The 60,948-nt window shown below is 34.6% G+C and overlaps 1 pseudogene; it reads right to left on the reverse strand.

Moving 5' to 3' along the window:
• Positions 1-28,116: 28,116 nt before the first annotated feature.
• LOC128241292 (kalirin-like) lies at positions 28,117-54,836 on the reverse strand (annotated as a pseudogene).
• Positions 54,837-60,948: the final 6,112 nt, after the last annotated feature.

The following is a 60,948-nucleotide window of genomic DNA, read 5'->3' on the forward strand; positions in this document are numbered from 1 at the left end:
ATTATTTTTCAATTAAATAAAATAGTAATCAAATTCTTAAAATATTAGCTTTGTATGAGTGTGTTGTTTAATAATGTTGACCATACAAATACTCGTTTTTCAAAACGTTGATAATAGTTTTGTCGTCACTTCTCAGTACTTTGCTCAGTTTTTTTATATTCTTTTAGTGTTTGTCAAATAGATTTTACAACGCATTTCTGTCCTTTAAAAAATATTCGAAATAATTATGGTTTTATTGTTAAGGTAAAATTAAACTTTACATGGAATAAAGATTGACTTATACTTCAACTACTAGTATTCACCTGACCCGTGCGAATTGTTATTTTACTTCGGCAACCATATTAAGCGAAGGAGCCTGTAAGTAAGATGCAATGGTACCGCATTATTGATGCGGATGCCATACGGTACTTGGTGGGAAGACGGGCGGACACCGTCAGATATACGTACGATTTTAGACGCTGTACGGCGCTCGCACAATGGACTTGTACGGACATTGTTAAAGACTTGACGGACTTACTGCGGAATTTTGAAAAAATATCTGGTATATAATTGGTATTTTTTTAACGGATCCTTTAAATGAATGTTTTGAGAAAGAAGAACTTACATACTCCCAAAAACAATCTATAGTTTCACTAAAAAGGGAGACTCGGAAAGTATGGAAAATTGGAGATAAATATCATTATTAAATATTGGCTCTACAATTCCTGCAAAATCATTAGCAGCCCGAATTCAAAAAGTCTATTAATCTAAATATTAGCCAAGACCAACAAGGCTACATTAAAAATAGATTTATTGGGTATCCAATTTAAAACATATATCAAAGCACTAGGTGTTTACTTCGGAACGAAACTAAGCCAGATGCAAGAACTGAATTGGAATGATAAGACAGAAAAAATCAAAGTATAAATGAATCAATGCAGCAAAAGAACACTGACATTTTATGGTAAATTAACGGTAATAAAATCAATTCTTATATCTAAAATATCATATATAATCCAATCTCTTTTGGCACCAAAGAAGGTACTTGAAAAATTAAACACATTATTTTTTAAATTTCTCTGGTCCAATAAAAGTGAGAAAAACAAAAGAACAACACTAATCGGTAATAAATTAGATGGAGGACTAGAAATGGTCGATATCTTTACATTCTACAAAACTCTTCAAATTAAATGGGTTAAAGCACTTAAGAATCCAGAAATAGCAATCTGAAAAAATATACCGCAATTATATCTAAATCAATACGGCAAGAACGTAATCATATTTAATATGAAATTAAAGAAAAGGGGAATATCTTTGTATTTAATAACTGGATATAATCTAATTTTATATTTGTTGACGATATATTCAAAGATGGAAAGATCAATGAAGCATTTATATTACGTAAATTAAAATCAAAATCTAATTGAATATCTGAAATCCACTGCTTAAAAAAAGCTATTCCACAAATTTGGAAACAAACATTAAACAGGCACCAGTCAGTAAGAGCAAACGTTAGAACAGAATGTACTATAGTACTACCGAACAAATTTAACAGGTCATGGGAAATAGAACTTGATAATTATCATATTGAATGGAATTCGGTTTATTTTGTGTTAAATAAAAAACATTTGATAATCGAATCAAACAATTTAAGTTCAAATTGATTCATAGAATAACAGCTACTAATAAAAACCTATACACCAGGAAAATAAGATCTAATCCAATGTGTTCCGTGTGTTATGAAATGGAAGATTTCGACCACTTCTTTGTTCAATGTAGATATGTAGAAAATTTCTGGAATGTTATAACTGGTATAATAAAGAGTTGTACTTTTGACCATTCATTTAAATCACTTAAATTTATTGTTATAGGATACAAAGTATACGGTAAAGAATATAATGATATCAATATACTGCTAGCCTACATTGGATTTGCAATATATAATTGATATATGATAAGTAATGGACGAAGTAAAAAATAAACATAATTAACATTCTTAAGGCGAGTTTAGAGACGCTTGTTTTATACTTGCACAAAAATAATGAAAATCATAATATGATTTCTATTTTTTTCGAAAAGCTTAAACGTTTGTAGTAAAATAGTGTTGTTGTTGTTGTTGTTGTTGTTTTATTATCTTCTGTTTTTTTGTTTGTTCTTTTGTTGTTTTTTTCTTTAATAGTTATTCGATTGTTTCTACTATTTCGCTTCTGTAAGTAGACATCGTGAGAAGTCCTATAATTTCAGTAAAAAATCATACTCATTAAGGACTTCTATGTTAATATAGATTTCCTTCAAAAGTGAGTATTTGTTTGTTGGTATTGGTTTCTTTTTGTTTTTTGTTTATTTGTTTTGCCTTATTATGCTACCTTTAAAATTTCCTTAATCATTCGATTTGAATAGCTGTATATTGTATAATAATATTCACGACAGTATGTTTTATTTCAAGAAACAAACACAAAAAGTTTTGATACTTATTGAATGTTTAAATGTTAATTGGCTTAAATGTACTGCGATTCGATATCCTTAACCTTTGTGTTGCAATGTATATATATATATATATATAATATATATATATATATATATATATATATATATATATATATATATATATATATATATATATATATATATATATAGCTTAACATCTTTTATATATATTATTATACACAATATCGCTATACATGCCATTGGTTATATTTCTGAAGCTATACTTGAATTGTTATTGATATTGTTGCGCCACAGCTGTTATGAGACGCATCAGGTTGCAAAAAGACAGCGACTCGAAAATTTTAAGTCATTTTACTATAGACTTTCGATGTTAAAAAAGTATTGACACGCGACGGACAAGCACGGACCTGGTTAGATAAATAAACAGTTTTAAAGGCCAGAAACTCAGAAAGTATGTCGAAATGTCTTACGGCATCTGCCCGAATCTTGTCGGGGCCGTTCTTAGTCGGTACATTGTTGTCTTTAGCATGTATGCTAGCTTACGGTCAGTTAGGAATCTTCTCACATCGGAATCTTTTAACTTCGCACTGATGCATCCTACGGCTTAAAAAGACCACCAAGGCGCCCGCTGGACGGTTATTGAATCCTTACGGCCACCATGAGTTTTAGCGAAATTTCCGCGTATTTTTACACATACTGGCGCTTTATCCCGAAAAAGCAAATGGGTATTTAGTTCAAATGTAACGTCATGGCAATAAACATGCGTTTTCAGAATGCTTGTTTACTAAATTAGTGGATTTTTAAAAAAAAACGCAATGCAAAATGAAATGTTCTCTAAACGAATGCTTTGTAGTATCGGAATATTTCGGAGGTAAACAAATTAAATAAATTAATTACTTTGATACAAGTTAATTTCGCTGATTAACCACGGTATCAAATGTCTACACTGCATCTATAAAGGTCGATTTAGACCTTATCGGTCCGTGTAAACTAGCGTTTGAATAACTATTAAAACACACTTGTTTAGAATTCATATATCTTAAGTTGCTTAAAATAAACACATCTTGTTCTATATGCATGTCAATTCCATATTTGATATGATTGTTTTTGTTTTTGTCCAATCCGATTTCGGAACAAAGGCATTCTTTCAGTTGTAGATATAATTCACACATGATTTCTTCGGAACAAAAATCGCTGCTGTCTTTAAGATATCAATAAGTTGAAGGCGTTTCAACATCCTAATATTTTTTTTTTATTTTAGTTAATAGTAGCTGTAATGAATCTTCAACATACCAGATTTCTGAACGCCGCAGAACACCAAAGCATAGAAAACAATTTCCCGAAACATCGTGGCAAAGTAGATCGCAGTTGTGTGTGGAGCGTTTTTCAAACAGCCGGTAAGGCGCTACAGCCCCGACCTGACAATGTATACTGCATAATGCAAGGGTTTCTACGGCAGCAAGACAACATCACCTTATTTACTAGACAAATTTAATATAAGTTTTATTTTTCAATTGCAAACAAACTGACACCTGAGGACACATTGACTTTAATATTTGAGTATTTTTTGTTCAATGGATTATCAATTGGCTACAACTGTTTTTGCATGCGCCATCAATTTATACCAAGTAGGCACTTGCAGATCTGTAATAGGCAAACACTAACGAAAGTACGAAGTTAAACACAAAACAGTCTGCTTTTGAAAGTGAAATCTTGAAATATTTACATTAACATCCTTTTAAAATTCTTTGCAAAGAAAGTGCTTGAACATTTTATTATATCCCTATTGCAGGACCCATTATTGATTTGCAGACAGTCTCCCGGGGATTTTAATGACGAATGCAATACAAATACAACTTGTCATTTATTCAATGCACCTTTTACCAAATATGAAACGAGTTTTATGTTAGTAGGATGCATCTTCAATTTTAAGGACGATTATATTATAACGACGCGCTTTACATGCTGTGACCTGCACCGGTGTTTTTTTCGAAAACACCTGAGCAAACACAGGATAAAACAAAGTGGTAAACACAGCCAAGTAAATAACCCTAACTCATGCTTAAATAATTATCTTATTAATAAAGTAAAATTCTATGATAAATGTAATGCTTAAAAACCATATGAGTTTTCTATACCAATAAACATCAAGAACGTTATATCAAAAAAGGTGTATGTTTCTTACTTCAGTATTCTCTTTTATATTAAACAAGACTTGAGTGAAAGCATTTTGTGTGTCAAGTCTGAACTTTCACATTCCATTGCACTGATAAAATAAAATAAAATATCTGAACCGGTAATATGCTGTAATTATCAAGTAATATTTCACTTATGTATTGCTATAAATAAATTATAATATATAATGGAAACCATAGACCATTTATCGGACCCTTTTCAAAGGCTGATACCCAAAACAATACAGGCACTGATAGCAGTTTTCACCATAATACATATTCTTTTCCAACACAAACTATTGGACCTTTATTAAATATACTCAGTTTATTTATACGTATAATGCTGACCTAATGTTGGACTGGGTACAATGTTGGTAGGAAATAGCCTCCTGGTTAGATCTGTTGGCAAAGCGCCGCGTGTTTGCCTGCGGACATGGGATATCATAGCAAATATTTACTGTTTTGTCTTGACGACATTTAGATGGTAATGAAAACATAAAAAATTGATTCCGCGTTCACTCTGCGACGATCCAGTGTTTCCTTTATTTTAAAATGGGTGCTATCAATTTCCCGTGTAATATTTATCATGTACAGTTTATTTCAGTACTGAAGTGTTTTTCAGTAACAATATATATGCCTTACATTTTATCAATCTGATTGAATCATTTTTCCAATGAATGCTTTGCTTCCCGCAAGCGAATAAGATCTTGCATTTACTTCTGATTAATATTTAAAAATATTGTTTAGGTATAAATCCAGTCAAAACATGAATACAAGTGTACGCACGCTCCAGATCATTTCGATTTTGTTTCCATTTCAATTATAAAATTCCTTTCTTATACTACAATTTTTTAACAAATTCTTAGGTATATAATGTTGTTATTTCGGTAGTTTATGTTTAATCTATATCAATCAAAAATCATTTGTGCGATAATACTGACGTCATCAGTTTGATGTTGTCGTCGCTTTTCCGTTGGTATTTTTATATTCTCATAGTGTTTATCCGGTCAAATTATTCACAACAACGCATTTCTGTCTGTTTAAGACGTTATTCGAATGTATTCGTGTTTTATCATAAAGGTAAACATATTATTTACATGGAACAAAGAATGACTAATGATTCAATTATCTATCCAACTAATTTGTACGAGTTGTTATTCTTGCCGATTGGAATTAGGTATGTCAGTGATCTTCGACAACCGCGTGAATCGGTACCCGCCTTATGCCCTATCATTTTCTTCGCAAATTCAATCGCAAGTGGCCCGTTTGTAAGATACAAGGGTCTCAGGATTCAATGCGGACGTTATATGGTACTAGGACGGGAGACGGGCGGGAGCCGTCAGATACACATACGATTTTTGAACATCGCACGGGGCTCGTGAGGGACAGATGAGGTATTGAATCACACATGTATATTGGATTGTAGAATACTTAAACGATTTGAAGAGCCTGAAACTCAGAACAGTCCGTTCCAAAATCATAAAATCCAAATCATACGGCATCCGCCCGAATTCTGTTGGGGCCGTACTGGACCGGTGCAATGTTGTCTTTAATGTGTATGATAGCTTACGGTATTTTAGAATTTTTCTCACATCGGAATCTTTTAACTGGGCACTCCCGATGCGCTTAACGACTAATTAAGAACCCAATGAATCACGCCAGATAGCCACAGTACCTTCGCTGCCGCCGTGGTATTTTGCAAACTTTCCATGTAACTTATAACATACTAGCAACCAACTAATGGTCTAAGAATATGTAACTGTTCTCTTAAGTTCAAATGTAACGTCATGACAAAAAAAGAACATATAGATTAACAGTGCATACTGGACCATTCTCTAAACGAATTCTTAATAGTATTCGGAGTTCAGCAATTTTAATTAATTTATTTATAAAATACAAGGTAATTTCGCTGATGGGTATCTATAAAGACCATTTTGGACCATATCGCTCCGTGTACAAAAAGCATTCGAAAAAGATGCTTGATTAAAATTCAAAGAAGTTGCTTAACATAAACATAGCTTGTGCTATATGCTTGTAATAGCAGGACAATTTCCTATTTAATGATTGTTTTTGTTTGTGTTCAACCCTAATTCTGAACAAAGTCACTCTTTTATTCAAGTAGATATAATTCATCCATGATTTCTTCGTCACAAAAACGCTGCTGACTTTAAGAAATCAATAAGTCGAAGGCGTTTCAAACTTCAAATGTGTATTTATATATTTCTGTTAATAATAGTTATTTAGAGTAAGATAACAGAATTAAGTCTTTTAACATACCAGATTTCTGAACGCCTCAGAACAACAATACACTGAAAACAATTTTCCGAAACATCGTTGCAAAGTGAATCGCAGATTGTGTGTGGAGCGTTTTTCAATCAGCCGGTAAGACACTAAAGCCCCGACCTGCCGATTTATTCTGAAGAATGCTAGGGTTTCTATGGCAGCAAGACAACATTACCTTATTTAGAAAGATTTAATATGAGTAGTAGTTTTCTATTGCAAACAAACTGACACCTGAGGACACATTGACTTTACTATTTGAGTAATTTTATTCGATGGATTATCAATTGGCTACAACTTCTTTTTGCATGCACCGTCAATTAATACCAAGTAGGCCCTTGAAGATCTGTAGTAAGCAAATACCAACGAACGTGCGAAGTTAAACACTGAACAGTCTGCTTTTGAAAGTGAAATCTTTAAATATTTCCATTTTCATCCTTTCAAAATTTACAAAGAAAGTCCTTGAACATTTTATATTATCCCTATTGCAGGACCTCTTTGATTTGCAGACAGTCTCCCGGAGATTTTAATGACGATGGTAATACAAATACAACCTGTCATTTATTTAATGCACCTTTGAGCAAAATAGGAATCGAGGTATATGTTGATACGATGCATCTTGAAATGTAAGGACGATTTATTTTATAACGACGCGATTAACAGGCTGTGACCTGCGCCGGTGGTTTTTCGAAAACACCTGAGCAAACAAAGGGTAAACCAAAGGGGTAAACACAGCCAAGTAAATATGTAACTCATGCTTAAATAATTATTTTATTAATAAAGTAAAATTCTATGATAAATGTAATGCTTGAAAACCAAATGGGTTTTCTATACCAATATACATCAATAACGTAATATTAAAAAAGGTTTATGTTTCTTACTTCAGTATTCTCTTTTATATAAAATTAGTATTAAAAGCAATTTGTGTCTCAGGTTCCATTGCACTGATTTAATCAGTTTAATTATTTGAACCGGTTAAATAATGCAATTATCAAGTAATAGTTCACTGATGTATTGCTATAATAATGACATGGAAACCATAGGCCAGTTATCGGACCCTTTTCAAGGGCACAAAAACTAAGGCTGACACACAAAACAATACAGGCAGAGCATAACTGCACCAGACAAGGCTTTTTCAACAAACTACGTATATTTCGATCACAATATTTGAAAATATTGTGTAGACCAATGCCATTTACAAGTGGGATAGGCCGAAAAACACAGTTTAATGGTAAAAAGCTATATACATAGGAGCACAAGTTTTTTTCACCATTTAGTTTTGAGTTAGAAATTGAGGCAGCAGGTGAGTCAAATAAAAATGTTGCTCTCTCTCTCGCAGGATCGGGCAAAATGATAACTAATTAGAGAAAAAATAGGTAACACGATAGTTGGATATACGTGACAAATGAAACTCGTAGAATGTGTCCATAACAGTAAATTAAAGTTATTAATAACCTTGTTTCATTTTTTTTATTACGCGAAATGTTATGTTGCATCTCATTATGTTTTGACGTTAACTGAGCGACATCATTTTAATCATATTGAAGGGTAACTTGAATGTCATTTTAAACACGTTAAAAAGCTATAATTGTGTACTTATAAAATTATCCATTATTATTGCAACCAATTATTGAATAATTTGTAAAATTCCAGAAAGTCATACGTTTATGTTTCATTTTGTCTTGATGATAAAAAACATTTGAATTAAGTTGTTGATTTTCATTAAATCATTGAAAGAAAACGGAATATTTTCATAAAACGCATCTTACCAGGTGTAACTTCACCTGTTCACCTTGGTTTATGGTCACTAAGCCGGACAAGTGGGTTTTCTTTGGGTTTTCCTGTTTCCCCCACAACACAAGACCACACTCCCGCGTAGAATTGTGCCAACGAAAGTGATTGATATCATGTTGTAACAACTTGTTTCACAATCGTTGTAAAATACATATGTTTAAACTAGTATAACACCGTGGTACACATAGTTTTTAACTCATCTACTGTTCATAAGACCTCCTAATGCTCGCTTACTAGCAAATTTTAATAAACTCGTTGAATACAATTGTGTTCTAAATGAAGACTCATTACAGATTATATATATCTTCATTTAAAAATAATATTGTTTTGTATTGTATATGCATACCTAGATGTTATTGTCAACGATCCTTTATGTTTAATTTATTTATAGACTGAAATTAAACGCATAACACAAACAATATACATCTTTGTATGGATTACTTTGAACTACTTATGTGAATGAAATGAATTAGATACAACTATTTCTATCATAAGTCACTGATAGTAGTTTTACGTATCACTATGAAACATGCTCTTTGCAAACAAAAACTATTGGAGCTTTATTAAATATACTGAGTTGTTTTTTTTTTTGCAATATCAACGCGTTCAAAATAACTACCGGGTGCATTATTATGAGGGACAAGATGAAGTGTTGTACATATCAACGGAGTAACTGTGGATGTGATTACTCTATAATAGGTTCACTTATTTAAATTGCTCAGGACATTTTATAGGGTAACATAAGCAATACGTCTACTTTATATTTATTTCAGACAATTGTAATATTAAGTCGTTTTTAATCGTTTGATTCAATGCAATTTTTTGGGTGTAAAACAAGCCGCTCGGTATGTTCAGTCGGTAAGAGCACCAGGCTAGCCGCACAAGGGAACACTTTTAATCCAGATAATTAAATAATACAGATAATTGTATTTCTAAATACAAATATCATCTGATATTAAAAAATGACTTTATTTCAACAGCCGCAATTATTTTTTTCAAATAAACAGATACAATTACTTATTTCTGTTAAGCAATCGAAAAATTATCACTTTATCAATTATTTCACTTGCCGTACAATGAACACGAACTAATTAACTCATTTTATGTAAGTTTTGCTTGAGCTTTAAAGTTATTTGATTGTTCATAAAATACAACTTCTGTCACTCTTATATGTTTCCACCAAAACAGTGTTGATGTATGTTAAACCGTTTGGTTTAAACGAACGCAATGCGAAACCACACAGCATATACGTGTGATTTGTTTTTGTGATTTTAGTTTGTTCAAAATAAGTAAGAAACATTAAAATTGATTCCGCTTTCACTCTGCGACGATACTGTGTTTCGTTAATTTTCCAATGGGTGCGGTCATTTTCCAGATCACTTAGATTGCCTTAAATTATCTTGTAATTTTATATCATGTACAGTTTATTTCAATATTGAAATGTATTTCAGTAACAATATATGTATATGCCTTGCATTTTATCAATCTGGTTTAATCATGTTTTCAAGGAGTGCTCTGCTTCCCGGAAGCAAATAAGATCTTGTATTTACGTCAGATTAATATTTAAAAGTATTGTTTTGGTTAATTTTTAATTAAAAACATGAGTACAAGTGTACGCACCCTCCAGAACATTTCGATCTTGTTTCCATTTCAGTTCCAAAATTCCTTTCTTATTCTACAATTTTTTAACAAATTATTATGTATTTAATGTTGTTATTTCGGTAGTTTATGTTTAATATCAATCAAATATCCTTTGTGCGATAAAACCGAAGTTCCTGAACGTTAATAATGATAGTCTGTGTTGTCGTCGCTTTTCAGTTGTTGTTGTTTTATTTATATTCTCATAGTGTAAATCAGGTCAAATTATTCACAACAACACATATATGAATTTAATATTCGAATTTATGCATGTTTTATTATTAAGGTAAAATTATTCTTTACATGGAATAAAGATTGACTAATGCTACAATCAACTATCCGTATGGATTGTTATTCTACCCAAAGTGGGTTAGGTATGTCAGGGGTCTTCGGCAACCGTGTGAAGCGGGACCCGCGTTGTGCCCTATCATTTTTTTGGTAAATCCAATCGCGAGGAGCCTGTAAGTAAGATAAAATGGTGCGCAGGATTTCATGCGGACGCTGCATGGTACTAGGACGGGAGACGGGCGGGAGCCATCAGATACACGTACGATTTTTAAACATCGTGCGGGGTTCGTGAGGGACTCGCACAAATTGTAGAATACTAGAACGATTTGAAGAGCCTGGAACTCAGTTCGTTCCAAAACCATACGGCATCCGCCCGAATTATGTTGGGGCCGTACTTGACCGGTGCAATTTTGTCTTTAACGTGTATGTTTGCTTACGGTCTGTTAGAAATCTTCTCACATCGGAATCTTTTAATTCGCACTCCCGATGCGCTCTACAGCTAATTAAGAACCCAAAGAATCACGCCGGATATCCACGGTAGCCTCGCTGCCGCCATGATGTTTTGAAAACTTTCAGCGTAACTTTGCACATACTGGCGCGTTATTCCGTATTTTAGGATATGTAACTGTTCTCTTTAGTTCAAATGTAACGTCATGACAGTAAATATGCGTTTTCAGAATGTTTGTTTTCTAAATTAATGCATTATTAAAAATAAACAATGCATAATGTACCATTCTCTTAACACATTCCTAATAGTATCGGAGTATTTCAGAGTTTACCAAATTTAATTATTTTATTAAATAAATTTAAGTTAATTTCGCTGATGGTCTACGGTATCAAAGGTTTGCATTGAATCTAAAAAAGATAAATTTTGACCGTATCGCTTCGTGTAAAATGACATTTGAAAAAGATGCTTATTAAAACACACGCGATTGAAATACATTTAAGTTGTTTATAAAAACAAAGCTTATGCTATATGCTGGCAATAGCATGTCAATTTCATATATTATATGATTGTTTTTGTTTGTGTTCAACCCGATTTTTGAACAAAGTCACTCTTTCATTAAAGTAGATGTAATTCATCAATGATTTATTCGTAACAAAGACTTTCAGATATCAATAAGTCGACGGCGTTTAAACATCCTAATGTGCATTTATTTATTTATGCTAATGTTAGTTATTTTGAGTAAGATAATAGTAATGAATCTTTTAACATACCAGATTTCTGAACGCCGCAGATCACCAAAGCACAGAAAACAATTTTCCGAAACATCGTGGCAAAGCGAATCGCAGATTGTGTGTGGAGCGTTTTTCAATCAGCCGGTAAGGAACCACAGCCCCGACCTGTCAATTTATACAGCAGAATGCTAGGGTTTCTATGGCAGCATGACAACATTACCTTATAAAGACATAATGTTATGTGAATTGCAAATTCTAATTGCAAACAAACTGACACTTGATGACACATTGCAATTTGAGTATTTTTATCCATATGGTATCAATCATAAATAAATACAAAGTAGACCCTGGCGGCTCTGAAATTAACAAAAACAGACGAATGTTAAACACTGCACTCTATGCGTTTTGAAAATGAAATGTTTGAATATTTACATTCTCATGCTTTCAATGTTATTTTCTTTGCAAAGAAAGTGAAAGGATTATTTTCGTTTTTAATCCCTGTTCCTCGATCCACTTGCCTTGCAAACAGTCTCCCGGGGTTTGAGTGGCAAATGCAATGACAAATTAAATACAAACACAACTTGTCATTATTTTGATGCACCTTTTGTCAAAACAGAAAAAGAAGTATATGTTCGTACGGTGCATCGTGAATTGAATAGACGTTTTAATTCATAACGACACGTGGAACAGGCTGCGCCCATTAAGAACACACCTGAGCAAACACAGGGTAAAACAGCAAGGTGAATATGAGCGGTTCGTACTCGTTTGAATAAATTTCTACTCAACCTTAAAAAGTTGTACTATTAATAAAATAATACTCTTTTCTATAAAATTAAAAGTATTGAAAGTAGAGATTTTGTGTCACTATTGCACTTTCACATTACAATGCACTGATGCAATCAGTTTAAATTGTTTGAACCGGTAAAATAACGTAATTATGAAGTTCTAGTATTGATATACGGCTATACTAAAAAGACAAGTACCCAAATATTTAACGAAGACCAAATTTCAAAGACACAAGACTAAGGCAAACAGACAATTAACGAGTGACCCAAAACATAATGAACAACCCAAGCAGATAATACATGCATAAGAAAACCTATACACTAACAAATGATGAAATAAGCTGACTTTTTCTCAAAAATTAATTTTAATGTCGACCACAATCAACAAATATTTCGATGAAACAATACAATTTAATAGTGTGCTAGTCCGAAAAATAACCATTTAAAAGTTACTTCCAGTAAGTGGTTAAGTAGATATGGAGCGTACCATGAATCAACTAGCTAACTCATGGGTTCATACTCTCCATTAGATGAACATTTACTCCAGATTCATTTCAAACCAACCAAGAGATTAAGAGGTATAAAGTGGTCATAAAATTGCAATGGACGGAAGGTGAAGAACATTCTGATAGCCTGCTCGATACAGAGTGGTGTATATATGGCATTTCAGTGGTATGTAACCATGCTGACATTAATTTATGACGTCATCAGTAACTATGATGGCACAACCGACTTGGCATGAAACCAGACACTCTGACTCTCATAACGTAATTATTATATGCTGGCAATACGGGCATGAATGTTTGTGTGGGCAGAGGGTGGGAGGAGGTTAGGAAATTTGATGCCCGATGTTTTAATAAATTTTAATAAAGATAATACTGATAAATAACTTTCCATGATCAACATTAATTATAAACATAATAAAATCTGCTAAACACAACAAAATACTTGAGGTAGATCTGGTCATAGATACAAATACAAACCTAGAAAAAATAAAGTGCAATTAAAGTTGCAACTATTAATGAGGAAATAACAAAGCTTTCATTGAAGGTGATTCAAAACCCAACAATCAGCTTGAAATTCTTGTCAAAATGAAATCATTATAATCAGAAAACATTTTTCAACATGTGTTGTCAAGAGTTTCAAACATTGCACTTTATTACGTACAAGTAGGTTACATTTGTGCCATAGACAGAATAATAGTGACATACGCATAGTGAGTAATTACTTCATCTCAACAGAAGCTCTCTCCTGTTGACGCACAAAAGTGAGTCCAAAATTAATATCTCTATAATTGTCATTTAAATCCAACAGCTGACCAATCATTTCTTTTACACCAGTATCTTTCCTTGCTTTAACATGTTTTGCATCATGTTTCACCCCACTACTTTGTTTAAACAAGTTGTCTGTCATCTTTACAAGCAGGCTGTGCCGAGTGAAATGTCACATTTGCACTTTGAGTTTTTAGCTTGTTCTTTACTGTCTTCACCATTATTTCAACTAAATTATCATTTGAAATATTGATCGTTACACATCCCATTATATTGCATGAAACACTCATTTATTCATATGCTCGTCAGGACACACTACATATGCCAACATACGCAATAGCCACAATCTGTCCTTTGTGTGTTCTAGAGCACCAGCAAATACACCTTCAAACTTCACATTTTTCATTGCACGCTTCCCATCTCCATACTTGAATGTTTCTGATGTGCTTTTCAAGAGCTGGGCCATAAACAGAAAGAGACTGTCGTGATGTTTGGCAGCTGTCAGCCGTTGTATTCTTACTGTTTGTTTCTGTCTTCTTCAATGACCAATTTGAATGAACAAGCATAACATTTGACCAAGTGACGTGTGAGACCCGACTATTTCTTGTAGAATTCCTTAAACATGCGTTTACCAGAGTCGATAGCACTACAACAGTCTGTTGTCATCTCCTTCTTTCTGTGTCCACTCCGCTTTCTTGACATCTTTGATCATAAGTTGGTGTGGTTTGTTCGTGGTTGGCTCATCATATTGGCAGTAATTGCATCTTCAATGAATGCATGGTGCGACCTAGCAAATGTTTTTTTGTCAGAAGTAAGCACAGACAATAATACTCGAGTATAGCATGTACTTTTTGATACACTTCAATTAAAAATTATGCATAACTATAAGTTCGCTACACAATACTGCAATCCTCTTTAAAAGGCATTATTCTGACAGAATTCTCTGAAAATAAGAAATTATTTGTGATTGCAAGTTCAATTTATAAATTGTATATATATTTATCCAGCAAACAAGCCATAAACCTCTATCTTGGACTGCATTTTATTCCAGTTGCAGTATACATATTGGTATACAATTAGCTGTAGTTTTGTACAGCCTCCTTTTGACCTGAGACCTGACCCACACAGTTCCCCCTGTCGGCTGACTGTTGATATCTTGTAAATGACCTGCAACAGAAAAGTGTTTGGTTTTGTTGTTCATTTAAAACTAGGAAGTAAAGTTCACCTTCTTATTACCAATAGCATATGACATCTTCAGCTGATAAGTGTATAAAATGATAACACAAAAGGTATCATTCCGGGCCTGAAAGGAAATTTTTCATGATCAAACCTCTGATAAATGAGAATGCATTTGTAATGACTAATTTTGAGCTGACTGAAAACGCCGCATAACTCATCTCAGAGTTTTTCAGTTCGAAGCTTAATAGTTCTCAAAACCGATAAATGTTGTGTACATAAATTTTGGTTGATCTTGATTAAATATTCGTTGATTTAGTATTATTTACAGGGTAAGTACATATTTACTGCATTCAGTATATTTGTTTCATAGCAGTGTGCCCCGATGAGCGCTGCATCAATGGAAATGATAAACACATATGTTTAATAAGTAATGTAATAACCATGGATTTTATATATAAGCCATTCATACTAAACTGTTACTTAATTCAAATCAAAATAGATGTTGTCAGTGCTGGGACCAAGACATCATTATTTAAATTATTTCTCCACCATCAGCAGCAGAATTTGACATTAACGGCTGACCGTCTGACATTCACTAGCTGATCGATAGGCCGGTCAAGCTTATGTAGAGGCTAGTTAGAATCTAGACCGACTAGTCAAAGGACAGTGTTATGTCTTCAAAGGAATCAAAAGCACTAATTAATCGTCAAAATATTATTTATCTAAAATCCATATGTACTAAATTCAGTACCAACCTTGACACGCGTCAACTGATAAGCTAAGTTTAAATTTTATTAATTTTACAACGATTGTGAAGAAAATTATATTAACTTTTTAGTAAATATAACTTTCTTCACAAAAGGACATTTCACAGTGGTTTTGTAAAACGACAAAGAATTTCGGTATTTCACGTCACGTGGCAAATAAGCACATGATAGTCTTCGCCAATCAAATGGTAGAATATTTTCTACTTATAAACAAACATGTCAGTTTAAATCAGGAAATTACCGTATTTGAACGAGCAGGACGCGTTTCTTTTTGAGAACCCTCCGCACTAAAATAGAACCATTTTTCCGAATTCAGCATTTTTTAAATCTTCTAAATTCGAGTGTAAACCTGAAGTACCGATCAGTATCTGGTGCATCGTATGTGTACACATACCCTGCTGTGTTAATCAATAAAGTGTTCCATTGAACACAGAGCTTTAATAAAACAAAATACAACCTTCGGCGATGTTATAGCAGGTGCTCTGAAATGGCGGCTGCAGGAATGCTTTTCATCGGAATAATTTGCATTTTTTTTACTTAAGGGTTAAGGTCCACATTGTTCATGTCACATAATTTTCAAATAGACCCATGAAAAGACAACAAGCGATTATATTAGATCATGCACGTTATATAAGACCTTTACAGTAAGCAGATATTATGGTTTACGACGTAAATGTATACACGTCCACATAAGATTCCGATAAATAAGTGTGCAAAGCGCAATTGAGTGGTAATAACGGGTACGACCTAGTTTCAGGACGAACTACAACTGTTTTTTGTCCGTCTCGCTCAAATTTCGCAAACTTAAATCAAGCTTATTTTGTAGCGGCCGGGATGAATCATGGCAAAAACAAACATGGAATTTTAAATGTAGGAATAAGATGTTTTCTCTCTCAAAATGGTCGAAACAAGTTCGCCATCCTTGACATTATTTCAATGTCACATTTTGCACTTCGTTTTCTAACAAACTAGCACGTTACACTCATTCTTTGCAAAGGTGTATATACTTAAATGGAAGTAGATGAATGACAACTTTAATTAGTCTTGAAATCGATTTTACAACCCCTAACCAAGCTATTTGTGGGCATTATTAGCTGGTTGGTACACATGATCAAACCCCTATTACACAACTATGCTTGCAGCCGTAGGTCTATTATCGCATAATACACATGATTTTTCTACCAGCAGTTGATTGGCAAGACGACCTTGTGGTCGGATACTAGCGTCCGTCGACAGGTCGGTGAAATCTGAAAAATAAATGCATAGTCACTTACGAAGGCATGATGTTGTGCGAGAGCGTGGTCTTGTGCCGACCCTCGCTATTTGGTAGGTAGTCACATGATTTTGTCTTTTACCAAGTTTGTTCAAATTATGTTCCTGCGGTCCAAACAGTCCATACCCCTGTGGTAGCAAGTTTCCCATATACTTAATAGTAAGATTATCCCCAAGACCATTGACATTTGGTATGAAGCCTCATTTAGTGGTTCTTACCAAATATTGTTCAAATAATGCCCAGCTGACCAGGCCACTGGGCTGGTATTCATAACATATATTAAGTTTTTTTCTTAACTATTGTCCATTTCTTAAAATTTTCACATTCAAATTTAATGAAAAATGCAAGGGTTTTTAAAATGAAGGTATGCAAATGAAAATAGGGAATCTAAGATAAAATTAAGTTAATATATAATATGGCCAGTGAGATACTTAACAATGAAAATGACTAATGTTAAGAAAGGACTTAAGATGTTTTATGTTTACCGGCCCAGGAATCCCAGGTTTTCCGTATACTTATACAGTTAAATCTTAGAAATTTTCCCCTTTTAAAACACAAGTCCAATACTTTTAATATTGATATGTAGCCTCATTCAGTGCGGAGTAACTACCTACATCCAAAGCAACCAATGACATTCTTAGCAAGCAGTGACTTCCTTAGCAATAAATGACTTCCTTATCAACGACCTACTTAAAAAGCACTCGGTGATTTCTTTGGCAACCAATGACCTCCTTAGCAACCGCTTTCTTCTTCAGCAATAGCGGCCTTATTGACAATCAATGATTTCCTAAGCAACCAATGACTTCCTCCGCAACACCTTTACGTTTTAGCAACCAATGGCCTCCTAAGCAACCAATGACTTCTTTAGCAACCACTAACTTCCTAAGCAACTATTGACTTACTTAACAACAATGACTTTCTGAGCAACCACTTACTTCCTTAGCAGCTACCTACATACATAGCAACCAACCACTTTTAGTTGCAAATGATAATATTCTCAACTACCTACATTAAAGCAGCCAATGGTTTCCTAAGTAACCAATGAATTCCTGAGCAAGTATTGACTTCGGCCTAAAAAATAAAAAAGTCTGTTTCCTGTAACCCGACCGACCGTAATTTTTTACCGCCGACCGCAATTTTTTTATGCCCCAAAATTCGAAAAGTCAGATTTTTAGCGATCTCTGGCCTATGATGACAACGATCATTTAAATATTTTGGTAGTGTCCGAATCGTTGCATAGTTACAAACGTTTCCGGTTTGGCAAGTTGAAACAATGGCAAAAACCTTAATGGCTGTGACATTAAACTGCAGGGCTTTCAATTGACCCGAGCTCCCGGGTTTTGACGCACAGGAATCGTAAATGACCCGAAATCAACGCATCATCCATTTGTTATATGCATCAGTTTTGACACGGGATATTTCAGTGTGAGAGTCGGTATCATCTGAAAGGAGCCTCAATGCATGATCTGAATGTTTGTTTAACCCGCAAGAGCAATTTACACCCGAAGTGACAAGTGATTATCGATCTGGAGTCTGATCGGTAACCTTGTCAGTTAGCAGCACTCAAACTCAATGACGTAATATTAACTCCGCCCATTATGCAAATTAACGGATACCTTCCGCTTTTTCGCTAAGTGCAATGGTTTTGAAAAACAACAATGCTAGGATATATTTTGTTCATTTATTTTAAGGTTTTTTTATTATATCTCCAGTTAATTAAAAAATATTCTTATAAGTTTTTAATGAGTTAACAGAAAAATAAACATTTTTCATACCACATGGTCTAAAAGGCACGGAAAACAGGTGCACGCTAACTTCCTGTCAATTTTAATGAAAGTGAAAGGAGAACTACGTAGATCGTTGTTAGTGTTATAGTTTAGTTCTATCACGGACCTGGTTTATAGGTCCGTGGTTCTATAACAAAACTGTTATGGTTTTGCCATTTATGAAAAATACGATGTTGCAATACTGGCAATAGGAACTTTAAATGTTTTTGTTTACTTCCGGAAAAAAAGATAAACCTGAAAGTGAAAGTTAAAGTAAGAAAGATGTCGTTGCAACTAAACAATCGCTGGTGCATATTGGAATTTGACAAGGATGCACTGGATTACATAACGAAGATGCATTAACTAAATAATATGTTCGTCAGAGTCAGAACATATTTTACCAAGTTTTGACTCTGGGAATGTTTTAACCCCCGTAGTCCAGTCAAGTCCAGAAAAGGAAAAAAACAATAAGGTATTCTATTGAAAGTTACATTGATTATCGTGCTAGAGAATTTTACAGAATGAACAGTGGATCTAATACAGCAGATCTTTTTAAAACACTGAAAATTGTTAAAAAAAATAAGTTGTGGAAACTATTTAAGGTACTGTACGTGTACTAGTTTTGCTGTTTTACTGTTTAAAAAAGAAAATGGTATTACTTTTTATTAGTCAGTCTAAGCTTTTTTGATACTGATTCTAGTCTATTTAAACATATTCCAGTCCAATCTGTTATTTCACACTGCTCGCTGTCGAGTCAGCAGGTAAGGTTTAAGTGTCCAAGCAGTGAACGGCGTAGACTATGGGTCTACACTGGTCCCAAAGATCTGTACAATTCTGACAGCCTCTAAGAGTTAAATGGTTTAGTCATTGATTCTAGTCATTTATCAATCGAAGTATTGATTTATATAAAATTATGTTTTGTGGAGATTCTTGCCTGTTCTTGTTGTAACAGCATTTTATTTTATAATAGTTGTCATGTACATTTAATTGTAATACAACTTGATATTATTACACAGTCTATCTTAAAATAGTCTGTGCAATAATATCATGTTTTATTATTAGAAAATGTATGCATTTTGAAAGTTTTGTTTAAAACATTTGCAAAAAATAAATTGTCTAAATGTTCTTTGATTCACTCTTTCACTGGGTTATATTTGCAAAGTCTAAAGATGAACTGCTTCCCTGGTGAACATACTGACAATGCTCAAAATTGCACATAATGTTGCCACCGCTGGGAGTCGAACCCATGGCTTGCCCTTCAACAGGATGCATTCTACAACTGAAATACATGTACCATGGCTAAAAATAACTGATAAACAATGCTGTTTCTTTGTCAAGCTTCACCTATATATAGATGTGAAAAATGCACTTAGTCTTGATTTATTTCAATGATGATGTATTTTATGTTTTGATGGCTGTCAAGCTAGCAGTTTTAGCTTATAAGTGGCAGAAAGATTGAATCTATATATCACACTGAATTATTATTAAAATAATTCACCTGAAATAAACTTGAATATTGGATCATTCTGACATTAAAAAAAAAACCGACCCATCTTTTTTTCAGCATGTTACAGGAAACAGACATATTTTTTTTTTAGGCCTTATATAGCAACACTACTTCCTAAGCATCCAGATACTTCCTTCAAAGTACTTTCCTTTTATCAACTACCTTCATCCATAGCAATTAATGACTTCCTTTAAAAAGCAATGACTCCCTTAATAGCCAAAGACTTCCTTAGCAATCACTTACTTCGTAGCAACTACTTACATCGATGGAAATCAATGACTTCCTTAGCAACCTATGATTCTCTTAGCAGCCTATCAATTACTCAGCACCCTAAGACATTCTTAGCAAAAACTGACTTCCTTAAGGGGCCTTCCAAAGTGCGGAAAAGTGGCAGGGGAAGGCCAAATATTACACCGTTTCAAAACTTCATATTTCATTTAGTTTTAATGAACGATCATTCTCGGGAGTAAAACATATATTCTTTGTGACATGGTTTGGGGTAGTAAGGAGTTCACCAAATTTGACGATATAATATTTTATCAGATTTTGGATCAAAAAAACTTTCTTCGTTTTTTCTGAAAAGTCTATCAACAATATAACTTTATTTTTATGTCAAAATGCCCCAAGACTACCTAATCAACAATGGCTTGTGGGTTCTTGATGGTATCTTTCCAAATAAGAAAGACATTCAATAAAAAAATGAATTAATATATGGATTAAATTCATTTCCTGGTTACAAAATTGAAAAAAAATATTTCTTTAAATAGCGACAATCACCACAAAGTCTCAAGACATGTTTAATTGGGTAGTACTGACAATTCTGACACAAAAACATATTTCTTTTTAATAACAATATAGTGTGAAAACATCATACTCCTAAAGTGATATTTTCAGCTGCAGTGAGGTAAAATGTGACGTTTCCATGTTCAAGCCTTGTCCGAATCCTGCTGTCTACGGAAAACATTCATGTTCTTCTCCATTAAACTTTGTATTCTTTTGATACATGAAATATAAAATTAACATTCTGACCTTAACTATTTCGATCTGTAACTGTTTATATTTGATCATATCAACGGGCCTTTAAAGGCGCACAATATAAGTTGATGCCTTTTTTGTCTTTATTCAAACGCATTTTCAAGTTCAACTCATTTAACTTATATAATAAAAAAACAAACTTTTAGAAAAGCAAATGACCAATAAATGTGGTTTTTGAATTAATAGACATAAATTCCCCAGTTCAAAAATCCCCAAAATATCGATTACATTTTTTATCTGTACCTAAATGTACATAAAAATGGCATCAACCTATGTTGTGCGCCTTTGTATGTTAAGTTTAATAGCCTAACGTTTTGTGCATGCATATCACACTAAATATAATAATCAAATTGCAACTCAATATTAAATTTGTACTCAGATCCATTTTTAAGTGTTTACCAATTAACATGATGTATTGAGGATGTATTAAATGGTTTGAGTCGTTAAACGGATGTATTGAAGACATATTGAATGACAATGAATTCACCCTTGTGTTAATGGTTCATTCGCATTGAACATAAAAAGCTAGTTTAGTCTAAACATCAGTTTGATCATATGTTTTACAAATACATTAGTTGCACTCGTAAAACGTTTACCAATAATACCCAGGTTATATGGAGTTACCCTTTTATCCTTAAAACGTGTTTGTCTCATTCATCAGATCTTAATAAAAAATGAGGTTGAGTCGGAAAAGCGAATTCCAAAATCCATATAAGCTGGCTTAAGCTAGGATTATTTCGGAGCCTAAGCTTCTACTATTTGTTTGCAAGGGAAAAGTTACGAAGTTGACCATGACTTGATAAGTAAATCTATAAGCTGGCATCCGTCATAAGAAACACCTTATATTCCTAATCTTTAGAAATGAGCAACTCTACGAACACAAGTTATTGTAAATATTTGGCCTTAGCCTCCCTTGCAAATGCTTCCAAACCATATTCAAGCTGAACCAAATTGACTTACATAGAGCCAAGCCGGCGACAGATTTCTTTCTGTCATGTAGAAATAGCAACTTTTACAACCGCCTTGGGCTACTTGAACATGTATGAAACATATTGATTTTCAGAACGTATTGCTTACGAATATATGATACAAGATTCATGATTGATTTACAGAATATTTAGAAAGCCATGTCCATGTGGACAAATAAATATACAACACAGTGAGTTGATTCAATGCATACATATAACAAAACTGAACAACCAAAATCAAAGCGCTTAAAGCGTTGACTGGATTTCGGCCTGCAACGTTTTGTGGGTAAAGTCATGTAATTATTATAAACATCTAAAATTAGTATATGCTCGCTCATAGTTTCCTTCGCGAAAACTTGTTGATTCTCAATGAGATCATAAAGTATAAGTCACTTGAAATGTGGACTACGCCAAATAGTTACTTATAAGGTATGGAGTAATTCTTAATATCATATAAAACCTTTGGTTTCATAAACAATGCACTGCCATGGATAAATCATTACGGAATTTTTGGTAAAATCTACTCTACACTTCAAACTTGACTTTGGCGTATTTAATTTACTACCAGGCATGCCAGGTAAGCCAAATGCATCCCAACAAAATGCATTGGACATATTAATTAGGTTTATGTTTAATGCTTCTTTCTACAACGATAAATACCTGGATCGAATCACATAATGTACATGTATCTTAATAATGCCCACAACGCATGTCACTCGTGGACAAATTGAATAGATTTATATCAATTTTTAAATATGCATTTGCATTATGCTACATGATCAAGATATTGGACTGAAATTACTGAGGCAAACTGAGAAATATTCACATACTTTCCGTTTCATTCGGCATTACATGACTATGACACAAATTGTAGCAGGTCGATAGCCTGTCAACGCTTGACGCGATTTGATTTGAATGGTAAAAGTGTATAATATTCATTTAGTAATGGTTAAAAGGTTGTAAGTATGTACTAATACAAGTGAATGGTTTTACGCGACACAAATTTTACAAACACAAGTAAAAACTAACAATATCAATAAAAAATGTCAAGTAATAGCCGATTTAGGCAGTTTAAAACATAGAAAATTATACTTATGAATGAACTACAATCACCAAAAAAATGATTGTAGGATAAAATGAAGTATTATAATTTCTCAAAATTTGTTAATGGTCATTATAATCTTATATCAAAGTACAATAGCTGATTGCTAATAGTATTGCTCATTCCGATTTTTATGGTGATGTTTTAAAGAAAATTCGTAAAATTAAAATTGTTCCAGCAGGTAATTGGGCAGACAGACTTAATGATTTCATTTGATTTTATTGAAACCGTGGATATAAAGGCAATATTTTGAAGAGTATTTGCCTTCTAATTTTTGAAGATGAATTCCTGAAACAAAATATAGGGTTGAATATAGCATCCTTACATAACCAAGCTTCCAGTCCTTTGGTTTTTTTGCTAATTAATGTTATCTTTAAAACCTTTTTTGGCTGAATCGGAGTGTTTTGGCATGTGACTTCATTTTCTTTAAATATTTTACATTTTCAAATCATTTGGAAGGAAAGATTAGCTAATACATGTCGCTTTTATTTTTAATAATGTTTTCTTTATTTGTTCCCAGTTTTAATACAATGATGCTTTTTATTATGAAACTCTATGATCACACAGTTTTAAACCTTTTATTTTATATAAGGCAGACTGTGTGTGATGTTCATAGTTTCAAACAATGACTGCATATCTTTGAAACGTTTTTGCATTAAGTGCTCTAAATTGTATTCCTCCGTCTGCAGATAGAGTTGGGATCTCTAATCATAGAAATACTTGGGGTTTACCTATAAGTTTATCATTATTTGTTTTATTGTTAAGTTTCCTCAAGTGAATGCATACTTTGATAGGATTTACCTTTTACGTTTTTTTCTTTATTATGGATTGTTGGGATAAGAGTGAGGTTTATGTGCTTAAACTGGTTTAACCCCCAGTAAATTTACAATTTACTGACCGTTCCAAAGCGGTACCTAACAATCCTTGATAAACATACCTAGTTTTTTATACATATAATGTATGCACTGTGTTGCTTGTGTAGTTTTGTGCTGTTCTTCCATGTTTTTTGTTTGTGATTTTATGTTCTACGTCTTTGGCGTTTACCCAGTGCCATTAAACCGGGTTTATGTTTAAACTTTTTGCCACTGAGCTTGTTTCTGTAGTGTTGTTCGATTGTATATTGCCCCCTCGAGGAGAGCAGTGCATCTTATCAACCCTTGGAAAACACTGTCGGTCGAAAGCTTTGCCTCGGGTTGACAAGACAACACGCCTCGGTCGACAGCGTTGTCTCGGGATGATAAGATGCACTATTCCACTCAAGGGAGGCAATATTTATATGCTAATGACCAACAAGCCATTCAATAGTATGGGCTAAACGTCAGTTCCATCTGAATACACCTTAAATAATTATGATACCAGCATCTGAATCTGTATTGTTTATTGTTATAAATACAAGTCTATATACACAGTCAAGTACAAGCAAACAGTATTTGAACTAGCAATAAATAGTGAAAAAATACGTGCAAAGAGTCAATGTCGGAATCAAATACATTTTCATGAAGGTTACATTCATCAAGCGTTTATAGAAAATAAAAAGAAATGTTAATTTAAATACACAGCAGAAATGTGATAATGATATCGATGACAAAAATTCAAATGTGCAAGTAAAAATAATGAAACCTGTATTTCACAGGAAAAACATTGTACTATATTGTTTTTAACCACAAACTACATTTCCATGTAATTTCAAATGATACATTGTAGGAAGTGAATCATTGTCACAAATTATATTATGAATTGAAATGCATTGTCACAAATTATAATATGGATCGAAATCCATTGTGACCAATTGAATCATGAATCTAGATACAATTAAACCGAACGTATATTGACGAATTTGGCATATTTTCTAAATAATATTGCGAAAAGATGTCTTCTGCAAGTTAAGCAATTGGCCTGTATGACTATGGAGGGAAGATATAGGGACCACTTTCACCGCTGTGTTTTGGTTACCGTTAGTGGCTAGTGACATATTGCAAATGTATAAATGAATTCGTCATTCAATACATTAATATAAATTTCTTCAATGTATTAATGTGTATTTCTTCAACACATTATTGTGTATTTCTTCAACACATAATTGTGTATTTCTAAACACATAACTGTATTTTTCCTCAATACATAACTGTATATTTCATCAACCCATAATGCATATTTCTTCAACACATTATCAACGAATAAGGTATATTCCTTTAACATATAATAGTATATTTCTTCAACACATAATGTATATAATTTAGTATATAACTGTTTATTTCTTCAACACATAATGTATATTTCTTTAACATATACCTGTATATTGCTCTTCCATATAATGTTGTGTTTTTTTCAACATATAACTCTAAAACACCCAATCTAAGATTAAGCTATCTGTTTTATATTTATGTGAGAAATACAGTATGCACTCATGTGTCGCTTCAGCTTAAATTATCCGATGTACAAAATATATTTTCGTTTGATCATGCCATTGAGTGTAAGCCTGATATAACTTCAATAATAGTATAGCGCAACCTTGAATAAAATAGTATTGACGGTTATGAATGATATTATGTCCGCCATCTTGTAAATGAATATTTTATATTTAGATTTTTTTTTTGTATTAATCTCTGGGAGATAAGTACAATGACCCTATATAAATCTTGTTTCATTTCAAAGGGTATTGACCCCTGATTACCAATTTATAAAATAAATAATCGAAAATACATTACAGATAAAGAAATGTCATTTTGTAATTTTTCAACTGTAGTCGGAAGTGAAGCGGCCGATTTTTCAATCTTTTTATGTTGCAATATTTGTATCAGTGTCATGTTTACATATTTTTCCTTTAAACATTAAAGGAACTAGCCACCAGATGGTCCCAAAATCTGCCACCTCAGTATGTCCACAAAACAAGCCTATACTTGTCAACAGGAGCTTGTATTAAGACGATAATACATCACTTTACATGATAAAAAGAATATTTTGTCGCTGTCTCAGCTGAATTCAACGGTTTCCCAGTTAATAGTGTGTATATCAAGCATGTGAACGTCATGCGATTAGTACAGAAACATATTTTCAAATTACTGGTATTTACCAGTAAATTTCGTATTGGATAAATACGCAAAACCTGCGAAAGATACATGTGTCATTAGCGATAAGATACATCAGTAAGTAAGATTCTATGCGTTGTGCAAAACGATATCAATCGTGTGTAAGCATTTGTTAATTTCCTTTTTTTCATGCAATTGTATCATCTGGTGTCTAGTCCCTTTAAACCTTTTTTCAGATGATACCAAAACAATATGGGTTCGCCAGACATTTAAACGGCACATTGTTGTACATCGGATACATTTAACCCCAGCCTCATGCAGCACAGTTTATAAATAAATCAAATGAATGATTGTAAGCCCATGGTTATATTAGGGAGTAATAGACTTGGGCCTGTTTGATACTTAATTGTAAAATGTTCAGTACAAGGAAATAATCTGTGCCATAAACCATTTTGAAATTTAATACCAAAAGCATGACACGAAGGCTTAGTGTATGGACGTCTCTTTAAAGAGAGTCGTACTTCAGTCAACATTTGCTTTGAGTGCATGAGCCTTGTTATAATTCATTCAAACTTAAAAGCTAGGCGGTATTCAAAAGGCTTCCCATTAATTATAACAACTTATTATATTTTCGGGCCTGCACCCACAATCTGAGTCATTAAAATTTCACACAAGCACTGAAGCAGCTACAGCTCGAACAATTGGAATTATAAACGGATTTCAGCTTCATTTAAGGTGACTAGTTTGGTTTTGTAGAATATACACAAATCTAGCCCCAGTTTCTTGAAAATTCTCAAGCTTTTTTATAAAACCCGAGTATAATGTGAACAAAAATAAAATACAATCCAGTTATTCCATATAATTGCTTTATTAATTATTTTAATTGTGCGAGTATTTCCTTTTATAACTTGATTATTAATGAAGAATAATCTGTAACAGTTGAGTACAGCTTTAAATGTTCGAGTTATTACTCATTGGCAAGATCATTTCTAGCCCGTAAACATATTTTGTGCATTTCTGTTTGTCTATATACAGTAAATATAATCCATCAGTTTGATTCTAACAAAGTAAAACATTTCATCACTTACCCATGTTTTGCTGTTAAAGCTGCACTCTCACAGATTGAACGTTTTGACATTTTTTTTATTTTGCGTTTTGGAACGAGCCAAATTTGCGAAAATCCATGGAAACCAGAGATTCAAGACTGTTGACAAAAATTAGATCGCAGATTTATAAATTTCAGTTCCAAAATTGATGTTTCATTCATTTTTCTTAAACCGTTACTAAGAGTTTAAGCCATAAAACGTTAATTTTTGAAAGGAAATATGAAAATTCACGGTGTGATTTTCTTTCAACAATCTTATATCAAAAGCTTGCAGATATTTATGCAAAAAAAATCCTCTTTCAAAGACAAATAATAAAAAAAGTTGTCAAAACGTTAAATCTGTGAGAGTGCAGCTTTAAGTTTTAAAAAATGTCGAGTTTAGTAAAAATAGATTACTTGAGTGTGTTCGAGTCACTGGGACCTGGTCTTAATCATGTTAAGGTAACATAATAGGTAAGAATAGGCTGCTGAAAGACACCTTATATACAAACAAAGTCATAAAGAGTTAAGACACATGTCTCTCGTCAGATGCGCCAATGTCGCTTCTTATCAAGATGTGGCCAAAACCTGAAAACAGATAAAAATCTTTTATACTATTTTACTATTAACAGAAACACATATATTTCTATAAACAGAAATAATTACCAATCAATATGTTCGGGTACCTTGCCCGGTAATAGGAGAATTAGAAAAATTTTGCGTAGCCGCGCGGATAGTGCGTACCCTGATCGATGTTGCATAACCGGGCAGATATTGCTCATTCTGACCAACATGACGTTTGCGGGCAGATACTGCTAATCCGGACCAATGTTACGTATTATTGGTCCGAAATAGCGATATCAACCGGGGTACGTTCCGATATTTCATTTAAAAAATAATCGTTCACAATTACTTTTTATGTCAATATCGGAGAAAAAAGTAATAAAATACGCTCATGGTGCACTATTTCTGACTTTAATGTTTTTAAAATTTCGAAACCCCCTGCCAATATTTTAAACTTCTAAGTATAAAAAAAATCGGTTATGATATGGGTGCGCTTATCAAAAGGTTGCACCCCTAATTTACGCCCCCTTTAATGTCAATTTCTTGACCCGCCCTTGAATATCGCTCTGCAAAACCAATACTACCCTCTAATTTCCAGTACACAATTTCAATGTGTTTAGCAAAATACATTTGTACATAATAGCATATTTTTCAATCCAATCAAATCGGCTGGAAATCGATTATCATTCCTTAATTTATATGTATGGATACAGTATTTATATTCTCACCAGGTGTCGCCTTCTGTCCAGGAAATAAGCAACACGGGCGGTGGAGATGGGGCGGGGTCTAGGTTGCTTCGGTGCAGCGTCGCCCTCTTCAGCCAGGCGGAGTCCAGACACGGATCTGCGGTGGGCCTCTTCCTAAAAACAAAACAAATGCTGTGCATGTGTATTGTGATAGCAGTTGTGTGCTATCCTTGTTTTGTAATATGGCATAGTCCCGTTAAACAAGACACATAGTTGATTGCTTTTTATTAGGGTATCGTGGTCTATAGATGAAAATTAACTGATAAAATGTCCAAAGACATCATGTACACACCCCATGTCATCTACGAGCAGCGTCTTAATAAACTCCTTTGCCTCAGCAGTGACGCCGGCGAAGAACTCATCGGGAAAGCAGAATTCGGTTCTCAGAATGTTAGAGCAAGTTTCTTCTTCGCTTTCGTCTAAAAACTGGGAACCGCCGCTCAGCACGACCGACAGTACCACTGCCACTGCCCTGAGGGTACAGATAATGGGTATTAACATCAGTGTGTATCAATATACACGATTTATAGGATGATGGAGAAAGTCTCCTCTTCGCATTCGTCTAAGAACGGGGAGACACCACTAAGCATGCCATACAGGACCACAAATATTGTATAACACTGCAAAGGACACATACTCTTAATGTCAACGGGATGTTGTAACGTTGTATAGTTTGATAAAACATCCAAACAAAGCACAAAGTAGTAAACTGTCAATGATGTGCAAACTCTAAATCTTAACAAACACCTTCATTGTCATTACACCATTGGAAATGAAACAAACATTATACATATAAGGACTAAAGGCGCTCATATACATAAGGTTCCTTCGAACAGGCAAGTGCTCAAAACTTAAAATCTGGAGTACAATTCGAAGGCTTACAATTAATTACACCGAATAATTGTCGATAATAGTGCTTTGAATATGGTTCTTCTAATACTGTATTATAAATCCCCTCCCAGCCCTTTTCACTCATGCAGACCAAACTAATGAAATACCATTCCATATCGATGAACGTTCATTTAAAAGGATTCAGGAACTCCTCTGAATATTGAGCGTTTTGTTATGCTTTAACAACTTGACGTACAATTTAAAGCAATACCAAGCAGTAAACCAATTTTGATATTGCTAACAGCAAGGAATACGTTTTGTTCTTCGATTCCATACCATATATCAAAGAGAAGACCGATGGGCGTGCCGGCGACTATTTCCGGTGCGAGGAACTCTGGGTCGCCGGAAGCCGCGTGCACGTAGTAGTTGTTGTAGATGTGCCGAGCGGCACCGAAGTCCGTCAGCTTCACCATTGCAACTGAGTTGCTGATGTCTAGTGGCAGCTGGATAAAATAAGGTGCAAGTGAAGGAAAATATGCAGAGACATCTATATAAATCACATGTCAAATGCTGTATGTCAAACATGGATTACGTATTTTAAACAACATAATTTCCGAGTGTGCTCAAAACTCTTATGTTTATTTTGAAACACAGACTGGTTTTGGATCGAATATGAGTAATGTAGGTAATATTTGTGTACTGCATAGCTTATTAACGCATGTCATTAACCAAGGAAGACAATAATTATTGTTTGTGTGTTTTGTCGATTTTACAAAAGTCTTCGATTATGTTGTCACAGACAATCTGTGGTGTAAACGTTTCAAGCTAGGATTACGAGGTAAAAATATTTCACAACATTAAATCTATGTACTCTTCAGATAAGTCAAGAGTTAGTATTGTAACCAGTTGAGTGGAACGTATGAATGTGCATTAGGCCTGAGACAGGGAGAAAGTTTATCGCCATTCTTGTTCTCAATGCATTCAAATGATCTAGAGTCTATTTGCTGTGAAAAGGGTTTAAATTTATTGACATGGATTCATTTAAAGTTTTTCTAATACTCTATGCTGATGATATTATCCTCTATGCAAATAATGTTAATTTACTGAAATTACTGTAAACAAAGTTAGAATTGTTTAATACATTGTTTTTCCAATTTTTAATTATGTTAGTATATGTGGATTTGTGAAAGGGAATATAATGGGGCGAGTACATATGCAATAATTTAAAAGAAGTATAAAGAATTATTTTATCTACGGGGGTTCTTGGACGCATTAATAACAAAATAATTAGATACCATAATATTGTTAAGCATTGGATTATTAAGAGATTTGTTTAGTTCATTCGATTGCTATGAAATGGCTTTTTCATGATATATGAAATTTTAACTTATTTCTCGCTAATATTAAGCAAAGTCTAAATAAACATTTTATGCAAAACTAGAGTTGAAGACATAAATAATCTAGCAGAGCATTACTTTACATGAATTTATCATATTTTGGACCATTTTAAATGTCATGTAATATTAAAAAAATCCGATTTAGTTCATCGCGGTTTCGTGTATTTTCACATAGACTATACATTACTACAGAAGCGTGTTAGTCAAGTCTGCACTGTCATGATACACATGCTTGCAGCTACTGTATTTATAATACCGCCATATCTTAATATCTAAGTGAGCGATCCTGCAGTTATGCAGGTACTGAATGACCTTTAGTAGCTGGGCAGTCAAGTCTGCAGTGAGATGATACGCATGCTTGCAGCTACTATATTTACAATAACGGCAAACCTTTATATCAAAAAGTGCAATTCAGCAGTTTACAGAGGTACTTTATGGCATCCAGTAGCTGGGCAGTCAAGTCTGTAGTGTCATGATACGCATGATTGTGGCTACTGTATGAACTATATCGCCATACCTTTATATTTAAGTGCGCAATCATGCAGTTATGCAGGGAAAGTATGGCCTCCAGTGGCTGATTAGTCAAATCTTCAGTGTTATGATACGCATGCTTTCAGTTACTGTATTTACAATACCGCCATACATTTATATCTAAGTGAGCAATCCTGCAGTTATGCAGGTACTGTATAGCCTCCAGTAGCTCGTTGATGAAGTCTGCAGCGTGCAGCTCGTTGTAGTGGGAGGTAGTGCAGATGTACTCAAACAACCGCCCTTTTGGAAGCCTGAAACAACACACAGGGGTAAAGGTCATACCTTGCTAATTCTTCAACCAACCCGCGATTCTCGAACTTGCATCCGTTAGAAAAATCGCCAAGACACTGTATATGATAAGTTTGAGTTTGCATGATCAGAAGATAGTGGTCGGGCGTTTCGTACAAGTCATGCACGCGGACGATGTCCGGATGCTGCAGGTACTGTACGGTGTTGTATTCGGTCTCCACGAGCGCCTTGCACGTGCCATGCTTCTTTATGTACTTGGCGGAAAAATGTTGGCCGGAGCTGTTCTGAGACGTTTTCTTAACAATCGAAAACCGACCCCTGGAGTTGAGAAAACATAATTTTGTGTCAGTTATTGAGCATACGATCAATCATTTATGAATGATATATGGTTCAATATTTACTTTCTCAGTGGCGATTTGTTCTAGCACTATTGATCAGTGTACGTAGCAGGGAGTGCCGCTCAGCCCTGATTCAGGTAGCTTGTTTGGTAAGGACTCTCTTCCGCGACTAGACCCGTGTATAGCAGCAGCTTGAAACTGTACGCGAAATTCAATACCGAAAAAATAAGTAACAATAAAAATTGCCGAGTAAAATATTTACATGTAGTAATGTTACGGAATGTTTCACTATCATGCCTTCCCAGAGTTAAATATTTACATGTAATAATGTTACGGAGAGTTACAAAACTATCAGGCCTTCCCAGAGTAAAATATGTACATGTAAAAATGTTACGGAGAGTTACAAAACTATCATACCTTCCCAGAGTTAAATATTTACATGTAGTCATGTTACGGAATGTTTCACTGACATGCCTTCCCAGAGTTAAATATTTACATGTTATAATGTTACGGAATGTTTCACTATCATGCCTTCCCAGAGTTAAATAGTCACATGTAATTATGTTATGGAATGTTTCACTATCATGCCTTCCCAGAGTTAAGTATTTACATGTAATCATGTTACGGAATGTTTCACTGTCATGCCTTCCCAGAGTTAAATATTTACATGTACTAATGTTACGGAGAGTTACAAAACTTTAATGCCTTCCCAGAGTTAAATATTTACATGTAATAATGTTACGGAATGTTTCACTATCATGCCTTCCCAGAGTTAAAGATGTACATCTAATAATGTTACGGAGAGTTACAAAACTATCATGCTTCCCAGAGTTAAATATTTACATGTAATAATTTTACGGAGAGTTACAAAACTATCATACCTTTCCAGCTCATCGAGTTCGGTGAAGTCATTCTCATACGTGGTTTTCAACGTCGTAAGGTTGCCGTCAGCGTTCTCGGTCAGTTCTACAGATAAGTCTAGAAGACCATTAGCGTCAAAAACAAACCGCTTCATGGTTTTATGATAAATTATTATGGTCCTTTTATGAAAAAGTTATTGTGATTTTTTATTTAATTTAATCGTTTAATTAAAGGTGAAAATATAAAAAAGAGGGCCATGATGGCCCTCAATCGCTCACCCGAGTTAAAGAGTTTAACCTCCTTGTATAGCTTGATATTGGTTCTCAAAAAATATTGAAAAACATACTGGTCAAACATGTTGCCTGGATAATCACTGACATGACTTGTCACAGTTGCCTGCACACTGACAGGACTTGTCACAGTTTCCTGCACACTGACAGGACTTGGTAATTGACTGCACACTGACAGGATTTTGTTCAGATCTTGCACACTGACAGGACTAGATTATTGACTGCACACTGACATAATTTGATTCTTTTACCTGCACACCGACAGGACTTTGTTCAGTTGCCTGAACACTGACAGGACTTGATAATTGACAGCACACTGACAGCACTTGGTACAGATATCTGCACACTGACAGGTCTTTTTTTAGTTGCCTACACGCTGACTGGACTCTGTTTAATTGCCTGCAACCTGACAGGACTTCGTTCAATTGCTTGCACACTAAAATTAATTTTTAGTATAGATACACAAACAACAAACCATCCAATAAAATCAATAAACTGCCTTAAGCTCTAAAAAATCAAATATCAGAACACATTCAGCACCTTCAACTAATATTATCGCTACTTCGATCTAGGACAACATCACCTTTCTTCAAATTTTAAGAACCAAATGTTGCTTTATAAAGGGCTTATTCACTATCCACACAGAAAAGGGAGACCATATAGCAAGACTTGCTGCCCATTCTTCAAGAGTTAACTTCACATAACTATCAGATTGTAACAAAATGTATTTATAATGAACTTGTAACCAACTGGGTGAAGCCATTTTTTCTCCGGGGACATAATTTGAATAAACATGGTAGATAACCATTAGACAATGTTACACACCAAATATTTAATTACTAGGCCTCATAGTGTTTGCCAAAAAAGTTTTATAATTTTTCCTTTAGGTTGCCATGGCAACAAGAGTTCTGCATGGAATTAATTTCTTTGAACAATGTTGAAAAAGCACCGACCAAGGATCACTCCTATGAAGTTTCATTGAAATTGTCCAAGGGGTTTAGGAGAAGATGATGATTATAACCAATTGTTGAAACTGTTCCTTTAGGTTGCCATGTCAACCAGAGTTCTGCATGGAATTAATTTCTTTGAACAATTTTGAAAAAGCACCAATCATAGATCATTCCTATGAAGTTTTATTAAAATTGTCCAAGGGGGTTTAGGAGAAGATGATGGTTATAACCAATTGTCACACTTTTCCTTTAGGTTGCCATGGCAACCAGAGTTCTGCATGGAATTCATTTCTTTGAACAATTTTGTAAAAGCAGCAACCAATGATCATTCCTATGAAGTTTCATTAAAATTTTCCAAGGGGTTTAGGAGAAGATGATGATTATAACCAATTGTTGACACTTTCCTTTAGGTTGCCATGGCAACCAGAGTTCTGCTTGGAATTTATTTCTTTGAATAATTTTGAAAAAAAAGCACCAACCAAGGATCATTCCTGTGAAAACTGTCCAAGCAGTCTAGGAGAAGAAGATATTTATAACCAATTGTTGACGCCGAACGACTGACGACAGACGCCGGACATAGACCGATCACAATAGCTCACCTTGAGCACTTTGTGCTCAGGTGAGCTAAAACAACTTATTATTGTATGAATGATGCGATTCTTTTTTGTAAGTATAAACGCTCTTATACAGGCTCTAAAGGATTTAATTACTTCCTTGTCGACATTGTGACCGCAGTGATATTTTGAATGTTATATAAGGGGAAATAACTGCGTCAATAATTAGGCTCAATTATGACATGATTGCCACCCTTATACACATTCAGCAGTGACGTCACTAATCAATTTGTACACAAAAACATCAGACGACAGGAACTGTCAGTTATTTGAAGTAATTTTAGCATAATTATCGGTGGAATTTTGTTCTAGATATAATTATTTTCTTATGTTATATTTTGTTTACCTTGTTAAACCTATTTAATTAAATGAATTAAAAAACATTTTTAAACTGTTTATGTATTTCATTTTGTTCGGTATAATAAAATAAATATCATATGGCAGCATGCTTACGCCTCAGGAGACATTCTGCTCTCGGGTTGACAATTTCAATGTCACACATGCTGCCATATGATATTTGTAAATTATTAATTAAATATAACAAAACTCCATTGGACTATAACTATCTGATTAGGTTGGTATGGCGACGAAGTCGGAGGGGATGCTGGGGTCGCTCATACCGATTGTGTTATTGGCCCGAACCCTGAACTGGTATATGGCCCCGGGGGAGAGGTCTCCTATCACCTGGGATGTGGTGGGCGCGTAGAGAATCCCAGCCTGCCAGTAATCCAGACCGACCTCATTAAACTCTATTGTGTAACCCTGGAAAGAGCGAACATTGTAGTATATAATACATATTCATGGGTTTGACTTCACTTCTATCAGAGTGGACGAATGAGTAAGCGATTATACCTGGCGACTTCCAGTAACTAGAGGCCCACGAGAGCCTATGCTCTACTACCATGACATTTATGATATTGATTTTATCAAAACAATGTACATACTAGTAATAGGCAATGTACTGAACCCACATTCAAAGGGAAGCAATCAGTGAATTATATGTTTTGCAAAGGGCAAATGAACTTTATATTAATACACGACTCTCTGTAAAAGTTGTCTCCCTTAAAGTAAACTTTCGTTAGAGCTACAGCATTTCAAAGGCATAATCCAGCCATGCGTTGACGGATCTGGGTGACTTAAGAAAAGAACCGAGCTCTCAAGGATATCTTACTACTGTATAAGTTTGACTGAGACAAATCAAAACTGAAGACTGAATCGCGTTTACAAGCATTCGTGTACGGACGGACGCACTGACAACGGACACCGCGCCATCTAATAAGCCATTGCCCAGTCGAGTCAAACATGACCTACCACAGCAGGAATTCTTACGACAAAGCGAGTCATTTTTCCAGGATGCGCCTTATACGAGCTCAACGGTGATTCATGGAGGCATAGTTAACCCCGTTAAGGCTCAACTATCCAAACTCTTAATCTAGACTCTGCATTATTCTTTTGTTTTTATTCTTCACTATACATACTCTCACTTTTTCCTTTAGTCTTATTTTACTTTATTGCGCTATCCACTGGCAGCTTGTTGAATGTGGCCAGTATCTGGTAGAAGTAGAAGAAGTCCTCAACTTTAAACTACATGTACATTAAGCTGTACCTGTATCTGTCTACAGGATATGGTGGAAGGCGGGGGCCACTCCAGGTGGACGGAAGTTACCACCTGCGTCTTCATGTCCGGATTGCAGGGAGGGTCGGGACGGTCCAGCACAGTGAGTGTCGCCCTGGTGACGACTCCGCCGATGTCGCTATTGGCAACGCACGTGTACTCCCCGCTGCCCGCCGCTGTCACCTGGGAGATCTGTAAACAGGAGCGGGGGACTTGAAACGTAGAACGTGTATAACGTATGTGGAAGAATATAGTTTTCTGATGTTTTGTTTTTTTCGAAAAACAGCATGATGATGAAGCGATCATGACAGAAAAGGAACAACAAAATCTCCTTAATTTTTATTAAAGCTGCCCTCTCACAGCTTTACCGTTAATATAACTTTTTTTATTTTTTCGTCTTGAAATGAGCACATTTTTGCGTAAATATCTGCAAACCAGTGATAAAAGACTGCTGACTAAAGATCAGATCGCAGATTTTCAGATTTCCGTTCAAAAATTATTATTTTGTGGCTAAAACCGTTACTAACGGTTTAAGAAAAAATACATAAAACATCATTTTTTCAACTTAAATATAAAAATCTGCAATCTAATGTTTTGTCAGCAGTCTTATATCACTGGTTTATATGCATTTTCGCATAAATTGGCTCGTTCCAAGACAAAAAAATAAAAAAGTTAGTGCAGCTTTAAGCATGCTGTTTTTTGAAAAAAAATCCTTAATACACATTGAAATTAGTACTAATAAAAATGTCATTTTGTTTAAAGCGTAACAAATACCGTTTATTGGCAACCGTGCTTCCGGAAATAAGTGCTCATTCGGCACAAGCTATATCAATAAGAGACCCAAGAGGGCATATGCTCTACTGGCATGGCTCTTGTGGTCATTTTCAATCCACAGCATGTACGTAAAAGTAATAGGCAACACATATAGAGTTCACTTTTTGTGTTCGGGTTAGCTGAAAACGCTGCACGCTCAACATCTGAGGACAGAAAGTGTTGTAAGCAGATTAGTTGCATGAACTATTTTAATATGACTTGTTTGTGCCAAGTAAAGGTAATTTGAGGGTAAAAATATTTGCTTTCAAAACTGCACTCATGGTCAAAAATTCATTTCTGTAGCTTTAAAAATAAAAAAAAGGTTGGTCAAAAGGTCAAAGTCAAGGACATCCGAGCACAACATTGATGCTCGTTTCCAAACTGTACACATGGTCAAAATTTCATTGCTGTAGCTTTAAAAAGTAAAAAGTAAGTTAAAAGGGTCGGGGCAAGCTTTTGCCCAAGGGGTATAATTTCAAATGTTTTGCTAGACGGTCACCATAATATTATGATGTTCCACAACAAAAATCAAAGGTATGGGCCTTGTGGTTTGAAACAAGAAGATTTTGAAAGTATTTCTTAAATAAGTCTCTAGGAAATTTGAAACCCCCGGGGCAGTGCCAGTTTTGACCCAAGGGGCATAATTTGAACAACCATGGTAGTGGACCACTAAATTGGGCCTTGTTCAAAATAGCAAGGACCTGCATAGCAAGGATCTGCATAGCTGTTTCAGACAAAAAAGTTTTTAACATTTCCCAATTTAAGTATACCAAACCTGTGCACCTGAGGCGTGGCCAGTAATGACCCCGGGAGCATAATTGGGACAAACATTCACAAGCAATTGTGACTTTACATGTAAACTTGGCGAAAGATAGACTTCGCTCATGTAGACTAGGGTAAAAATAGACTTAGCTAAAAATAGCATTTTTTATACTTTGAAGACCCATTATCTAGGCATGCATGGGCGGATCTGGCTGGTTTTGAAAAGCAACCGAGCTTAAATGGATATCTAAATACTGTACAAGTTTCAAAACTGAAGACCATATCGTGTTCACAAGCAATTGTTTACAGACGCACTGATTTTTTATACTTTCAATGCCCATAATCTAGGTAGCATGGGCGGCTCTGGCTGGTTTTCGAAACGAACCGAGCTCTAATGGATATCTAAATACTGAACAAGTTTCATCGAGATACAATCAAAACTGAAGACTGTATCGTGTTCACAAGCAATTGTTTACAGACGCACTGATTTGCTATACTTTCAAGGCCCATAATCTAGGCATGCTTTGGCGGATCTGGCTGGTTTTGAAAAGGAACCAAGCTATAATGGATATCTAAATACTGTACAAGTTTCATCGAAGACTGTATCGTGTTCACAAGCAATTGTTTACAGACGCACGGACGCACGGACGCACATACGTACACATTACCATTTGGCCAGAAGAGCTAAAAACGATAATCGCACAGTTCATTGTTAAACTTGTTTGCTCGTCCAAATACCTGCTGAGTAACAACGCCATCTTCCCGGTACGCCGTGATTGTTCGGTGGTCCGGTACCCCATAAATGTTGCTGTTTAACGTCCATGTGACGATAGGGCGCGGGTGACCGCATATCCGACATGTAAACACTGCGCTCTCGCCCGCCTGCACTGTAAAAACTGGACAGGGGAGTCACCAAGCTGGGTGACATCTCAAACAAGAACTCCTGACTGCCCGCCTGCAAGACAAGCAATGTTTGGCTACATTTTATTAACTGGAAATGTTGTTTTTTCTTCAACTGCGCATGTGACTACAATATGTGTATAACGTGACTAAATTGTGTGTATTGCAAGACAACATTATGTATATAAGTGACTGCAGTATGTGTATGACGTGATTACAGTATGACAGCAGTATGTGTATGATGGGACGACTGTATATGTCTGTTACAACAGTATGTGTATAATGCGACAGCTGTATATGTCTATGACAAAAGTATGCGTATAATGCGACAGCTGTATATGTCTATGACAACAGTATGTGTATAATGCGACAGCTGTATATGTCTATGACAACAGTGTGCGTATAACGTGACAGCTGTATATGTCTATGACAACCGTATGCGTATAATGCGACAGCTGTATGTGTCTATGACAACAGTATGTGTATAATGGGACGACTGTATATGTCTATGACAACAGTATGCGTATAACGTGACAGCTGTATATGTCTATGACAACAGTATGCGTATAACGTGACAGCTGTATATGTCTATGACAACAGTATGAGTATAATGCGACAGCTGTGTATGTCTATGACAACAGTATGCGTCTAACGTGACAGCTGTATATGTCTATGACAACAGTATGAGTATAATGCGACAGCTGTGTATGTCTATGACAACAGTATGCGTATAACGCGACAGCTGTATATGTCTATGACAACAGTATGCGTATAATGCGACAGCTGTGTATGTCTAAGACAACAGTATGCGTATAACGTGACAGCTGTGTATGTCTATGACAGCAGTATGCGTATAACATGACAACAGTATGTGTATACCGTAACCACAGTTTGACCATAACGCGACTACAGTTTGAGCATAACATGACTTCAGTTTGAGCATAACATGACTACAGTTTGAGCATAAAGTGACTACAGTTTGAACAAAACGTGACTACAGTATAAAGATAACTTGACTACATTTTTGCATAACGTGACTACAGTATGCATTTAACGTGACAACAGTATGTGTATACCGTGACCACAATTTGATCATAACGTGACTACAGATTGAGCATAACATGACTACAGTTTGAGCATAACGTGACTACAGTTTGAGTATAACGTGACTACAGTTTGAGCATAACGTGACTACATTATGCGTATAACGTGACAACAGTATGTGTATACCGTGACCACAGTTTGAGCATAACATGACTACAGTATAAACATAACGTGACTACAGTTTGAGCATAGCGTGGCTACAGTATGCGTTTAACGTGACAACGATATGTTTATACCGTGGCCACAGTTTGGGCATAACGTGACTACAGTTTGAGCATAACATGACTTCAGTTTGAGCATAACATGACTACAGTTTGAATATAACGTGACTACAGTATGCGTATAACGTGACAACGGTATGTGTATACCGTGACTACCGTTTGAGCATAACGTGACTACAGTTTGAGCATAAAGTGACTACAGTTTGAACATAACACGACTACTGTTTTGAGCATAACGTCGCTACAGTAAGACTCCGGTATTATACTTTGTTCATAACCTGACTAAAGTAAGTGTAAAACGTTAATAAAGAGTTTTATTTCATTAGTGTTAAATATATGTTAAATTTTCGTCTCAAATTTAAATCCGGAAAAATGTGTAATGCACACTGTGTTTACTGATTCCGCTAATCTTCAGCAATACAACTTGAAGGAAATAGGACGTACGGTTTTCGTCGAATTAAATTGTTTTTGAGAAAATAAAACTATTACTATTAAAAGTACTTTAAATTTTGAAAGAAAATAAAAAAAATATTCTAGTCAGTTCATCTGTGGGGTTGTTTCGCGGTATGGACTTGACGCAAGGGTCTCAAAGTGATACAAGGCTAATAAACCGACTAACATAATATTCCCTAGGTTAGTATTTAAACCTGAAGGTCATATTAACCAATACAACTTTGGTAGTTATATCATACTTAAAACAGTTGTTATGTCTTATGTCAGGATTGTATGGTTATTATGAATTTCATTTACTCGTAAAAATTAGTCAGCCTTTGCAAACACTTTCCCATTGCATCTTTATTCCGGATTTAAGAACAATTCCGACTATATTTTAAACCTTGTTATAATATACAAGTACCACATATTGTGGTCACTTCTCTTAACATGAAACACAAAGACAATCTACCCAATAATAAAGATATTATGACCTATCACCAGTGTAGCGAAACTTCTGATAACCCTATCTAACCCCTTTTATTGACTTAACCGGTGTATTTTCCCTTACTTATCGGCCTTATATATTTATTATATTTATGACACTGAGTATATTGATCGCTTGTACAATTAGATCAAACAAAACTTAAATAGTAACTCCTAACTAGAAGCAAAATCTGAAATTTAAACGAATAATTATGACACCTATAAGTTTTACGAAAACAAGACAGCTGGTTGGTGACTTACAAAATATAAAAATTAACAATGTCAAACGTATATACATTGAAAAAATAATAAAACACATTTAAAGTCATAGACACGCTGTCACAAATATGTGTGAAAAATATATTAAAATTAAAAAACAAAACAAATATTAATCCCTAATAAAACGACAGGATTATTTCAATTGTGTATAAAGGGCTATTCATGTATAATCCTATAATTGAATCGACACGCCGCAGAGAGGATAAGTACCCTATTCAAAATTGTATAGAGAAGTGCACCTGGGAGTTTTATGATTCCGTGAAAAAAGATCCTTTAATTCGAGTTGAGATTTCTTTGCTCCAAATCCTAAGGAAGGTTTTAGATAATTGATCAGCAAGATAATGATAATATACCTACTAACTTAGAAGATTGCCGATGACTCGGCGTTTAACGGCTTTCCTCAACTGTGCAAAATTATGCCGCGTACAACGATTTTGTTCAATCTTTTGTTCAAGTTGAGATGTATTTTAGTGACTTGCTGGATACTGTTTAAGGATTAAAATTCGACATGTTGCATCGGCATTTTGAACTGCGCCATTGCCAATAAAATGCAATATGTCGATTTTTTATACTTATTTACATTTATTTAAATTTTCATTTCTGCTAAAATAGATAGATTATTCAAGAGCATTTTTCCTTTTTTCTTTGTCTAGTTGTTCTCAACAGTGGGTAAATTAGAACAGCTATCGTAACCTAATTTTATACAATAATGAATGCGCAGATAAAATAGTTCCTTGTTTATATGTTTATTTTCTATATTTTCAAGGTCAAGCATATTATAACTCTGTATTATAACTGTATTACAACTAGAAATATACAAATTGAGTTATGAAAAATTAACATAACAAGAAAACAACAAAAATATCGCCACCTACAAAGTTCTCATTATATCTCGCGTGATACGCGATACTAGCGTTTGTTAAATCACGAGTTTTCAAACTGGAGAGAAATTCCAGTCAATTTACTTGTTGAGCGTTAATTTGAAGAATCAATTGGTGTATGAATCATGTTGGAATATGGTGGTGGAGAAATCAGCAAGTGCATTGTCATTTCTTTGGAAGTTAACATTTAACGAGGATGAAACGTCTCTGTGGTAACGACAGTGGCGGTGGGTGGGGTAACGTGAACTTTCGCGGAAGGAAAACCAGAGGACGCGAAAAGGCTAAGTGTTGAACTGAGTTCTTTCTTCTGGACGTTGATGGGTGCACTACAATATGTTATTGTTTCATTGCCTCGATTTCATGTTTTGTCAGATGCTTTATTTTTACCAAATGTCAATTCCAAATTTGCGAAATAAGTCGTCATCATTGTAATTAAATATTCCTTCAGCTGTTCCATCCATCATGAAATCATCTACATTAAAATCAATCAAATTATCGTTGCTTATTTTGTTGTTACTGCTTTACTGCAGATTACAGTTTTGCATGTTGCCAATAATTTTACTACGATTCATTGAAAAAAAAATTCCGTAGTAAATATGCCCCGCCATTAGTATTATAGCGCCCAATGACAGGACAGAAGTATCGAACAAACACACGCGATTTCGATGGGAAATGACATTGCACCTTATACAGAAATAATGTGAAATTGATAAACAGCATCCATCGTTTAAGGAATGAAGTGTTAATGTTATTATAAAGCCGATGGTGCGTGGACGAATGCATCGGCTGTCGCGGATATTAAAGTCCTGTGAAAACATGCCTTAAGGAATATTGATCGAGTAAAAGGGACTGTAAATGTGATATGGATGGCTCTCTGATTATCTCAGATTAATGTTTCGGGTTTTAGTTTAAGAGTTTGAAAGGGTGGTGTGCCCTTTCAAGCACCCTTCCACCATTATAAAGGTAAGCATGGGTACCCGTCTGCCATCGTTTTATTTAATGCTGAAGAAAATCAAATGTTTATTTGGTTTTGGTTTAATCTTATATTCTGATAATAAATATTAACAAACTAAACATGCATGTGTCTGGCAGATGATTCCTAAAAGTACTTCATTCAAACACAAATCTTAACATTTTCTGTGAATCTCGAAATATCTTTCACAGCACAATACAATATTCCCTTTTTTCTCTTTTATAATAGCAACCCGACCGACTTCTGCAGCATCCTGCCCTTTTTAAACCAATGTTTATTATTATTATTGTTTGCTGGTTCTTGTTTAGTTATAAATAACAGTTTTTCCTATCACCATGGTAGTGAATCAGGTTTTGAGCACTTCTCTTAACATGAGTCAAAAAGTCTAAATACTCAATTATAGTCATTCCTATAACCATGGTAGTGAAACAGATGTTCATCATTTATCTTTCCATGAGGCCAAAACTCCAAAGTCCAAGAAACAAATTATGGTCATTACTCTTAACATCAGACCAAAAGTGAAAAGTCCCAGTTATGAATAATAGTCATTCCAATTACCATGGTAGGAAATTAAATTATGATTACTTTTCTTTACATGAGACCTTACGTCAAAAGGTCCAGTTCTGAAGACTAGTCATTCCCATTACCATGACATGGAAACTATGATCACTTGTATTAACATGAGTCAAGATGTCTAAGTACCTAATTATGAAGAAGAGCCTTTACGTAACAATGGGTTTCATATTAATGATAACCCTTCCCAACCCTATCCAACGACTTAACCGGATTATTTCCCCTTACTTAACTGCTTAACAAGTTAAAGTGCATAATATTTATACGAACATGTTCCCTATGCCATTGAGTATATTGATCGCTTATAACGAATAGTTAAAAATAACTTAAATGACAGATTCTAAACTCAAAGTACGATGAATGCTTTAGCTTCAATAGCTTGAAGCAAAATCTAAAATTCGAAAACGATCACAATTAAAACTTGAATTAATTATGACACCTATCAATCTTGCAAAAAGAAACGGCTGGATTGCTTTTATCGTGTAATGCATATAAAGGGCTATACTTGATACCTCATGCCCTTCGACCTGTCTGTAAAGTTTAAAGAGGGCAGGTAACTGAAACATTCAGGTACTTCAAACTGACATCGATAAGTGCAACAATATGTTTTATGTTTTCGTGCTCTTAATTCTAAGGAAGTTGTTATGGAAATGTGTCGGTCAGATAGAGATGATATACCTGCTAGCACAGAAGATTGCAGACGACTCAGCGTTTAAAGGCTTCCCGTTAATTGTGCAAAAAAGGACACTGACAACTATGTTGTTTAACAACAGCATTTTGTGTACAAGTTGCGATGTATTTTTGTGACTTGGTGGTTTCTATAAAGGCGGTGGTACGTCAAAAGAATACCTCGACCGTCGCAGATATTAAACTCCTTGTAAAACATGCATTATGGAATATTGATCAAGCAAAGAGTACTATAAATGTGTTATGTATGGCTGTCTGATTATGTCAGATTAATGATTCGGGTTTTAGGTTAAGAGTTTGAAAGGGTGCTGTACCCTTTTTAGCACCCTTCCACCATTATAAAGGTAAGCATTGGCACTCTTCTGCGATCATAGAATAAAACGCTTAAGGAAATCAAATGTTTCTTTGTTTTTTATTTAATCTTATATTATGATAATAAATATTAACAAACTATACATACATGTGTTTGGCAGAGAATTCTTAATAGATATTCATTCAAACACAAATCCTAACATTTTCTGTGAATCGCGAAATGTCCTTCACAGCAGGATACAATATTTCCTTTTTCTCATAGCAGCCCGACCGAGTTCTTCAGCTTCCTGCCTTTTTTAAACCAATGTGGTTCATCACTTTTATTGTTTGCTGTTGGCGATTCGTACTCAGTTATAAATAATAGTTATTCTATCACCATGGTGGAGAATCAGGTTTTGAGCACTTCTCTTAAGATGAGTCAAAAGGCCAAAATACCCAATTATGAAAAAAAGTAATTCCTATAACCATGGTAGTGAAACAAATGTTCGTCACTTCTCTGAACATGAGTCAAAAGGTCTGAATACCCAATCATGAAGAATAGTTATTTCTATAACCATGGTAGTGAAACAGATGTTCGTCACTTCATTTTACATGAGACTAAAACTCCAAAGTCCGAGAAACAGATTATGGTCACTACTCTTAACATCAGACCAAAAGTGAAAAGTCCCAGTTATGAATAATGTAATTCCAATTACCATAGTAGGAAATTAAATTATGATTACTTCTCTGTACATGAGACCTTTCGTCCAAAGTCCCAGTTATGATTAATAGTCATTCCTATTACCATGACGTGTAAACTCTGATCACTTGTATTAACATGAGTCGAAATGTCTAAGTATCCAATTATGAAGAAGAGTCTTTACGCAACCATGGTTGTAAAATTGATGATAACCCTTCCCAACCCATTCTAATGACTAAACCGGAGTATTTCCCCTTACTTAATTGTCTAAAAAGTTAAAGTTCATAATATTGATACGAACATGTTCCCTATGACATCCAGTATATTGATCGTTTATAACAAATAAATAAAACAAATGTTAAATGGCAGGCCCTAAACTCAAAGTACGATGAGAAAATAGAGGATGTACGTTAAATAGCTTGAAGCAAAATCTAAAATTGTAAATCGAATTTTAAACCTCAAATTTATCATGACAAACAATTTCTAAAAATAATTGGAAGGCAAATAAGTGACTTATGAAAAATATAAACATTACATTGTTTAAAATACAAATATGAAATAATAATCATAAAAAATATAAAGTCATAGACACACTGTAACAAATATGTGTGGAAATAAAAAATAAAAGATTTGAGACTCCCCTTAATTATGCACAATAAGGCCACTTACAATGATGCCGGTCAAGCACACACTTCTTTTGTACAAGTTGAGATGTATTCAGGGGACTTAATTGGTATATACTATATGGGTGATTGAACTTCCTAACAAATGACTCGGCTCTCGCAGATTGTTAGGTGTAAGATAGGTTAATCTTAACACGACTGTAGGTTTTTTTTGCGGAAACGAGGTTCACCGAGTAAATTTGGTTTAGTAAATTGGCTCCAACGTTAAGACAGTACTAGCTAATAACACGGCTTTATTGTTGTACTGGCAGCATTAACTACAAGAGTATTTGTATGTTGATAAAATTTACTCCAAGCTATGCTTTTTGTACGAGCACTTAGCACTTATAGCTACAATAGCCATCATTGAGGTTCAGAGTAGTTCCGAAAATGACGGAATGCGTCCACTACTAGAAGCTGAGCAATAGAGGGCCCAAGACGTTCCGGGGATTGGCATCGACATAAAGAGCAAGGGGTTGCTGTTGGAACGCAGCTTGAGCACGCAATCTGTTGCAGTCGATCAGGGGTTGTAGGGACAGGTGCATCAGCGTGATCCAACTACCAGACTTTTTTGGCTCGTGAGTATAAAGGTTTTCATATTCAACCTCAAAGAATTAGCGGAAGTTACAGACACCTTAAGGCCGACCCATTTCTAACCAAGAGCTCAGGGCTCAGTAGCTTCACGGCATAGGCTCAGCCACAACCTATCCACACACACTGCTCTATATATACTCATGTGCGAAACGAATCAAAGCTCTCTTCTTTCGAATACCCTAAAGGTTGACTGCATGAGCAGCGTGGTGTATGACGTCAAATAGGAAATTAAAGTTTACGCTTGATGCTTTTTTTTATTTACCAGGGACGAGCTCAGTAGCCATACCTTAATGAAGAACCTGTTTGTAGGCAACAGATATTTATCGAGACACACCGTACAAAATGTTACTCAGAAACAGATAACACATACATCTTGTATTTTTAGCTTTGAATTTGATAATGAGTTTCAAAATATATAATGATGACTGACTGATTAAAAGCAGTTCTGTCAATGTTAGATGTTGAAAACAGATGGTACAAATGTAAGGTTTTGCAAGTTTAAAACCTCAAGTAACCACATGTTACAGTAAACTTGTATTTCAATGACTGTTCCAAGGCGCTGTGTGGACCAAACTTGTTTTTATAAATCTATTGTGTTCGGTATGGTTTTGATGATAGTGCGTTTGTGTCTCTTATTCAGTGTCGTTTGGGCCTTCATCTTGTGCATCTCAATAGGGTTTATATTTGAATGTCTGACTACTGGACGTGTTCATTGTATTATCATTGTTTTGTTTCAGCGCATGTGAACGATATAGGATGATATGGTCTTTCTACTACGCGCTTGGATCGTACATCTGCATAACTCAAATAAAAATGTAAAAAACGAACACTTCTCCTAAATTGTGATACATGTTTTATTTTTCTCAAATATTAATATACAAGTACATATTTGCTTTTGACACATCAGAGAAGTTTACTTCAATTTAAAGAGATTTACAATAATCTTATTTGGAATCTATTTTATACAATGAATATGTTGGCATGTGTCAAATACGTAAATCACATCAACTTATACCACTTGGTGTTTATCTAATGTCAGGCATGCATAGTTATCATGTATCAGCGTTTCCTTTTTGTAGGCTAAAGAAAGAAAGAAATAGCACAACAGTGAAAAAGGCTGAGATATTCAGCAATCAGAACCACAATGGCCATCATAATGAAGAATTCTCAATGAAGGAAGATAAGCAAAAACACACGACCAGTATTGACGAACAAAAACATGACAAAAAAAATATTTTCTTTGGATAAATTAGACAATTTGTACACGTATATAATGACATTTGTCTTCGTAGATTCAGTTCGCAAAATGTCTTTACTGCTCTACGCATTGTCATTTGTATTTTATAACACATTTGATTATCGAATTAGCTAATAATCTATTAAGTTTTAAGCTTTTTACCAAAACGTTCACAATCAAAACCTGTGCATAAACAAAACGGTCACCCTTCGACTCACAATCCCATTGTATTCAATGATATGTATTTTAATCTGAACTTCCTTAGTAATAATAACAAATAACAAAAAACTCGTTGTCAGACATCAACTAAATTAATATCGCGTAAATGCAATGAAATTGCCTTTTTTTAAATAAATAATCATTAGAAGTTCAAATTATAACTATTTTGTTATTATTATCTTAAAATGTGACACAAAATACTATGTATTACTAAGTATTTTGTTTGTTTTCGAGCTTTCATAAATTCAAATATCGGAACAGTATCAAGTAGTACCGTGCCGTAAGTAGATTGCCGATACATTTTAACGCGGTTAAGTTTAACGCATACTTCTTAATATTTTTTCCCTTTAACCATTATGATGTACTAATTAACTACTATATATGTTTTGAAGTAATCTTAACACAACAATGTACATTGTGTTTTAAAAGGGCGGAAACTATAACGGACATGAATATCACATATCCAAATAGGTTAAGGCTTTTAAAAAAAGGTTTAAAACCCGCTGAAGGTTTAAATTCTTAACAAAAATTCAGCCGAGCCGTTTCATTGATTGATTATATAGAATTCATTCCAACGATTGGATGCTGCACTAAACAAGGTTACTAGCGCTCGTGTGATTTTCATTACTCAGTTAGGGAGTGCAGTAGCCATTACTTGTAAACGTTTTGAAATTATAGAAGCACGTATGTCGATTTAATAGTAATGTTAATGTACACAACGACGCTTTAACTTCAAGCTATTTAACACCATCGTATCTCAAAAGATTCAGTTTGAATGACGCGCATTATGCGTATGTTGTGATAACGCTGTATGTTTTCCGCACGTTAATTATTGAAAGATTAGAGATCTGCCTAATGGTTACCGTTCTGATATCATTATTTGTTATAAGCAATGAAAGCACTCTCCAATATGGCACATATGCATTTTTAAAGATTTGTTTTTGTTTTTAAGGGAATTTAACAATCAGTGGACAATGTCTTCAAAGATTTCTACCGACCTGGACCTAAACCATCCGCTACGCATAACTCTTTTGTGGTTGTTGTAAAAGGGGGACCGGCGACATCTCCAATTGGCACCGTAACCGTAGCTGTTCCGGTTGCAGCGGTATCATCTGTTGCTCTGAAAATAGCAAAAACTCGTCAGACTTTTCGATATCACTTAAAATAATATTATCGCACATGCCCAATTTTATTTTCGAGCTTATTGTACAATCGATTTGTCGAATTGCTATGTATGTTTGATGATAACATATTTTTCGAAAAGAGTTGTTTTAAAAAACAGTTTATTATATCTAGCAAGCAAATCGTTTATTTTGTTTTATAGCACTGACATAACATATTATTTGAATTGTTGTCCTTACGAAACATTGTCGTACATACGTAAATAAGCTGACCTCAGTGAGTATATTAAAATTTATGAACGATATTGCTATCTTCGTTTGTCTTTATGTTATTTTTTTAATTGGTTTGTTATTCGTTATTAGTGCAAGTCATCGATAAGTACGTCATATATATATTGCTTTTTATCTTTTCCGTATCTATTCCGTAGCAAAGATCTTTCTACTGAAATGTTCACTTACCACTACGTTTCACAGAAAGTGACCCGCAACATGGGGAAGTTCGGCCATTAAGGTAGGGGTAGATGCTACATGTCTGCATAGTCTTATATGAACTTTTTTTTTAAATAGACACTGATATAATCCTTTCGTTTGTTTTTATAAACTTACACGATTAAAAGAACAAACTCTGTATTTGCTTCGTAGTCCACTAGGGCTGTAAGCGTTACTTCGCCTGAAGAAGGCGTGGCTATTTCCACAACGTCACTTGGAGTTCCGGTGACAGTGTATGAGTCGACTGAGGTGGCACCAGTAGTAGCTGTAAACGTTGCGACTGTTGTGCCCACAATTGTCCTCGGACAATGCAGTAAGTGTTATTGTTCCATCGGCCGCTGCTATTGTGCCGCCACCAGACTCGGACCAACCAGTGATAACCGATTCTAAAATGAATGTATTTCTTAGTTTATAAGATAGATATGATGAATGATATATATCATTTATTATACACTTATATGGTAATGAACTAATGATATGTTATTTGACCCAAAGAGAATTTCATTGTACATTTAAAACGGCTAATATTATCTTAATGAGAGTTCATTCGGTTTTTGTTGTTTGAATTTATATTGTTTTATTATTTTCGTCCATTTTCGTAATCGGTTGTAAGAGTTCATAAAACGCCAAAAAGCTTCGTTTTTCAAAGTGTACAATATAATGTTCAACGAATCATTAAAGCCGAGGTAATGAATAAGTTGCCTCATCCATGTTTAAAGAATAATAATTTATACTTGACCTTAGTAAAATGAGATTTCTTTTGTAAATATGCAATATTTAAAAAAAGCACTTGAAGTGCAAAATTACCTTTCTGTACCTGTCTGCATCTGCACTAAAACAGTTTAGCACAAGGAAAAGTATGCTCAACAACATTTTGACCTTTTAAAGAAATCAAATTCTTAAAAATATTTTCTTTGTATGTGTGGGTTGTTTTAATAATATAGACCATACAAATACTCGTGTATTCCCGAACGTTGATAATGATTTTGTCGTCGCTTCTCAGTACTTTATCCTGCTTTTTATATTCTCATAGTGTTTGTCAAGTTATTTTCTACAACGCATTTCTGTCCGTTTAAAAAGTTATTCGAAATAAGTATTGTTTTATTGTAAAGGTAATATTAATCTTTACATGGAAGAAAGATTGACTTATTCTTCAATCAACTACTAGTATCCACCTGACCCGCGCGAATTGGTAATTACTTCGGCAACCTTATAAAGCGAAGAAGTCAGTAAGTAAGATGCAATGGTACCGCATGATTCTTGCGGATGCCGTACGGTTCTTGGTCAGGAGACGGGCGGACGCCTTCAGATACACGCACGATTTTCAGACGCCGTACGGCGCTCACAATAGACTCGTACGAACATTGTTGAAGATTTGAACGATTTCAAGAATCAGAAACTCCAAAAGGTCAGTCCAGAAATCGTACGGAATCCGCCCGATTGTTGTTTGGGCCGTCCTGTGTGGAGCGTTTTTCAATCAGACGGTAAGATACTACAGCCCCTACCTGACAATTTATACTGCAGATTTCTAGGGTTTCTACGGCAGCAAGACAACATTACCTTATTTAGACAGATTTAATATGAGTAGTAGTTTTCTATTGCAAACAAACTGACACCTGAGGACACATTGACTTTAATATTTGAGTAATTTTTTTTCAATGGATTATCAATTGGCTACAACTGTTTTTGCATGCGTCATCAATTAATACCAAATAGGCCCTTTCAAATCTGTAATAAACAAATACCCTCGAACGTGCGAAGTTAAAAACTGCACAGTCTGCTTTTGAAAGTAAAATCTTTAAATATTTTCATTTTCATCATTTCAAAATTTCTTTGCAAAGAAAGTGCTTGAACATTTTATGTTGTCTATATTGCAGGACCTATTTTATTTGCAGACAATCTTCTGGGGATTTTATGACAAATGCAATATAAATACAACTTGTCATTTATTCAATGTACCTTATAACAAAACAGGAAACGAGTTATATGTTGGTACGATGCATCTTAAATTGTTATGTCAATTTAATTTATAACGACGCGCTTCACAAACGGTGACCTTTGCCTGTGGTTTTTCTAAAACACCTGAGCAAACACAGGACAAATCAAAAGGGTTAACACAGCCAAGTACATATGTAACTAATGCCTAAATACTTCTCTTATTAATAATGAAAAATTCTATAATAATAATAATAATAATAATAATAATAATAATAATAATAATATATGAAAACCATATGTGGGTAGTGTAGCAATATGCAATATTCATCAAGAACGTAATATCGAAATGGGTGTATGCTTCTTGCTTCAGTATTCTTTTATATACAATTATTATTGAGTATAGTGAAAGCACTTTGTGTGTCAAGTCTGAACTTTAACATTCCATTGCACTGATTTCATCAGTTTAAATCTTTCAACCGGTTAAATAATGCAATTATCAAGTAATATTTCACTGATGCATTGCTATAAAAAAATTAAAATGTAAACCATAGGCCAGTTATCGGACCCTTTTCAAAGGCACAAAACTAAGGCTTAACACATACAACAACACAGGCCGTTCATGCATGCACCAGACAACATATTCTCAACCAAACGATCCAATAAACTGGCTTTCTCAAACAAACTTCATACATTTCGACCACAATCTTTGAAAATATTTTATGGACCAATATGATTTAAAAGTGTGAAACTCCCGAAAACACTGTTTGACGCTCAAAGGCTATATATGCATAGACGCACTAGCTTTATCCTTGACCGTCTAGTTTTGATTTGAAAATTGTAGCAGCAGGTGCGTCAAAAAAAAATGTTGTCTCTTGCAGGATTGGGCAAAATGATTAGGAAATAATACGTGATAGTTGGATAAACAATCATTCAAACAATTAGCTTTATTTTTATAAACCCTATAAACTTCGATCGCCAAGTTTTTGCGCATACGTGATAATTTATCAATGAGAAGGGGTAAATCAATCTTCACTGATGTTCTTATGTATATTGCCAGAACTTTTAAACACGAAAGAAGCTTTGTTATGTTATGTTATCTTCTGTGTAAAAGTTTAGACCCTGTTTATATGACGTGAGCAAATTTATTCCGGGAGAAATGTGAACATGTAAACGCAAAAACACTTGTGTAAATTTACCATTAGGGTCTTGATTTCGGGTTAATGTGCCCGCTTGGGACTATCATGTCATATAAACCTTCTGATTTTGGTCTGAATTTTAAGTAAATATTCGTCATAATTATACAATTGTAGAATGAACATTGTTATAAAAACACAATTATTTATTTTATTAAATCTATGATTGTCGGAATCCCTTCTAATTAATTGAATATTTCGAAAATATTTCTAAAAAAGCGACTTATCTAAACAAAATATTTACGTCGGATTTTCTTCAATCGCTTATAGCTATTTGGTTTCCTTCTAGGCTGGAATACAATTATTTGAAGCTTCTGCACACAATTAATTATATGCGTTTTGTTTCAAACGAATCCAGCAGTGAATGAACATGAACAGCTAAAATTAAGTGTTCTAACAGTCTAACAATTATAGAATGAGGTAACACAGGACATCTGACAGGATAATCTAACAGTACAATGTAATATATAAATTATATATAAATATTTATATCGCAAGTCACTGATCAAAGTTTTACTATGACACTATGATCATATTTACTTGATAACACATATGATTGTATTCATAAAATAATATCGTCGGTTTATAAAAAGACTTTATTTCAATAGTCGCATTTTTTACATTGAAATATACACGAACTAATATTTGATACGCAATCGCAAAAAAACTATATCAAAATGATAAGGACATTATTAAACTCATTATCTGTATGCTTTGCATTCAGCATTTTAGTTCTTTGATTGTTCATAAAATATAACTTTTGCCAGTCTTTCTAATATTGTTTCCACCAAACCCGAATATGTCCGACACGGATTGGATGCGCACACGCAGTAGTACCAACAGTATTTAAATCGTGAGGTTTAAACAAAACACCGCGTGTTTGCCTGGTGACGTGGGTTATCAGATAATTACAGTTTTGTCTCAACCACCTCTAGAAGGTAATGATTAAGAAAAACAACCAAAACCGTGCAATGCTGACTTCAATATGTAAGCTAGCTTACGGCCAGTTACAAATCTTCACACTTCGCAACAACAACTCCCGATGCGCCCTACGGGTAATAAAAAAAAACAAGGCGCCTACAGGATTGTCATGGTACCTTCCATGCCTCATATTTCATAAGTAATGGCATGATAATAAACATGCATTTCCTGATCGTTTGTTTTCTGAATAAATGGTTTATTAAAAACATCTAGCATTATGTAACAAGCTCTTAGCGCGCGCTTAAAATTATCAGAGTATTTTGGAGTAAAGCCGATTTAAATTAATTTATTAATGCAATAAATTTAATTCGCTTATGGTCCACGGTATCAAACGTCTGCAAAGAGTCCATGAAAATACTTTTAACATCATCGCTCCATGTAAAACAATGTTTGAAGAAGAAGCTTATTAAAACACAAGCGATTGAAATTCATTATGATATTATGTACGTTAAAATCAACTCAGTTTGTGCTTTCTGTAGCATTTCTGTTGGTACATTATGTCAAGTCCATTTACAAAATTTATTTGTGTTAACCATTACCCGATATCTGAACAAAAGCACTCGTTCATTAAAGAAGATATGAACCAACTCTGAGTTCTGCGTAACTTAATACCGCTGACTTGAAGACATTATTAAATCGAAGGCCTTACAACATCCTTATTTGTTTTTTTTAATAATATTATTTAAAGTAAAATAAAGAATGTTTTAACATACCAGATCTCTGAACGCCGCAGAACACCTTTGCACAGAAAACGATTTCCCGAAACATCTTGGCAAAGTAGATCGCAGGTGTGCGTGAAACGTTTTTCGATCAGCCGATATGGCGCTACAGCACCGACCTGACAATTTAAACTGCCGAATGTTATGGTTTCTACGGCAGCAAGACAACATTACCTTATTTAGACAAAATGTTATGTGAGTTGCAATTTCTGATTGTAAACAACCTTTCAATTGAGGCCTCACTGATTTTAATATATGAGGGTTTTTTTTCAAAGGCTTATCAGTCGGATACATCTTTTTGCAGGCGCCATCATTAAATATAAAAGAGGCATTGGCAGTTCCGTAAAAAACAAATACCAAACGAAGTTAAATACTGTACTGTTTAGCTTTTGAAAATTCATTTAAAACATATTTATGAACATTCTCATGCTGTCGATGTTTTATTTGCAACGAAACTGCATACAATGTGTATTTAATCCCTATTCACGCACCTCTTTGCACTGCAGACAGTCTCAAGAGGATTTGATTGACATATGCAATACAAAAACAACTTGTCATTAACCCAATGCATTATGAGAAAAGAGTTATATGTTGGTATGATGCATATTGAATTGTATGAACGATTCAATTTATTACGACGCGATGAACAGGATGTGACTTTGCAAAAACAACTGAGCACATACAGGATAGAACTGGAGTTTGGGTAAATACTGCAAGTAAAAATGTAAGCTCGCGCGTACACGTTTTGTATACATCTTAATTTCTACTTTAATACTATTTGATGACTAATAAAGAACAACAACAATCATAATTTTAATGCATACAAACCATAGTAATAAACGAGCAATATGTCTAGAAGAGAATTTCAAAATAGCTGTGCATTTCTTACCTCAGCCTTTTTTCATAAAATTAATATTGAGTATAGTGGAGATATATTGTATGTCAATTTTGCACTTTCACATTCCTTGCCACTGAATTTGGAACATCTTACATTCAATGTGGCAATTATTTGCAAAATACATGATTGTTGGGGAATCCGTGTCCTTTTCGCAATTCCAATTCCATTTTTTTTTTTGTTTTGCTTAAAGTTAAAACCCACTTGAAATGAAATCATTAACTAATACTTAATACAAAAAAGCGCACTAAATGTATTAATTGCGTCAAGTCATACAGGAAATGACGTCCTTGATATGTTGTTCCAGTTTTGTGCGCGCTAACGCGAAGGGTTTAAATCCTCAATTGCTAGGGAAGCTATGACCACAAACGCACCACTGTAAGGTAACCGAAGACCTTTAACAAAACACCCGAAGGCGCAACTGAAAATGAGTGAAAGGTCTGCCACTGAAAGGGTAACACACCACAGTGAGGGATCCAAAAGCCAATAACGCACCACTGAAATGTTATTGTAGGATTTTAATGCTTAGGTAATGGAATCAAAGGTCACTGACTTGACACGGTAAGGTAACCGAATTCACTAACGCGCAATTTTAAAGGTATCAATGAACTTTAACATGTAAGTTTAATAGTAACGATGCCCACTAACGCAACACTGTACGAGACTCGAAGGAAACCATCGGAAAATAGTAAATGAACCAAAGGCTTCTAACACGTAACTAAAAGGGACACAAGCCTATGTAAGGACACGCTGTTATTGAACAAATGCATCTTACGGCCCACTGCAGTTCGGATCAATTATCGCACCATCGTAAGGGAAGACGCGCCATTGTAAGGGAAGCGACTGCTTCTCATGCGCAACTGTAAGGAAAACTACATTCCTCTAATGAACCAATGTTATGTAAGTCACTGTTTCTCGTGCGCCCATATAAGGAAAACCATGTCTCTAATGCGCCCCTGTAATGTAAATGACTGCAATTCATGTGCCACTGTAAGAGAAACCGCAATCCTCTAATGGACCATTGTTATGTACATAACTGCCACTCATTCGACACTGTAAGGAAAACCGCATTCTTCTAATGCGCCACAGTAATGTAAATGACTGCCACTCATTCGCCAATTTACGGGAAACCACATGCCCCTAATGCGTCACTGTTGTGTAAGTGACGACCACTCGTGCGCCAATGTAAAGGAAATCACTTGCCTCTAATGCACTACTGTTATGTAACTGACTCCTACTCATCCGCCACTGCAAGGGAAACCACATGCCTTAAATGTTCCAATGTTATATAATTGACTGCCCCTTATTCTATTCGTCACTGTAAGGGAAACCGCATTTCTCTAATGTGCCACTGTTATGTAAGTAACTGCCACTCAAGAGCCAATGCAAGGGAAACCGCTTGCCTCTAATGCGCCACTATTATGTAAGTGACTGCCGCCTATTCGCCACTGTAAGGGAAACCGTATGGCTATAATGCGCCACTATTATGTAAGTGACGGCCGCCTATTCGCCACTGTAATGGAAATCGTATGTCTCTTATGTGCCACTGTTATGTAAGTAACTGCGACTCAATAGCCATTGCAAGGGAAACCACATGTCTTAAATGTTCCAATGTTATATAATTGACTGCCCCTTATTATTTTCGTCACTGTAAGGGAAACCGCATTTCTCTAATGTGCCACTGTTATGTAAGTAACTGCCACTCAAGAGCCAATGCAAGGGAAACCGCTTGCCTCTAATGCGCCACTATTATGTAAGTGACGGCCGCCTATTCGCCACTGTAAGGGAAATCGTATGTCTCTTATGTGCCACTGTTATGTAAGTAACTGCCACTCATGAGCCAATGCAAGGAAAACCGCTTGCCTCTAATGCGCCACTATTATGTAAGTGACGGCCGCCTATTCGCCACTGTAATGGAAATCGTATGTCTCTTATGTGCCACTATTATGTAAGTAACTGCCACTCAAGAGCCATTGCAAGGGAAACCGTATGCCTCAAATGCGCCACTATTATGTAAGTGACTGCCGCCTATTCGCCACTGTAAGGGAAACCTTATGACTATAATGCGCCACTATTATGTAAATGACTGCCACTCATGCGTCACAATAAGGGAAACCGTATGCCTCAAATGCGCCACAGTTATGTACGTGACTGCCATTTATGCGCCATGCCTCTAATGCGCCACTGTGATGTCAGTGAAGGCCACTGATGCGCCACTGTAAGGGAAACCACATACCTATAATGCGTCACTGTGATTTAAGTAACTGCCAGTCATGCGCAACAGTAAGGGAAACCGCATTTCTCTAATACGCTACTGTTATGTAAATGAATGCAACTCATGCTCCACTGTTAGATAACCAAATAATGTAAGGGAAATGACTGTCACTTTTGAACCACTCCGTAAGAGATGTGAAGGCCACCAACTAGCCATATAAAGGAACTTAAACGCTACACACTTTACAATGCAAGTGAAGCGAGAGTAACAAATTGACAAACAATGTGATTAACAACTTTTGTTTTACTTATGTATTGCTTTAATAATAAAATGAACAACTTGACGATAAGACGAGTGGCCAAACATTTAACAAATACCCTTTTCAAAGACACAGGACTAAGACTAAGTGACACTAAACGAGAGACCCGAAGCATACAGAACAAAACAAACAGACCATACATGCATCAGAAAACGTATAAATTACAAAATGATGTAAAATATAAACTGACTTACTCTCACAAGCTAAATTTATTTCGACCACAATCCTATTTGTCTTCGATGGAACAATACAGTTTACAAGCAAGGTAGTCCGGTAAAAGCAATTTGACGGTAAAAAGCTATGTACAATATTGACGCACCAATTTTTTGAACGTCTATTTTTGCCTTAAGAATTGTGGCAGCGAGTGTAACAAATAGATATAAAATAAAAGTTATTTTCTCTCACGGAAATGATAAAATCATTTATCAAGGGCTATAATGAATACGTGGGAGATGGAACTTGTAAAATATATTCATTTGAAATAATTAAATAAAGTTAAAAATAACTTTATTTTATTTCCCTATTGCGCAAAGTTATGTTGTTACCCAATATGTCTTGACGTAAATAATGTGACATCATTTGAATCATATTGACGGGTAACGTTTTATAGTCATATTAAACATTTACATGCTTACAAATTTCAATTACATCACGCTTATGCAATTGTGTGTAACCATGTATAAACCTTTATCAAATGCATTACATTGTTTCCGGTGAAATATGCAATTACCATCACAATTATTTTTCAGAATCACACACATGTAATATGACACTCTGCATGTAAGCAGTTTAATTGGAAACTCTAATTGCTTCATTTGTACCATCTCAGCAAGTCATACGTTTATTTATCATTTTGTATTGATGATAAAGAATTATTTGAATAAAGTAGTTATTTTTCATTAAAAATATAAGGAAAACGTCATGTTTTCTCACGATCTGATTCTTAAAACCTTCGTCACTTTTGTATTTAAACAGGAAATGACGTAAATAATATTACAAATTATGACGCCATAAACCGGCTGTGACGTCACCAATTTAAAGAAAATTATTTTAATAAAGATAAAAGGGTTTATGTTAGGATTCTAACCGGATATCAACTTAGTATTCCAACTTCTTTCAAAAGGAATTTAAAAAATCGGATATATGTTTCGTTTTAGAGTCCCCCAGGTACTTCATTTCTGCCTCATGTAGACCGGGAAATAGCTTTGCTTTGTCATTTTGTGGTATTCGGGTAATCATAAAAACAGATGAAACGGTACGTATTTTTTGTGTTTATTACCGGAAAAATAATGCGATAAAAACAATCTGACACTAGTCAGATATATCATTATATGATAATTCGTGACAGATACTATATCTCTTCATTGAAAAATAATCATAAGTTGGAATTGTTTTTGCGTGTTAATATGTGTATAATTATTTACCTAGATATGATTATCAACGTTGTTAAAAGCTAAAACCTTGACATTCAGATTCTAAACGCATACTACATAACATGTTCATGGTTTAGAAGGCTTTTGAATTAAAAAAAAAATGGTTAACTGTGAATGGGTGCTATTTAACCATATTAACAAATTGCAAGGTTTTCATAGTTATTGTATGAGATACAAACAGTTTGTTGCAAAGTATCTCAAATTTACATATTTTAATGTACATAAATATATTATTGAAAACTTTGTTTCAGGCTAAGGTTATAGGGCAAGATGGGATTTTTACTAATAACATCCATACCCTTCATACAATTGTATTAACACTTCATACAACTATTGATGACCATCTTATAATTAGGTAACATAACACCATTTCATCCTAAATCAATTATGGCACCTGATTGACTAAGGAACTTAAGCTAAGTTTTTTGTCTGGTTTAAGTTGAAAGGCAGGTTGGGATCTTCACTAATTTCTTCTATAACCTTCATTCAATTGACTTAATACTTCATACTGTTGTTAACAGCCAGCACACAATTAGGTAACATGACTCCACATTATTCCTAGATACAAATTATGGCCGATTGACTTTTTTCTTCTTATTATGATAATCATTTGGAAGAAGATTTTAGCAAATCAATATTGAAATTTTATTTGTAATGTTATCTTTGTTTTCCCAGATTTAGTACAGTGATGCTTTTCATTATGAAAGTCTATGAACACACTGTTTTAAACTTTTATTTGCTAAGGCAGACTGTGTGGGATTTTTGTTGTTTAAAACAATAATTGTATCATATCTTTGAAATGCTTATGCATAAGTTACTCTGAATTGTATTCCTTCGTCTGCAGATAGTCAGGATCACTATTCATAGAAGTACTTGTGTTTTATTATCAAGTCTCCTCAAGTAAATGCATACTTTAATAAGAACTTTAACCACTAACGTTTTTACTTTATTCGGGATTGTTGGGATAAGAGTGGGGATGTGCACACAAACTAGTTTAACCCCCCAGTAAATTAACGTTTTACTGACCGTTCCAAGGCGGTACCTAACAATCATTGATAAACACCTCTAGTTTTTTTTTATATTTTATATATGAAGTGTGTTGTTTGTGCAGTTTTGTGCTGTTGTTCCATGTTTCTGGTTTGTGATTGTTTGTTTTTGTGTTCTATGTCTGTGGCATTGAACCTGTGCCATCAATCGGGGTTTATGTTTATTCTTTCTACGTCTGTACTTGTTTTTGTAGGATTTCATATAAATATTGACATCTTGCAACCAAACTTGGTATATAGGAAGAGTTTATAC

Source organism: Mya arenaria, chromosome 7 (assembly GCF_026914265.1).
Source record: "Mya arenaria isolate MELC-2E11 chromosome 7, ASM2691426v1".
Classification (NCBI taxonomy): domain Eukaryota; kingdom Metazoa; phylum Mollusca; class Bivalvia; order Myida; family Myidae; genus Mya; species Mya arenaria.